This window comes from Arachis hypogaea, chromosome 3 (genome assembly GCF_003086295.3).
Source record: "Arachis hypogaea cultivar Tifrunner chromosome 3, arahy.Tifrunner.gnm2.J5K5, whole genome shotgun sequence".
NCBI lineage: Eukaryota > Viridiplantae > Streptophyta > Magnoliopsida > Fabales > Fabaceae > Arachis > Arachis hypogaea.
Window position 1 is genome coordinate 66,641,857 of NC_092038.1, and position 72,089 is coordinate 66,713,945.

At 38.4% G+C, this 72,089-nt stretch overlaps 5 protein-coding genes and 1 non-coding gene across 6 annotated transcripts in view; 4 read left to right on the plus strand and 2 right to left on the minus strand.

Moving 5' to 3' along the window:
- The window catches only part of LOC112790766 (F-box protein SKIP8), a 3,051-nt gene extending 281 nt beyond the window's left edge, over positions 1–2,770 (plus strand). The window contains exons 1-3 of the mRNA XM_025833310.3: positions 1–818; positions 1,720–1,916; positions 2,423–2,770. The exon at positions 1–818 is cut by the window's left edge and continues 281 nt beyond it. Coding sequence (XP_025689095.1) covers positions 363–818; positions 1,720–1,916; positions 2,423–2,675 — 906 coding nt within the window. The 5' untranslated portion in view covers positions 1–362 and the 3' untranslated portion in view covers positions 2,676–2,770. The remainder of the gene's footprint in view (positions 819–1,719; positions 1,917–2,422) is intronic.
- Positions 2,771–4,109: 1,339 nt separating this feature from the next.
- On the plus strand, positions 4,110–5,279 carry LOC112790765 (uncharacterized). Its single transcript, XM_025833309.3, has 3 exons — positions 4,110–4,632; positions 4,717–4,959; positions 5,059–5,279. The coding sequence occupies exons 1-3, from the start codon at positions 4,415–4,417 to the stop codon at positions 5,183–5,185; spliced, it is 588 nt and encodes a 195-aa protein (XP_025689094.1). The 5' UTR covers positions 4,110–4,414; the 3' UTR covers positions 5,186–5,279.
- Positions 5,280–31,036: 25,757 nt separating this feature from the next.
- On the plus strand, positions 31,037–33,001 carry LOC112790764 (RNA polymerase II transcriptional coactivator KELP). Its single transcript, XM_025833308.3, has 2 exons — positions 31,037–31,632; positions 32,600–33,001. Exons 1-2 carry the CDS (start codon positions 31,263–31,265, stop codon positions 32,692–32,694), a joined length of 465 nt encoding a protein of 154 aa, XP_025689093.1. The 5' UTR covers positions 31,037–31,262; the 3' UTR covers positions 32,695–33,001.
- Positions 33,002–33,415: 414 nt separating this feature from the next.
- Positions 33,416–34,293, minus strand: LOC112790763 (uncharacterized). Its single transcript, XM_025833307.3, has one exon. The coding sequence runs from the start codon at positions 34,291–34,293 to the stop codon at positions 33,619–33,621; it is 675 nt and encodes a 224-aa protein (XP_025689092.1). The 3' UTR covers positions 33,416–33,618.
- A 7,242-nt stretch (positions 34,294–41,535) lies between these two features.
- On the plus strand, positions 41,536–44,088 carry LOC112790761 (uncharacterized). The gene has a single exon (XM_025833306.3). It carries the CDS (start codon positions 42,697–42,699, stop codon positions 43,786–43,788), a length of 1,092 nt encoding a protein of 363 aa, XP_025689091.1. The 5' UTR covers positions 41,536–42,696; the 3' UTR covers positions 43,789–44,088.
- Positions 44,089–49,887: 5,799 nt separating this feature from the next.
- On the minus strand, positions 49,888–49,994 carry LOC112793904 (small nucleolar RNA R71). Its single transcript, XR_003198591.1, has one exon. It is a non-coding gene; the product is annotated as a small nucleolar RNA R71 (small nucleolar RNA).
- Positions 49,995–72,089: the final 22,095 nt, after the last annotated feature.

The window sequence follows — 72,089 nt, forward strand, 5'->3', positions numbered from 1 at the left end:
GAAATATACAGAGGGGCCTGTATTTGACCGAAGGCAACCGCAATGCAGTAGTGGCTGCAGCGGTTTCAGTCAGTTTGTGAGTCAGCACCACCTCTCTCTCAGCCCTCTGCTGCCTCTGCTTCTGCCGCTGTTACTTAATTGAATTCTTTTTCTAAATTTCTCTTTTCTAACGCTCAAATTCCAATAACCCCCGAAAAATTAAAACAGAGTTAGGGTTTGGGTTTGGCACCAATTAATACTCACAACAGCCCTACTACTACTAGTTGCGATGTGATGCGAGGGGCACTCACTCACTCACTGAGAAGAACGAAGTTAGGGTTTTTGATGTTGTTGTGGGAATTCCAAGTTTTAATGTCCTATGAATGGAGATTTCCTCTGTCACTGTCTTGTCGGAGCCATTCCTCATCGCCGTTACTGTAACCGCTCTCTGCTTCTTCCTCGCCATCTTCTCACTCCTCAGATCATCCTCTCTCTCTTCTCCCCTCTCCAAATTCGCACCTTTTCATTCCAAGAACCACCGCGATTCTGGCTGCTCCTGCAACGGTACCGTTTCGCCCTCCGATTCCGCCCCCTACTTGAACGGCGGCGCTGCCCAAATGCTCGACCCCACTCCTCCCGTCCCAGCTCCCGTTGCCCCGGCGGTGCTGGCGGAGCGGCGCACAGGGTCGTCGTCGATGATGGAGGAATTGGTTCCGGAGATTACGACTCATGCCCTCAGTTATTTGGATTATCCAAGCTTGTGTCGTCTTTCTATGACCAATTCTTTGATGCGAAAGGCTGCCAACGATGACAATGCCTGGAAGGCCCTCTATCACAAGGTGAATTCAATTCTCAACCTATTTATTTCTTGACCTAATTATCTATAGGTGGGTGTCTGAATTGAAGTGTTTATAATGTTTGAATAATGTGCAACTAGATGCCTCAGTAGTCACTACTAGGATTTTCTGATTCCTGTGATGTTTTATTATTTCCTCTTTGTAGGGTATCAATAATGCCGCTGACATTCCAATGGGATTTTCTGAAATTTTATGTGTTCTGTCTTAGAGTGTTATTAAATATTAGCTGATCATATCAAAAAAGAAAATATTAGCTGCTTTGATTTTAAGAATTCATATGCATAGTTGAGATTTGGCTGCTTTCAAAATACCGCCGTAGGTCTTAGGGAGAGAAAAGATCATCAATTTGTCACTTTGGTTGTTCATGACTTAATGGTAATACATTTGCTGTTTGTTGTTTTCTTTCCCCTAAAATGTTCAATATGGACTGTATGAAAGGAGGAGACATACTTGTCTTGGTAGGAAGAACTAAATATGGGAATTGTAGGAGGCATACTGAATTGGGTTTTCAACCTTCTCTTTAGGGGGAGGAACAAGGGGTTTATCTGTTGCATGACATTTCCCTCCTTTCTCTAAGTAAATCTATGAAATCCAAATAAGCCTACTTTCTACTTTCCTCTCCTCCGTCAATTATAATTTTGAAAATATATATATATATTAAGGCAGTAGATGTAGAACTATGGAATAGTTCAGGGGAACTGATTATATATGGCCACAAAGCAAATTGGTAGAAACTATTAATACCGTCTAATTTGTCCCATCAAACTGATTACTGAGGACGTGCATGATCTTTCATTGTATTTTTCAGTTGAGTTTCATCATTCTCATTTTTATCCACCATGTTTCTTCAGACATAACCTTTTTGAAATTATTTTTTCTTCAGGACTTCACATTGGAACAAGATACTATTACACCAAGTAATGGGTGGAAGGCATACTATGCTGCAACAAGAGCAATTGTGAATATTAATACAGAATTCTTCAACATTGTAAGAGATAAGTCTCTTCAATCAATGAGTCGTTTTTGGCTAAACGCAGATTACGTGAAGTGCATTCATGCCTCAGGAGAACTCTTTTCAGGGTATGCCTTTTTGTTTCTTAAATGGTTGAATCCGCTTTTTCTTTAAATTTACCAACTGCACTGGCAGTGTCTTTCTCATATTTTTTGGACATTCTCGGGTTGACTTCTTGTGTGCTTGCTATGGTCTGAAAATTGAAAAGATTGTTTTTGAGGTCTCAGTCTCATGTATGTAAATTTCACGTACGTTCTTGGGGGGCTTATAGTTGAATTAGATCACATTTCATCAAGCATGCCACCAAAGTTCCTGTTAGTATTGACTGCACACTCTAGGAACTAGTTTTTGGCTAACAAAGCTAGTTTTAGAGCTAATTTGGAGCTTGACACTCCTGATATATGAGGATTTTGATGAATTTGTGAATTTATTTTATTCTATTTTTTAAAACTGATCCTATTTATTCCATAAACAGCTTGTTTTAAAGTTGTGGAGTTGCATCTTTTCTTTTGTCCAACTTCTGCCACACTAGCGGACAAATATATGTTCAATAATGCAATTACCTATGCCACAGGTATAACGCGGTAATGCAGAGTTGGCAAATTATGTTCAACTGGGAGCAAGGATTAAACTTTCAGGTTCGGGATGTACGTGCTCGGGTCTTGACGGACATGGCTTGGGTCACCATGAAAACATATGTTGACATGGATACCGGACCATTTAACGTTACCAATGTCTTTGAGTCCCACAATGGACGGTGGTATATGGTTCATCATCACAGTTCTGTGATGAACGGTGAGGTGGAGCAACATATTGTGCATGGATAAATATAGTGATACATTGTTATGTCTGATACTGGTTACCAAAGGCGATTTTATTTGGAGAAGCAAGTTACTTAAATTTTAGTGATTTCTCTGGAAAATCTTTTTTTTTCTATTAATTTTTCATTGAGTTCCATTTTCATACTGTATATAAGACAAGAAGTTGCAATGGCGCCAGAAAGTTTATAAGTACAGTGGTAAGTGGTGGGTTAAAGTAAAAACAAAAGAAGAGTTGGAACTTGGAAGGCATTGCCTGTCAATGTCATTGAGGAGTTATCTGGCACCGAAACTTTAGGTTAAGGCAAGACATGTGAAAACTGAAAACCAAGGTTGTGCTGTGCAGTGTAGTCACGAGAGCAAATGCACAAAGCATTCTCCATTTTTGTTGTTCATACTACTAGAGGCGTGCATCTTTTTTTTTTTCCTTGTTTTTGCTGAAAATTCAACAATCAATCCTATGCTAACCATGCTTTGAATGTAAAGCTTGATTATTACCGTTTTTGAACAGGTGGTATTGGTACAAATGTACAAGTATTGAAAACGTTAACAATGCTATGATTAAAAAGAAAGTTGATGATAGATTTTCTGTATGATAAAAGCCGAAAGCACAAAAAGATAATCTATTTGAACTTAAATTTGTATATTTTAATGCAAAAATCTTGAAAATAGCACGTCTTAAAAATGTAATTTGGTCGAGGATGGATTAGTATTTTTAACCAAGGGGAATGTTATATCTATATTTATACCTCTTATATATTTTCTATTTTTTGTATTTAAAATGGTTAATAAAAAAATAAAAATAAAAAAAAATATTATTTTAGTCTACAACATTTGGACTAAATTATAATTTAGTTTTTAACGTTTTAAACGTCTTATTTATGTCCCAAAAAGTTTTAAACATGTTCAATATGATGACATGATAGATGTTAACAAGTGATAGATGATAACAACGTTACTAGTTAAGTCATGTCTTCTTTTATATGATTTTCTAAATTTTGAATTTGACTTTAAATGATAAAGAGTGATATCTCACCATTTATTTTATAGATGGAACTAAGAGAAAAATCATTCAAGGGTGAGAAATCACATTTTACCCTCTAAAGTAAAAATTTAAAATTTAGATAATCCAAATTCATAACGAAAACCTTCTTATAATACTTTTTTTCTCAATTTCCTTTGTGTACAAAATTCTAAATTCTAACAATCAATCATCAACTTAAATCAAAGAAAAAATTTTTATGTTAATAATTGTTATCGATTTTATTTATTAAAATCAAATACTGGCTTTTTAACATGTGAATTGTTTATTTTAAATTTAATAGTATAATAATATTAAACTTGTTTAAAATTTTGTTGAGATTAAAATAAGATATTTAAAAAAATTTAAAACTAAAAACGTTTAAAATATTAGAGATTAAATTAAGATTCCACCGTAATATTGAGAACCAAAATAATTCCCTATCCTTAAAAAAACAGAGATCTTATCTTTTATACTACAAGAAAAATGGATTCTTTTATGCTAGAAGGAAAAAGCTGGGTGTGATGCGAGGAAACATGAGATGAGTCGATCGTGTTAATTAGAAGATATTAGAGGGAGGCAGGCCCAGGGACAGGATGGGTATATTTTAGTGGTTAGTGGTGACTGTGAGTAAGCTAGCACCTCAAAATTAAAGGGCTTGAGACTTGAGAATGTTGAAGATAAAAGAGTGGTGCGCGTTATCCAGCCAGAGAGTGAGAGAAAGAGAATGAATATAGCTCTTTTCTCGGTTCCATCTTCTCTCCCTCTTCCTATTCAGCCTCATGCCCGATTGAACAAGCATAATACCTCATGTCAAACAATCTCTTACCATCTTTCTTCTAAGTCATTTGTTGCTCTGTGCTCGCCTTCACCGAGTTCTTCTTCTTCTTCTTCTTCTTCAGTGGTTGGGGATCCTGATGAATCTGGATACGGCACCACACAGAGGTAAGGTACCTATAGCTATGATGATTTTGCCATGTCATTGTATCGGTACTATATGATAACTGAGTGGGATTGGGTGGGTGACAGCGGGGGTTGTAAGGCATGTGGAAGAGAAGAGGTAGAGAAAGGGTGCAACGGTGAAGGAAGGATGCAGGGTGGGATTGCCACTGTTCCTGGATTTGGTTGGTGGCCCATTAAAGCTTATAGACCATGCCCGGGTTTCGTGGCCTCCGGTGGTCGCTATCGCCGATACGGACAAAGCATGGACGAGGTTGCCTTCGGCCGTGGCCCTACCCCCTCTTCCTCTCCCACCGACTCCAACCCGATAAGGTATGTATTTGATGAGTTAGGGTTTAGGGTTGAGGACCCTCAATCATGATTTTCTGTGCTGACCTCGTTGTTTCGCTGCTTGCCTGGTAATGTTTTCAGCAACAAGAAGCAAGACCCCAAGAAATCAGAGATAATAGCCTTCACACTCACTGCATTGCTCAATGTGGTTCTGCTTCGGTTGTTCTGCTCTACACTCGTACACTCATTCACTATTCCGCAAATATAAATACTCTTACTCTCATTACATTAAATTATGCCGATGTAATGCAACCATGTAATACTTCTTTCGGTTTCTATTAGAGCAAACATAACTTCAAAAATCTTAGTATTAAGCAACGGTTTATATGTTTAATTCAAGATCTTAACTACATTAAGAGTTTCTCCATTTTAAGTATAAGTTATAAGGAGCTCTACAACGTCCAGCAGGGGAGAAATTGCAGATCTTGCCAGGGAAAAAAGGGTTCATGGGTTGATACCTCTCTATCTCTCTCCAGATTATATTTTTGTTGGTTTCTTATTCTTTTATAATTCAAACTAATTTAATTTCAATACGTTTTAAGTGTGAAAAACAGAAGTATTATATACATATTATTGCTCATCATCTCCACTACTCGACTTCTGCAGGGAAATCCTCTCGATTTCTCAGTTATACATATATCATGATTTAGTTTTTATGTACTACTAATAAACCATTACATCTATGTCACAATAGCATCCTGTTTAGTATTATTCAGCCGGTTGTTATCTTAAAATGTTTACACATGCAATATTTTATTAGACAATACTATACTGTTTCTGCATAGGATTAATCTCTACATATAAGTGATTCTGCTATATAAGTCTTACAAGTTCTCTAATTCATATTACGCTCAAACACATCTCTAATAGATTTTTAATTTTTGAAAGGATTTTATTTCCTTTTTCGAATTTCTTAGACTTCTCTTTTTCCTTCATTTACGTGCTTTTCTTTGTGTTTTTTTCTTCGTTATTCTCGATTTCCATTGTTTTTGACATCAAGCTTTGAAATCGTTTTTGAATTGTTTCATCTTCATCGTCGTATTTCTTCTCGTTCTTCTTTTGATTTTGCAACATTATGTATTTTTTCTTCTTTGTTTGAGTTTTTACTCCAAAAAAGAATTATGAGAATATGAAATAAAAAAATGAAGAAGTAACAGAAGATGAGGATGAGAATGAGAAAGAGTTCTGAATTATGCATAAGGTGTATTTCAACGAATTTTGGGTGTATTTCTTAAATCCTTTGGGTGTATTTTTGTAATCCTTTGGGTGTATTTCTATAATCGTTTGGGTGAATTTTTGTAATCGTTTGGGTGTATTTCTGTAATCGTTTGGGTGTGTTTCTGAAGTTCCATTATCTTCAAAACGACTTCAAAGTTTGATTTCAGAAATTATGAAAATCGAAAAAAAAATGAAGCAAGAATACTAGTGATAAACGCAGGTAAAACAACGAATGAAAAGGCGAAGAGATAACGCACGAAGGAGATCGAACAAATTTGTCAAGAACTTGTTTTCATGGAGGAAGAAGAAGAATTCATAATGCATGGTGAATAGCGCGCTTTGCGTATATTTACTCTTGAACGTGGGAGTAATGCACGTGTGTTTCGTTGGACTTGTGCCAACTTGTAAGACTTGTAAATCAAAAAGACTTGTATGTGTAGCAGACCTTTTCTGCATAATAGGTAAAACCTAAATAATTTAAAAGTATATATGCAAATTGATCTTTAATAAAATTTAGATTAGACATTTTATGCCCTTTAAATTTTTATTATTTTATAAGTCTTTAAATAATCCTTTTGGTTACACAATTTGATTCTTCTATCGCTTACCATCAAACATTTACGATGTGTTTGGCAACTACGTTCAAAGAGAAGAAGTACGTTTAGATATCTTGAAAGCTGTAATTTTTGGTTTGGCAAATTTTTGATTCATGAACGCAGAAGTGATTTTGCATTTGTTACGATGGGTAACCGGAGATTGATGGGCTGGATGGCGTTGGTTGGCCCAAACGTATGAAGGAGGAGGCTTTCAAGTGGGTCTGCAACTCGGGGGCCTCCATCCGACTTGTGCTCGTGAAGGAATGGGGGGTGGTACCTGCAAAGACACTCCGATGCCTAAGTCAGCAAGGGTGTTAGCAGGTTTAGAATGTATTGGGACTTAGAGATACCTGAGGGGTGTCAGCGTATTTATAGTGGTGAACCAATAACCACCGTTGGAGTAGTGCCACCCTTTTAGGGTGTTAACCGTCCCTTTATCTTAGGGAGGTTAAGATATGGCTCTGTGAAGTAGTTAGAGAGATTCTTGGGGCAGTTACTCATTTGAATGAGTGTTTATCTGCCAGCTAACCCTCATACCCGACTTCTTTAGAGCAAGTCGTGGTGAGTACCGACTTCATAAGACGAAGATTGGTACTAGGTGAGGCCCAACCCTTTGGATTAGACCTTTTGCTTGATCATGGGCCTTTATTATTGGGCCAGGGTATTAACAGTATACCTACTCGAGTCCAATTTTCTTTTCAAGATTTGGGTTCGAGTATTCTACTTGGGGTTGTAGTCGACTTGTAGGAGGACCAACGTGATGGTCTGAAACTGACGTGACTTTTCGTAGCCTTTTGGTTCTGACAGTTACGTCTAATCAAGCGTCGTGTCCGTTAGGGATGTGCGTAGGGATTGATGGCCTTGGTAACAGTGCATTCTCATTAATGACTGCCTCGCTTTTATCATTATGCCCCTAACGTGCTTATAAATACTTTCTCTCTCTTTCATTGTTTCGTTTCTGCGATTTTTCAAATCTCATCTTCATTGGTTCGTGCTGCACTCTTGTGTTCCGAAGACTTTCGCTTCTTCCAACCTTCATTTTCAGATAAAGGTTCGCTTTTTCTTCTTCTGTAACATGCCTTATATTTGCATGCTTTTACTTTGTAGATAAGTAGGTTGGTTTGTAGATTTCTGTTTGGTTCCGTATTCCCTCCCTTTAGAGACCGTATTTTTTTTTATTTTTCTTTTCTTTTTTCCTTGTAGGTTTTTGTCACCTTTTTTAAGAAAAGAAATGGCTTCCGTAGATATCCTTTCCCAGTGGGTCGATGTCACAGTCCTAGGGGAGGAACCTTCGGTTGATACTGAGTTTATCACCCATCTTCGTACCCGCCACAGAATTTGTACTTCTGAGGAGGATGAGCCGAAGTATGAGTTGGTAGTCCTAGGTCCAGAAGACCGGGTTTGCTTTGGGAGGGCCAATGAAGCGGCCCCTTATTTTTTCGTTATGTATGAGAGCATGATTACCCGTTTGGGTGTTTTTCTTCCGTTTTCTGAATTTGAAATGGCTGTTTTACGCCACTGTCGAGTTGCCCCTACCCAACTTCACCCCAATTCTTGGGGTTTTCTGAAAATTTACCAATTTATTAGTCACGCTTTGGACTTTCCGACCTCTTTGAGGATTTTCTTCTATCTTTTCCACATGACTAAGCCCTTCAGTGGGCTAAATAACAAGCAGCAATGGGTGTCTTTCCGAGCCATACAAGGTCAGAGAATTTTCACCCTTTTTGACGAATCCTTCCACGACTTCAAAAATTATTTTTTCAAAGTTCAAGCTGTAGAGGGTCACCACCCCTTTTTCTTGGATGAGAATTCTTCCCCTCGTTTCCCCTGTATTGGTTGGAGGCCTCACCCTGTGAGAAATACGGTCTGGACGACCTAGACGAGGTGGAGGCGGCCATTGTGGGGTTTCTCCGAGAAGTGTGGGGGAAGGCCCCATATTTGGATACTAGAAAATTTTTCCAGGGATCGCCGACTTTTGTTCGGTCGCAACTAGGTAGCTTATATATATATATTTCTTATTTCCGACTTGTATCTGCCGACTTTGAGGTTTGACGACTTGTTGTTTTTGCTAATTGTTTCTTTTGCAGATATGGCGAGGAAGAATGCTCAGGAGTCTTACCAAAGAGTCCAGGAGGCTAAGGCGAGGTCTCGGGCTAGGACTGGTGGCACCAGGGCGATCATCTCTCCTCCTCCCCAGAACACGGGGACTCCTTCCCAGCCCATTATGATTTCTTCTTCAGCTTTGTCTCGGCCGCTCCCCTCCGGCCGACTTCTTCCTGAGCCGGAGAAGAAGAAGCGCAAGATTTTAGAGTCTGGCTCTTCTTTTGACGGTGGGGTTAAGGCGGATGCTCTTGCATTCGTTCGAAAGAACATCTATCCTCATTTAAGTATGGATGATGTCTCTGTTCGGAACCACCTTACCACTCTGGCTGAGGAGAGTTTCAGGGCGGCGAGTGTTTGTGGCAAACTCTTGGATATTTTTGAGAAGACTCCTCTCAGCTCTTTGGGGTTAACCTCGAAGGTTGAGGAGCTGGAGGGAAGGCTTCTTACTTATCAAGAGCATGAGAGGGAGTTGAAGGAGGAGGTCGCTAAGCTGAGGGAGGAGAGAGATAGCCTTCGGGAGAAGGAGAGTAAGTTGCAGGCCCAATGCAACATGGAGGCGGGTTTGAGGAAAGCAGCACAGGAGAGTTACCAGAGTTTATTTCAAGATCTTGTGTCTGTGAGGAAGGATTTGCTGAATTCTCGGAATGCATATGCTGAGTTGGAGGACTCTATTGCTAATGGCGCCGAGGAGGCTTGGAGGATTTTCAAGGAGCAAGTCGGAGTCATTGCTCCTGACTTGGATCTTTCTCCTTTGGATCCTGACAAAGTTGTCATTGATGGTGCCATTGTGGATCCTCCTGCCCCTGTGATCGTTTCCGAGTCAGAATTGAAGACTCGGGGGCAAAGGATCATTGAGTCCCCTCCTCGCCCTAAGGACGCTCCGAGCTCTTCTATCGTTCCTCTAACCTCCTCTTCATCTCCTGTGGATGTCTCTCTTCCTGGTCCTGGTGGCGCTCTTCCTGACTCTAGTGGTGGTGATCCGTCTACTCCTCTAAAAAAGTAATTTTTGTTGGCTATTTGGGGGCCCGGCCTGTGGGTTCCTTTTTTTTTAAAACTCTTTATTTGTGTTGACGGTGATGTTTTGAACAATTTTTTTGCCTTTTAAGGCCGTAAACAAAACACTTTATAATACCTTTTTCTGGATAAGGGTTTAAGTTACCTTTATGCGTGCATGCTTTTCTGGTTTCAGAAGTTTCTTTAATCTTTTCTAAAAACTCTTGGCTTGTCTGTCTTTTTAAACCTTTTTGTTTTCAAGGATTTTTAGGACAGCTTTTAAGCTTTTCTTGGGTTTTTCGATCTCTTTTGTTATTCCTAGTACTCAATTTTGATATATTGAGTTTTCATGACTTAGGCTACTTTCGTGATTCATTTTCGTTTTACTCGGTTTTTCATTTCGACTTATGAGTCGGAATGTTTCCGAGTTCCTCATGATCAACTTCTATAACTTCTTTACACCGACTTGTACCTCGTCGTTTTATCCTGACGACCATCTAGGTCGGTTCATGGGATTTTCACGTTTTATCGAGCTTAAGTCGGTGCGTTTCGTCGAAAGAAAGAGAAAACAACAAAAAAAGGAATTTAAGAGATATTTGTAAGATGAAAAAGATCTTTATTAATTGGGGAGATACTTTATTGCTACTAAGGGTTTTTGACAGTCTATTTCCCTTAGCCCCTACTATGATGCCTCGTTAAAAACCCTCCTCCAGAAAAAAGCCTTTGATTTTGGAAAAAAATCATGAAGTTGGGAAAAGAGTACATCAGGGAGTAGAGTTCGCTTTTAACTATAGTACCTTTTCATATTACAAGCATGCCACGACCTTGGTAACTCGGTGCCGTTCAGGTCGGTCACTTTATAATAACCTTTTCCTGAGACCTCATTGACTTTGTATGGTCCCTTCCAATTAGCAGCGAGTTTTCCTTCCCCTGACTTGTTGACTCCAATGTCGTTTCTGATCAAGACCAAGTCATTCGGGGCAAATGTTCTTCGAATGACTTTTTTGTTGTACCTTGTAGTCATCCTTTGCTTTAACGCTGCTTTTCTTATCTGGGCTTCTTCTCGGACTTCGGGGAGCAAGTCGAGCTCCTCTTTGTGCCCCTGTATGTTCCCGATCTCGTCCTGGAGAATTACCCTTGGGCTTTGTTCATTGATTTCTATTGGTATCATTACTTCTACGTCATAGACTAGTCGGAAGGGCGTTTCTCCAGTGGTGGATTGGGGCGTTGTCCTGTAAGCCCATAGCACTTGTGGGAGCTCTTCAGCCCAGGCTCCTTTTACCTCTTGTAATCTTTTCTTTAGCCCTGACAGTATGACATTGTTGGTTGCCTCGGCTTGCCCATTGGCTTGCGGGTGCTCCACCGAGGTGAACTGGTGTTTTATTTTCATACTGGCTACTAGGCTTCTGAAGGTAGAATCGGTGAATTGGGTTCTATTGTCTGTAGTAATGGAATAAGGTATCCCATATCTTGTGATGATATTTTTGTAGAGGAACCTGCGACTTCTTTGAGCAGTGATGGTGGCCAATGGTTCTGCTTCTATCCACTTTGTAAAGTAATCTATTTCCACGATCAGGTATTTGACTTGTCCTGGCGCTTGGGGAAAAGGACCTAACAAATCCATTCCCCATTTTGCAAAGGGCCATGGAGAAGTGATACTGATGAGCTCCTCTGGGGGAGCCACGTGGAAATTTGCATGCATTTGACATGGTTGGCACTTTTTCACAAATTCTGTGGCATCTTTCTGCAAGGTCGGCCAGTAGAATCCAGCTCGGATCACTTTCCTGGCTAGTGACCTTGCTCCGAGATGGTTTCAGCAAATCCCACTATGAACTTCTTCTAATACCTCGGTGGATCTTGAGGTCGGTACGCACTTTAACAATGGTGTTGATATCCCCCTTCTGTAGAGAATATTTCTTACCAAAGTGTAGTGTTGTGCTTCCCTCCGGATTTTCTTGGCCTCTTTTTCCTCTTTTGGAAGGATGTCAAATTTTATGTATTCGACCAAAGGGTTCATCCATCCGAGGTTTAATCCGGCTACCTCAAGGACCTCTTGTTTATTTTCTTCTACTTTTTCCACGGAGGGTTCCTGGAGAGTTTCTTGGATCAGGCTTCTGTTATTCTCTCCTGGCTTGGTACTTGCTAACTTGGATAGGGCATCTGCTCTACTGTTTAGATCCCGAGTTATGTGTTTGACCTCAGTTTCTGCAAAGCGCCCAAGGTGCTCCAGAGTTTTCTCCAAGTACCTCTTCATATTTGGGTCCTTTGCCTGATACCCTCCACTTATCTGGGAGGTCACCACTTGTGAGTCGCTGTATATCATCACCTTTGTAGCACCGACTTCTTCCGCCAGCTTCAATCCAGCAATCAAGGCTTCATACTCTGCCTGATTATTTGAAGCTGGGAATTCAAATTTGAGAGAAACCTCTATCTGGGTTCCTCTTTCATCTGCCAATATTATGCCTGCACCGCTTCCTGTTTTGTTTGAGGATCCATCTACATAGAGTTTCCATGTAGTTGGCTTTTCCTCTTGATCTCCTGCGTATTCTACAATGAAGTCGGTGAGGCACTGGGCTTTAATCGCCGTCCGAGTTTCATACCTCAAGTCGAACTCGGAGAGCTCTATTGCCCATTGAACCATTCTCCCTGCAACATCCGTCTTTTGGAGGATTTGCTTCATGGGTTGGTTCGTGCGGACTCTTATTGTGTGAGCTTGAAAGTAAGGCCGTAGCATTCGTGAGGCTACTACTAAGGAGTAGGCAAACTTCTCTAGTTTGTGGTACCTTAGCTCGGGGCCTTGTAGAACTTTACTAATGAAATATACTGGGTGCTGATCGACCTCGTCTTCTCTTATCAGAGCCGATGAGATGGCCTTGTCTGCTACAGATAAGTATAGGACGAGGTCTTCTCCAGCTATAGGTCGAGTCAAAATAGGAGGTTGGCTCAAGAATCTTTTGAACTCCTGGAACGCCTCTTCGCATTCAGGAGTCCATTCGAACTGACATCCCTTTCTCAATAAAAAGAACAGTGGAAGGGATTTTAGTGCTGATCCTGCCAAAAATCTGGAAAGGGCTGCAAGTCGGCCATTCAATTGCTGGACCTCTCTCAAGCAAGTCGGGCTTTTCATCTCCAGGATAGCTCTGCACTTATCGGGGTTAGCTTCAATCCCTCTTTGTGTTAGCATAAACCCTAGGAATTTTCCTGCCTCTACCGCGAAGGCACACTTTGTGGGATTTAGTCTCATCCCGTGTAACCTTATGGTGTCAAAGACTCGTGAGAGGTCTGACAAGAGGTCGACTTCTTTCTTGGTTTTCACTAGCATGTCATCGACGTATACTTCCGTTAGGCTCCCAAGGTGAGGAGCAAACACTTTGTTCATCAGCCTTTGGTATGTGGCCCCTGCATTTTTTAATCCAAATGGCATGACCACATAGCAAAAATTTGCTCTGGGCGTGATGAAGGATGTCTTTTCCTGATCTGGCTCATACATCGGGATTTGATTATACCCCGAGTAGGCGTCCATGAACGACAAGTATTGATACCCTGAGCTGGAGTCTACTAGAGTATCAATACTTGGCAATGGATAAGGGTCCTTGGGACATGCCTTATTTAGGTCGGTATAGTCAACACACATTCTCCATTTGCCATTTTGTTTTTTGACTAGCACTACATTGGCTAGCCATGTTGGGTACTTTACTTCTCTGATGAAGCCGGCTTCTAGGAGCGCCTGTACTTGCTCTTCTACTACTAAGGCTCGTTCTGGGCCGAGCTTGCGTCTTCTTTGTTGTACAGGTCGGGATCCCGGGTAGATCGAGAGCTTATGGGACATGAGCTCAGGGTCTATCCCGGGCATGTCGGAGGCCTTCCAGGCAAAGAGGTCGGAGTTGTCTCTTAGGAGCTTAGTCAATCCTTGTTTTAGGGTTCCCTCTAGGTTGGCTCCTATGTGAGTATTTTTTCCTTCCTCTTCGCCGACCTGTATCTCTTTGGTTTTTCCTCCCGGCTGTGGTCGCAGTTCTTCTCTAGCCCTTGCACCACCGAGCTCTATTGTGTGAACTTCTCTGCCCTTTCCTCTCAGATTTAGGCTTTCATTGTAGCATTTCCTTGCCAACTTTTGATCTCCCCTTACCGTTGCTATCCCCGCTGAAGTCGGAAATTTCATGCAAAGGTGGGGTGTGGATACCACTGCTCCGAGTCGATTAAGAGTAGTTCTGCCGATTAAAGCGTTATATGCTGACCCCACATCGATGACTATGAAGTCTATACTCAGAGTCTTTGATTTTTCCCCCTTTCCAAAAGTGGTGTGGAGGGGCAAAAACCCTAGTGGTTTTATTGGCGTGTCCCCTAATCCGTATAAGGTGTCGGGGTAGGCTTTTAAGTCTTTCTCATCCAACCCTAGTTTGTCAAAAGTGGGCTTAAAAAGGATGTCCGCTGAACTTCCTTGGTCTACTAGGGTTCTGTGGAGATGGGCATTTACCAGGATCATAGTTATTACTACTGGATCATCGTGTCCATGGATTATTCCTTGCCCATCTTCTTTTGTGAATGAAATGGTAGGGAGGTCGGATGACTCCTCTCCGACCTGGTAGACTCTTTTGAGATGTCTTCTGCGAGAGGATTTGGTGAGTCCCCCTCCCGCGAACCCCCCTGAGATCATATGGATATGTCTCTCCGGAGTCTGCGGTGGTGGGTCTCTTCTATCCATATCATCTCGCTTTCTCTTTCCATGACTGTCCGATCTTTCTATGAGATACCTGTCAAGCCGACCTTCTCTAGCCAGCTTTTCTATCACATTTTTAAGGTCGTAGCAGTCATTTGTGGAGTGACCATATATTTTATGGTACTCACAGTAGTCGCTACGGCTCCCCCCTTTTTTATTTTTAATGGGTCTAGGGGGCGGCAGCCTTTCAGTATTACAAATCTCTCTGTATACATCCACTATAGAAATTTTCAGAGGAGTATAAGAGTGGTATTTTCTTGGTCTATCGAGACCGAGTTCTTCCTTCTTCTTAGTTTCCCTCTCCCTCTCTTTTGTTGAGGGAGGGTGCCCAGGTCGCCAACTTAGGTCTCTTAGCTTAGCGTTTTTCCTCCATGTTGATGTACTTTTCAGCTCTTTCTTGCACATCGCTTAAGGAGATGGGGTGTCTTTTGGATATGGACTGTGAGAAGGGACCTTCTCTAAGCCCATTGACTAACCCCATTATTACTGCCTCGGTGGGCAGGTCTTGAATCTCTAAACATGCTTTGTTGAACCTTTCCATATAGGCTCGTAGGGATTCTCCGACCTCCTGTTTTATGCCCAGGAGGCTCGGTGCATGTTTCACTTTGTCTTTCTGGATAGAGAACCTCATCAAAAACTTCCTCGAGAGGTCTTCAAAACTGGTGACCGACCTTGGAGGGAGGCTGTCGAACCATTTCATCACTGCTTTCGATAGGGTGGTCGGGAAAGCTTTGCATCGCGTAGCGTCAGAAGCATCAGCTAGGTACATCCGACTTTTGAAATTGCTTAAGTGATGCTTCGGGTCCGTGGTTCCATCGTAGAGGTCCATATCGGGGCTTTTGAAGTTCCTCGGAACTTTTGCCCTCATTATGTCCTCGCTGAAAGGATCCTCCCCTCCTAGGGGCGGTTCTTCTCGCTCGTCACGGGAGTTGCGACCTTTGAGGGAGGATTCTAACTTCAAGAGTTTTCTTTCTAACTCTTTTCGTCGTTCCATCTCCTCTTTTAGGTTCTTTTTAGTCTCCTTTTGTCGCTCCCGTTCTTGTTCTAGCTGCTCCAGGCGACTGTGGACTAGTCCCATGAATTTAGTTGCATGGGATGGTCCCTCTTTCTCTGATTCGTGCCCTTCTGAAGAGTTCACCTTCGGATTTTTTACTCCGGAGGTACCTTCCCTGTGTTGATCATTGGTTCCCTGGTGGAGGGTCAAGTCTGCATCACTATTGCCTGTGTCCAGATTCTCTTGTTCAGAATCTGACTCCACATGACCCTCTTCGGGGGATCTGTCTGCCATCACTGGTTGATCTCTCGGGTCCCTGGCAACGGCGCCAATGTTACGATGGGTAACCGGAGATTGATGGGCTGGATGGCGTTGGTTGGCCCAAACGTATGAAGGAGGAGGCTTTCAAGTGGGTCTGCAATTTGGGGGCCTCCGTCCGACTTGTGCTCGTGAAGGAATGGGGGGTGGTACCTGCAAAGACACTCCGATGCCTAAGTCAGCAAGGGTGTTAGCAGGTTTAGAATGTATTGGGACTTAGAGATACCTGAGGGGTGTCAGCGTATTTATAGTGGTGAACCAATAACCACCGTTGGAGTAGTGCCACCCTTTTAGGGTGTTAACCGTCCCTTTATCTTAGGGAGGTTAAGATATGGCTCTGTGAGGTAGTTAGAGAGATTCTTGGGGCAGTTACTCATTTGAATGAGTGTTTATCTGCCAGCTAACTGGTGGACGAAATTGTGATCAACAATAATGGCTCTTTAGCATGTGCATAAAAATATTAACTCAGCACTTTCTTTCCACAATCTCGTTCAACTAACCAGCAAGTGTACTGGGTCGTCCAAGTAATAAACCTTACGTGAGTAAGGGTCGATCCCACAGAGATTGTTGGTATGAAGCAAGCTATGGTCACCTTGTAAATCTCAGTTAAGTAGATTAAACGGTTATGGGTTTCGAAAATTAATAATAAATAGAAAATAAAAAGGGATAGAAATACTTATGTAGATCAATAGTGGGAATTTCAGATAGGCATGTGGAGGTGCTGTGCTCCTCTTGAATCTCTATTTTTTTATTACATTCATCCAATCCTTCTTACTCCTTTCCATGGCAAGTTGTATGTAGGGCATCACCATCATCAATGGCTACTTTTAATCCTCTCGGGAAAATGTTCCTATGCGCTGTCACTGCACGGCTAATCGTCTGGAGGCATCACCCTTGTTGATAGCTACATCCCATCCTCTCAGTGAAAATGGTCCAAATGCTCTGTCACAACACGGCTAATTATCTGTCGGTTCTCAATCAGGTTGGAGTAGAATCCATTGATTCTTTTGCGTTTGTCATCACGCCCAGCCTTTAGGAGTTTGAAGCTCGTCACAGTCATTCAATACCGGAATCCTACTCGGAATACCACAGACAATGTTAGACTTTCCGGATTCCCGGGATCCTACTCGGAATACCACAGACAAGGTTAGACTTTCCGGATCCCCATGAATTCCGCCATCTATCTAGCTTATACCACGAAGATTCTGTTGGGGAATCTAAGAGATATGCGCCCGGCCTAGAGTAGAACGTAAGTGATTGTCAGTCACGCACGTTCATAGGTGAGAATGATGAGTGTCACGGATCATCACATTCATCAAAGTGTTGTGCAACGTATATCTTGGAATAAGAATAAAAGAGAATTGAATAAAAAGTAATAGTAATTGTATTGAAACTTGAGGTACAGCAGAGCTCCACACCCTTAATCTATGGTGTGTAGAAACTCCACCGTTGAAAATACATAAGTGAAAGGTTCAGGCATGGCCGAATGGCCAGCCCCCTAAAACATGATCAATAGCCTCTTAAGATGAAGAATGAAAACAAAACTGAGACCAAAGATGAAACGTGGTCAAAAAGACGACTAATACACTAGTAAAAAGTCTTATTTATACTAAACTAGCTACTAGGGTTTACATGAGTAAGTAATTGATGCATAAATCCACTTCCGGGGCCCACTTGGTGTATGTTTGGGCTGAGCTTGATCTATCCACGAGCTGAGGCTTTTCTTGGAGTTGAACGCCAAGTTATAACGTGTTTTGGGCGTTCAACTCCGGATCATGACGTGTTTCTGGCGTTTAACTCCAGACAGCAGCATGTACTTGGCGTTCAACGCCAAGTTACGTCGTAAATTTCCAAATAAAGTATGAGGTATTATATATTGCGGGAAAGCTCTGAATGTCTACTTTCCAACGCCGTTGAGAGCGCGCCAATTGGAGTTCTGTAGCTCCAGAAAATCTATTTCGAGTGCAGGGAGGTCAGATTCCAACAGCATCAGCAGTCCTTTTGTCAGCCTTTTTCAGAGTTTTGCTCAAGTCCCTCAATTTCAGCCAGAATTTACCTGAAATCACAGAAAAACACACAAACTCATAGTAAAGTCCAGAAATGTGAATTTAACATAAAAACTAATGAAAACATCCCTAAAAGTAGCTTGAACTTACTAAAAACTACCTAAAAACAATGCCAAAAAGCGTATAAATTATCCGCTCATCACAACACCAAACTTAAATTGTTGCTTGTCCCCAAGCAACTGAAAATCAAATAGGATAAAAAGAAGAGAATATACTATAAATTCCAGAATATCAATGAATATTAATTATAATTAGATGAGCGGGACTTGTAGCTTTTTACTTCTGAACAGTTTTGGCATCTCACTTTTTCCCTTGAAGTTTAGAATGATTGGCTTCTCCAGGAACTTAGAATTTCGGATAGTGTTATTGATTCTCCTAGTTAAGTATGTTGATTCTTGAACACAGCTACTTATGAGTCTTGGCCGTGGCCCTAAGCACTTTGTTTTCCAGTATTACCACCGGATACATAAATGCCACAGACACATGACTGGGTGAACCTTTTCAGATTGTGACCCAGCTTTGCTAGAGTCCCCAGTTAGAGGTGTCCAGAGCTCTTAAGCACACTCTTTTTGCTTTGGATCACGACTTTAACCACTCAGTCTCAAGCTTTTCACTTGGACCTTCATGACACAAGCACATGGTTAGGGACAGCTTGATTTAGCCGCTTAGGCCTGGATTTTATTTCCTTGGGCCCTCCTATCCATTGATGCTCAAAGCCTTGGATCCTTTTTACCCATGCCTTTTGGTTTTAAGGGCTATTGGCTTTTTCTGCTTGCTTTTTCTTTTTCTATTAATTTTTTTCGCCAATTATTATTTATTTTTTTTCGCAAGCTTTTGCTTTTTTTTCACTGCTTTTTCTTGCTTCAAGAATCAATTTCATGATTTTTCAGATTATCAATAACATTTCTCTTTGTTCATCATTCTTTCAAGAGCCAACAGTTTTAACATTCATAAACAACAAGATCAAAAAATATGCACTGTTCAAGCATTCATTCAGAAAACAAAAAGTATTGTCACCACATCAATATAATTAAATTAAATTCAAGGATAAATTCGAAATTCATGTACTTCTTGTTCTTTTGAATTAAAACATTTTTCATTTAAGAGAGGTGGAGGATTAATGGAATTTATTCATAGCTTTAAGACATGGTTACTACATACTAATGATCATGAAGTAGAGACACAAAATATAGATAAACATAACATAGAAACCGAAAAACAGAAAGAAATAAGAACAAGGAATGAATCCACCTTAGTGGCGTCTTCTTCTTGAAGGTCCAACAATGTCCTTAAGCTCTTCTATGTCCCTTCCTTGCCTTTGTTGCTCCTCCCTTATTGCTCTTGATCTTCTCTCATTTCATGGAGAATGATGGAGTGCTCATGATGTTCCACCCTTAATTGTTCCACGTTGTGGCTCAAATCTTCTAAGGAAGTATTGAGTTGTTCCCAATAGTTATTGGGAGGAAAGTGTATCCCTTGAGGCATCTCAGAAATTTCTTGATGATGAGCTTCCTCATGCATCTCTTGAGATCCGTGGGGGGTCTCTCTTGCTTGCTCCATCCTCTTCTTGGTGATGGGCTTATCCTCTTCAATGGGGATGTCTCCTTCTATGATAACTCCAGCTGAGTAACATAGATGGCAAATAAGGTGAGGAAAAGCTAGCCTTACCATGGTGGAGGGCTTGTCGGCTATTTTGTAGAATTCATTGGAGACGACTTCATAAACTTCTACTTCCTCTCCAATCATGATGATATGAATCATGATGGCCCGATCCACAGTAACTTCAGATCGGTTGCTAGTGGGAATGATGGAGCGTTGAATGAACTCCAACCATCCTCTAGCCACAGGCTTGAGGTCCAGTCTTCTTAGTTGAACTGGCTTGCCTTTGGAGTCTCTTTTCCATTGAGCTCCTTCCACACATATGTCCATTAGGACTTGGTCCAACCATTGATTAAAGTTGACCCTTCTAGTGTAGGGGCGTACATCTCCTTGCATCATGGGCAAGTGGAATGCCAACCTCACATTCTCCGGACTAAAATCTAAGTATTTCCCCCGAACCATTGTGAGATAATTCTTTGGACTCGGGTTCATACTTTGATCATGGTTCCTAGTAATCCATGCATTGGCATAGAACTCTTGAACCATTAAGATTCTGACTTGTTGCATGGGGTTGGTTAGGACTTCCCAACCTCTTCTTCGGATCTCATGTCAGATCTCCAGATACTCATTTTTCTTGAGCTTGAAAGGGACCTCAGGGATCACCTTCTTCTTTGCCACAACATCATAGAAGTGGTCTTGATGGCTTTTGGAGATGAATCTTTCCATCTCCCATGACTCGGAGGTGGAAGCTTTTGTCTTCCCTTTTCCTTTTCTAGAGGATTCTCCGGCCTTAGGTGCCATTGATGGTAATGGAAAACAAAAAAGATTATGCTTTGACCATACCAAACTTAAGAAATTGCTCGCCCTCGAGCAATAGAAGAAAAAAGAGAAGAAGAAGAAGAATAAAATATGGAGGAGAAGGGTGAATGTGTATTCGGCCAAGGGGGAGAAGATTTGGTTGTGTTGTGTGAAAATGAAGTAGAATGGAAGGGTATATATAGGGAAAGGGGAGAGGGTAGGTTCAGCCATTTAGGGTGGGATTGGGTGGAAAATGTTTTTGAATTTTGAAGGTAGGTGGGGTTTATGGGGAAGAGTGGATGGATGTGAGTGGTGAATAGGTGATTGGGAAGAGAGATTGAGGTGATTGGTGAAGGGTTTTTGGGAAGTGTGACATGGGGAAGAGTAAAATAGGATTAGGAGGTAAGGTGGGAATATAGTAGATGGGGATCCTGTGGGGTCCACAGATCCTGAGGTGATCGTGTGGGGTCCACAGATCCTGAGGTGTCAAGGAATTCCATCTCTGCACCAAATAGGCATGTAAAATGCCTTTGCACACCATTCTGGCGTTTAAACGCCGAGTGGTGCACATTATGGGCGTTCAACGCCCACATGTAACATGTTTCTGGCGTTGAACGCCAGTTTCATGCTTGTTACTGGCGTTCAGCGCCAGCTTTTCCTCTAGGCACATTCCTGGCGTTTAGCGCCAGAATGTTGCTTGTTTCTGGTGTTCAGCGCCAGTTTCATGCTTTGTTCTGGCGTTGAACGCCAGCCAGATGCTCCTTACTGGCGTTGAACGCCAGTCTGTGCTTCCTCCAAGGTGTGATTTTTTTCTTCTGCTATTTTTGATCCTGTTTTTGATTTTTATATTTTTTTCGTGACTCCTCATGATCATGTACCTAATAAAACACAAAATAACAATAAAATAAAATGATAAATAAAATTGGGTTGCCTCCCAACAAGCGCTTCTTTAATGTCAATAGCTTGACAGTGGCTCTTATGGAGCCACAAAGGTGATCAGGTCAATGTTGTATAGTCCCAACACCAAACTTAGAGTTTGGATATGGGGTCTTAACACCAAACTTAGAGTTTGGTTGTGGCCTCACAACACCAAACTTAGAGTTTGACTGTGGGGGCTCTTCTTGACTCTGAACTGAGAGAAGCTCTTCATGCTTACTCTCTTTTGTCACAGAGGGATGGCCATGTGCCTTAAACACAAGGTAGTCCCCATTCAATTGAAGGACTAATTCACCTCTGTTGACATCTATCACAGCTCCTGCTGTAGCTAGGAAAGGTCTTCCAAGGATGATGCATTCATCCTCTTCCTTCCTAGTGTCTAAGATTATGAAATCAACAGGGATGTAAAGGCCTTCAACCTTTACTAACACATCCTCCACTATTCCATAAGCTTGTCTCAATGACTTGTCTACCAATTGTAATGAGAACAAGGCAGGTTGTACCTCAATGATCCCCAGCTTCTCCATTACAGAGAGTGGCATAAGATTTATCCCTGACCCCAGATCACATAGAGCTTTTTCAAAGGTCATGGTGCCTATCGTACAAGGTATTAAGAACTTGCCAGGATCTTGTCTCTTTTGAGGTAAAATTTTCTGAATCCAGGTATCTAGTTCACTAATGAGCAAGGGAGGTTCACTTTCCCAAGTCTCATTACCAAACAACTTGGCATTCAGCTTCATGATAGCTCCTAAATATTGAGCAACTTGCTCTCCAGTCACATCTTTATCCTCTTCAGAGGAAGAATAGTCTTCAGAGCTCATGAATGGCAAAAGGAGATTTAATGGAATCTCTATGGTCTCTGTATGAGCCTCAGATTCCTTTGGATCCTTAATAGGAAACTCCTTCTTACTTGAAGGACGTCCCAGGAGGTCATTCTCACTAAGATTTTCGTCGTCCTCCTCCCTTGTGCATTCGGCCACATTGATCACGTCAATGGCCTTGCACTCTCCTTTTGGATTCTCTTCTGTATTGCTTGGGAGAATACTGGGAGGAGTTTCAATGACTTTCTTACTCAGCTGGCCCACTTGTGCCTCTATATTTCTGATGGAGAATCTTATTTCACTCATGAAACTGAAAGTGGCCATTGACAGATCAGAGACTAGATTGGCTAAATTAGAAGTGTTTTGTTCAGAATTCTCTGTCTGTTGCTGAAAAGATGATGGAAAAGGCTTGCTATTGCTCAGCCTATTGCGTCCACCATTGTTAAAGCCTTGTTGAGGCTTTTGTTGATCCTTCCATGAGAAATTTGGATGATTTCTCCATGATGAATTATAGGTGTTTCCATAAGGTTCACCCATGTAATTAACCTCTGCCATTGCAGGATTCTCAGGATCATAAGCTTCTTCAGAAGCTGCCTCTTTAGTACTGTTGGATGCATGTTGCCATCCATTCAGATTTTGAGAGATCATGTTGACCTGTTGAGTCAACACTTTGTTCTGAGCCAATATGGCATTCAGAACATCAATTTCAAGAACTCTTTTCTTCTGAGGTATCCCATTATTCACGGAATTCCTCTCAGAAGTGTACATGAATTGGTTGTTTGCAACCATGTCAATGAGTTCTTGAGCCTCTTCAGGCATTTTCTTTAGGTGAATAGATCCACCTGCAGAATGGTCCAATGACATTTTCGAAAATTCAGACAGGCCATAATAGAATATATCTAATATGGTCCATTCTGAAAACATGTCAGATGGACATCTTTTGGTCAGCTGCTTGTATCTTTCCCAAGCTTCATAGAGGGATTCACCATCTTTTTGTTTGAAGGTTTGAACATCCACTCTCAGCTTGCTCAGCTTTTGAGGAGGAAAGAATTTATCCAAGAAGGCAGTGACCAGCTTATCCTAGGAGTCCAGGCTATCCTTGGGTTGTGAATCCAACCATATTCTAGCTCTATTTCTTACAGCAAAGGGGAAAAGCATGAGTCTGTAGACTTCAGGATCAACTCCATTCGTCTTTACAGTCTCACAGATCTGCAAGAACTCAGTTAAAAACTTGTAAGGATCTTCAGATGGAAGTCCATAAAACTTGCAGTTTTGTTGCATTAAGGCAACTAGCTGAGGTTTCAGCTCAAAGTTATTGGCTCCAATGGTAGGAATGGAGATGCTTCTTCCATCAAATTTGGATGTTGGCTTTGTGAAGTCACCAAGCATTCTCCTTGCATTATTATTATTTTTGGCTGCCATCTCCTTCTCTTGTTCTAATGTTTCTGAAAGGTTACCTTTAGATTGTTGTAACTTAGCTTCTCTTAATTTTCTCTTCAGAGTCCTTTCAGGTTCTGGATCAATTTCAACAAGAGTGCCTTTATCCTTGTTCCTGCTCATATGAAAGAGAAGAAAACAAGAAAGGAATGAGGAATCCTCTATGTCACAGTATAGAGATTCCTTTATGTTAGTAGAAAAAGAAAGGGGAGAATAATGAAGAAGAGTGAATAGTCTGTATAAAGAGTAAGGATAGGGGAGGTGATAAGAGATGAAGAGAAGTGTTAGTAAATAAATAATTAAATAGAATAAGAAAAGAGAGGGAGAATTTCAAAAATAATTTTGAAAAAGGGGTTAGTAATTTTCGAAAATTAGGAATAAGATAAGATCAAAATTAAAATTTAAAATAAAAAGAATTTTTGAAAAAGAGATGAGATATTTTCGAAAATTAGAGAAGGAAGAGTAGTTAGGTGGTTTTGAAAAAGATAAGAAACAAACAAAAAGTCAAAGAGTTAGTTGAAAAAGATATTAAAATCAAATTTGAAAAGATAAGAGGTTAGATAAGATATTTTGAAATCAAATTTTGAAAAAGATAAGATAAAAGATAAAAAGATTTAATTTTTTAAATTTAAAATTACTTACTTCACTAACAAGAAACTTCAAGATAAGATTCTAGAACTTAAAGATTGAACCTTTCTTAACAAGAAAATAACAAACTTTAAATTTTTGAATCAATCACATTAATTGTTAGTGTAATTTTGAAAATATGATATAAAGATAAGAAAAAGATTTTGAAAATAATTTTAAAAAATATTTTTGAAAATTTTCGAAAGACAAAGATAAAATTGAAAAGATATGATTTTTGAAAAAGATTTTAAAAAGATAAGATTTTTTTTTAAAATTGAAAATTTGACTTGACTTGTGAGAAACAACTAATTTTAAAAATTTTTGACCAAGTCAACCCAAAATTTCGAAAATTTGGAGGGAAATAAGGAAAATATATTTTTTTGATTTTTAAAATTTTAAAGATGAGAGAGAAAAACACAAACATGACCCAAAACATGAAAATTTTGGATTAAACACATAATGCATGCAAGAACACTATGAATATCAAGATGAACACCAAGAACACTTTGAAGATCATGATGAACATCAAGAACATATTTTTGAAAAATTTTTGATGCAAAGAAAACATGCAAGACACCAAACTTAGAAATCTTTAATGCATGGACTCTAACAAACAAAAAATGCATATGAAAAACATCAAACAACACAAAACAAGAAAACATCAAGATCAAACGAGAAGACTTGTCAAGAACAACTTGAAGATCATGAAGAACACTATGAATGGATGGAATTTTTTCGAAAAATGCAAGAAAAATTTTTAAAGCATGCAACTGACACCAAACTTAAAAATTGACTCAAGACTCAAACAAGAAACACAAAATATTTTTAGTTTTTATGATTTTATTAATTTTTTTAGATTTTTATTAATTTTTTTCGAAAATAAAGTTTGGAAAAAAGAAAAAGAAAAGAAAAATTTTGAAAAAGATTTTTGAAAAGAAAATTACCTAATCTGAGCAACAAGATGAACCGTCAGTTGTCCATACTCGAACAATCCCCGGCAACGGCGCCAAAAACTTGGTGGATGAAATTGTGATCAACAATAATGGCTCTTTAGCATGTGCATAAAAACATTAACTCAGCACTTTCTTTCCACAATCTCGTTCAACTAACCAGCAAGTGTACTGGGTCGTCCAAGTAATAAACCTTACGTGAGTAAGGGTCGATCCCACAGAGATTGTTGGTATGAAGCAAGCTATGGTCACCTTGTAAATCTCAGTTAAGCAGATTAAATGGTTATGGGTTTCGAAAATTAATAATAAATAGAAAATAAAAAGGGATAGAAATACTTATGTAGATTAATAGTGGGAATTTTAGATAAGCATGTGGAGGTGCTGTGCTCCTCTTGAATCTCTATTTTTTTATTACATTCATCCAATTCTTCTTACTCCTTTCCATGGCAAGCTGTATGTAGGGCATCACCATCATCAATGGCTACTTTTAATTCTCTCGGGAAAATGGTCCTATGCGCTGTCACTGCACGGCTAATCGTTTGGAGGCATCACCCTTGTTGATAGCTACATCCCATCCTCTCAGTGAAAATGGTCCAAATGCTTTGTCACAGCACGGCTAATCATCTGTCGGTTCTCAATCAGGTTGGAGTAGAATCCATTGATTCTTTTGCGTTTGTCATCACGCCCAGCCTTCAGGAGTTTGAAGCTCGTCACAGTCATTCAATACCGGAATCCTACTCGGAATACCACAGACAAGGTTAGACTTTCCGGATTCCCGGGATCCTACTCGGAATACCATAGACAAGGTTAGACTTTCCGAATTCTCATGAATGCCGCCATTTATCTAGCTTATACCACGAAGATTCTGTTGGGGAATCTAAGAGATATGCGCCCGGCCTAGAGTAGAACGGAAGTGGTTGTCAGTCACGCACGTTCATAGGTGAGAATGATGATGAGTGTCACGGATCATCACATTCATCAAAGTGTTGTACAACGTATATCTTGGAATACGAATAAAAGAGAATTTAATATAAAGTAATAGTAATTGTATTGAAACTTGAGGTACAGCAGAGCTCCACACCCTTAATCTATGGTGTGTAGAAACTCCACCGTTGAAAATACATAAGTGAAAGGTTCAGGCATGGCCGAATGGCCAGCCCCCTAAAACGTGATCAATAGCCTCTTAAGATGAAGAATGAAAACAAAACTGAGACCAAAGATGAAACGTGGTCAAAAAGACGACTAATACACTAGTAAAAAGTCTTATTTATACTAAACTAGCTACTAGGGTTTACATGAGTAAGTAATTGATGCATAAATTCACTTCCGGGGCCCACTTGGTGTATATTTGGGCTGAGCTTGATCTATCCACGAGCTGAGGCTTTTCTTGGAGTTGAACGCCAAGTTATAACGTGTTTTGGGCGTTCAACTCCGGATCATGACGTGTTTCGGCGTTTAACTCCAGACAGCAGCATGTACTTGGCGTTCAACGCCAAGTTACGTCGTAAATTTCCGAATAAAGTATGGACTATTATATATTTTTGGAAAGCTCTGGATGTCTACTTTCCAACGCCGTTGAGAGCGCGCCAATTGGAGTTCTGTAGCTCCAGAAAATCTATTTCGAGTACAGGGAGGTCAGATTCCAACAGCATCAGCAATCCTTTTATCAGCCTTTTTCAGAGTTTTTCTCAAGTCCCTTAATTTCAGCCAAAATTTACCTGAAATCACAGAAAAACACACAAACTCATAGTAAAGTTCAGAAATGTGAATTTAACATAAAAACTAATGAAAACATCCCTAAAAGTAGCTTGAACTTACTAAAAACTACCTAAAAATAATGCCAAAAAGCGTATAAATTATCCGCTCATCACTAACCCTCGTACCCGACTTCTTTAGAGCAAGTCGTGGTGAGTACCGACTTCATAAGACAAAGATTGGTACTGGGTGAGGTTCAACCCTTTGGATTAGACCTTTTGCTTGATCATGGGCCTTTATTATTGGGCAGGGTATTAACAGCATTCAAAACCACGTTTTTAAGAAGCAACAATTTTAAGCTTCTACGTTTCACCAACAGGCTTTTAGCCATCAATACTCAATCTTTATTTATCTTTTACCAATTTTATCCTTTATGCATACTATTGTATTATTTATATTATTTTTGTTTATATGAACTATCTTTTTCTATTATTTACTATTTTTTTTATTAATTATTTATTTGATATTATACACTTTTATAATCATAATTTTTTTGTATTATTTTTATTTTTTTAATATAATATATTGATCCTATTAAGAAAATAAATTAAACAAAAAATTAATTGTAAATAATAATAATAAAAAATTATAACATACTAAAAAATAGTACTAAGAGTACTAAAAATATACTATATAAAAAATATCATAAAATTTTTTTGATTTATTTTAATTACTACCAAAATAAATATTTAATTTTTTTATTATTTTTAGTACTCTCTAAAATTTATATTTTGTTAGTTTTAATTAAAAGTATATTTTGCCAATTTTTATATATTATTTTTATTTTAGTGTATAAATATTAATTTTATTATAGAATTAATTAATAAGATCTATTTAAATATCTAAATTAAAATAATATACAAAAATTATTTAAGTTATGTCTATTTTAGTAATTTTGTATCTAAAAGTGATTTTGAATAGTGTAATCCAAACAACATTTATTTTACTATAATCTATTTTGATATAAATATTGCCAAACATAAATCACTTAACACAAACTTACTTTTCATCAAAATCAAGTTTGCAAAATCAATTTTATTCAAACTCCCGTTTGCAAATTGTAATCCAAACACACACTTAGTCATTGGCTTTCGGTCTTTATCTCTACCAAATGCTACCTTAATGTCTATTGAAGGATTGAGTATAATTTTGGTTTTTAAGGTTTAAACTGAAAATTTTATTCCTTCTTAATTTTTTTTTCATTTTAATTTGTCTTTAAAGTTTAACTTAATTTTAAAATCATTATTTTTCTCAATTTGTATAAAAATACTCTTGCATAGAATCACATTTTTTCTCACTTTTGTTATAGATTCACTATTTTTTCACTTTCAAATTTCAGACGATCTCAAATCAAAACACAAATCAAAACAATTTCAGACAAAAACTGAACATCTATGCAATTAACAAGAAGAAGAATAAGAAAAATAAAAAACAACAACTTACAAAGATTGAAGAAGAAGAATTAGCAACAAATAACAACAAAAAGAAGACAACTTAGACCACCGTGCGCGAGCAATGCTAAAGGCCATGCGATGAGAAGAGGATGACTCATACCATCGCCGCCCACGTATCTATCCGCCCACGTTATTGCTGTCAGTGTTTGACTGCTCGTGTAGCTGCCACCAACATATCTACCCGCCTGTTTCGTTGTTCAGCGTCTTTGCCTGCTCACGTCGTTGTCCCCGCTTGTCTACTCGCCTATCTGCTCTCCTTTTCGGCCATATCTCTGCTGCTTCTTTGCCCACTTTCTTCTGCCGTGGGTGGCGTATTAAGGGGATTTCGTTTGTAAGATTTTTGCGGGCAACAATAGATTAAACAGGCATTGAGAGGGGGATTCACACACAAGGCGATGCAATAGAATGGAGCGATGGCCAAAGCAATATGACGAGGGTGGCACAGTTTTGAGTACAGCAAGGAGGCAAAGATTCCTCGGAGGTTTTATATTTTTCTTGAATCATGGAGGGAGAGAGTTTTTTTTTTTTTAATTCCCATGAAGAAGAAGGGTATTTTGTCTAAGATAATGATTTTAAAATTAAGTTAGATTTTAGGGACGAATTCAAATGCAAAAAAAAGGTTGAAAACAAATAAAATTTTCGACCTAAATTTTAGAGATTAAAATCGTACTTAATTCGTCTATCGAACAAATAAGTTCTTAACAAATTTTATTATAAAATAATTAGATTTCTAATAAATACCATTATAAGAAAAAGTTATCCTTCTTATAAAGGATAGTTCTATTTCAAAGACTTCTAAAATAACAAAATTTGTTGAAGATCAAAATATTAATTTAAAATTTTCTTTAGGATTAATTTAAATATTTATTCTTAATAAGTACATTTAATCTTGTTACCATGTTTAGATAAAAGTACACAGAACCAATCATTATATTACTTAACCAAAAAAATATCGCATATCTATAGTTTTTGTATTTTTCAATTATTTTTGTTTGTTTAGAATTTTGTTAGGTATTTTATTAAATTATTAATTAAATTTTTTTAACGAAGTGTATGATTAGGGTTTATTATATTAATTTAGTGTAATTAGAAATTAAATAATGTTAGATTAGGTAGAATATAATTTAGATTTTATTTTGAGTTGATGGTATTTTAGATGATTGTTATTTTTCTAAATTTATTATTGTCTGAGTTAATTATTTTTTGAGTTAACTAATATTGATTGTTGTTAATTGTTTGAGTTAATTTTAGCTTGTTAATTTTTTAAGTTAATTATTGACTTATTATTGATTGTTGTTAATTTTTTGAATTAATTTTGCTAAATTGATTGTTGTTATTTTATTAAGTTTATTGCAATTTACTCATTTGAATATATAGACCTTGATTTGTTTATTTAATTATAATTTGTGTGTTGATTATATTTGTAGTTTTTTTTTTGGTGACTATTATATTTGTAGTTTGTAATTGAATGTGTACAGGCTGCTATTTCAAAAAATGCGCCTATACATATGAGAGATATACATATGCGTGTTAGTAGATTACTTGAAATCTTAAATAGATATACTATTTTTATAATTATTTTTTTTTAATATTTTATTGTCTAAAGAGCTTCAATTATGCAATTTACTTAGCTACCATGAGGTATCTTTTTTTTTTTCATATCGAACCTTATATAAGTTCATCTTTTCTAGATTTAGAGTATATGTTTATAGTGCTACTTTTTGTTTCATACATGAGTAATTATTATTTTTCTTCTTTATTCTTAAATTTTGATGTGTGAACTTATTTGTAAACTTTTAACGAAAAATCATAGGTAAAGTATTATGAAAATTATAAAATTTGAATTTTATTATTTTAAAAATGATTGAATTTTTTTTTGGTGTCTTTTTTTTTTTTGGTGTCTAAAATGATTGAATTTAAACATTTAAAATTATATATTAAATTTTTAATTTTTTTTTTTCAAAAAATAAAATTTAAGATTACCGTACCGGGGGATAAATCTGATGGTAACAAACTCTAAAATTTTGCCAACTAAAAGTTAATATTTACTGCTAAATCTGTCGGTAATTAGCGGACTGAGAGACGAAAAAATCTGTCGATAAATAATTACTGGCGAGATATATACCGTCGAATTTATTCCAACAGTAAATATATTATCGGTGAATTTTTTAATAAATTCGTTGATATTCAACATTTTCTTACAATAAAAGGTTTGACAGATATTGAAAATCATTTAGGAATTAGGGTTTTAAAAAGAAAAAAAAGAAACCAATTTGTCAAAAAGATGTTTTCATAGCCACATTAGCATGGCACTGTAGCAAAAATAAATCCGACTTAAGCTTTTGACGGAAAGTATTTTAGGAACTATTATGAATTTCAAAATATAATTTCAAAAACATATTCAGATAACTATTAATTTTAAAGATTTGGTTTAAATTTTAAATTTTATTTTAGAAAAAAAAGTATAATCTTTTATCATTTATTTTATAAGTAGAAGACAAAAAAAATATAAAAAAATTTAAAGATAAAAAATTACATTTTATTTTAAGATAAAAATTTAAAATTTAAAAGATCTAAATTTTAATTTTAAAATTCAAATAAAATTTTAAAGACCACTTTAAAATTTAATTCATTTAAGATTTTGCAAGCTATAAATCATAGTATTCATTATTCGATATTATTATTTTATAAACAAATAAAAAAATGATAACAAAGAGGAAAATCTTAAAAAAAAAAACAAAAACCATAACAATAATCTAGAGGGAGAAATACATGCGGAATGCTGAACCTACCCTTATTTAAAGCAGTGGGTAGAGTATGGTGATTTAAGTTGCAGTGTCAGTCACCGTAAACTGCACTTCTGCGGTCATCACAGAGAGAGAGAGAGAGAGAGAGAGAAGGGAATGGAGGACGCGGAATCGAAAGAGAGGATTGAGGAAACGGTGCGGACGATTCTAGAAGGATCCAACATGGATGAGATGACAGAGTCGAAGATTCGGAAGCAGGCTTCCACCCATCTCGGCCTCGACCTCTCCCAGCCGCCCCTCAAAGCCTTCGTCAAGCAGGTCGTTCAAGCATTCCTCGACGAGAAGCAGCGCCAACCTGAACCTGAAGCAGATCACAACAAGCCGGAGTACGATGACGACGGCGATCTCATCATCTGCAAGCTCTCTGAGAGGAGAAGGGTCACCGTTCAGGACTTCCGAGGCAAAACTTTGGTCTCCATTCGCGAGTATTATCGAAAGGACGGCAAGGAACTCCCTACCTCTAAAGGTACTTCTCCTATTTCTCTCAAAGGTTTCATTTTTATTTTCCAAATACCCATATATTTTTTTTCTAGCTACTTACCTCGAAGGGGAACCAACCCACTTATGATGATTTAATTTCTGAAAACATTCTTTCCTAATAAGCAATAGATGATATGGTCTTGCTAGTTGTTCATGGAGTTTAGCATTCTTTTTATACACATGGTTCCTAAGAAACCCTTGGTTGGAGTTCTAAGTAGTGTTTATTAACTTGAGGCTTGCTGTTGTAATGCTCTGATGCTCATTTGAGAATAGATGACAAGTTCTTTTACCGTATGAACTGGTTTTATCTGAAAGTGTTTCTGTCATATCGAATCTAGAAAGTATGCTTTGTTGTTTCTGCTACTGATAAGTGATAAGCGATACTGATAGTTGCATTTTGGCCTTGTTACCCTTATTATGTTAATATTAATCACTACTGTTGGCATTTTGGTTCTTATTTATAGTGATAATTATATGTCTCACGATCAAGGATATTTGAGATTTTTTGCTTATATGAGTTTTTTTAATGCTTCAATGTTGGGATTAGTTACTAGTTCGAATTTGATCCAAATTTATATCTTTTGGGAATTAGTTGGAATGTGTTCTTATCTATTAATAGGTTTTTGGTTTACACGTCCTATTGCAGCAAATGCTTGTCAAAAGGCATTTGTAACTAATCGTGTAGGGGATTTTGGTTTATTATTCGGGATACTCCCTTGTTCCAGAGTACGGGGCTATTTAAACTAACCAATTCAGAATTCTCCGATGTACTAGTATTAGCAATAGCAAGTGCATCTTTGATGCACTCATCATAGTTGCATTTTGGCCTTGTATACTGCTAAGCTGAATATCTTCATCAATTTTCATTTCTTTATTCAGCAGATACATAGTACTAATTATTAATAATTATCTCGAGGCGATTTTCTCAAATTCTAATTTTGGTTGTGTTTCAGGAATAAGTTTGACAGAGGAGCAATGGTCAGCCTTCAAGAAAAATGTGCCTGCTATAGAAAAGGCCATTAAGAAAATGCAGTCCGGCAACATATAAATGTCTCTTCAAGTCCGCTTGCATGTCAAACAAAGTATTCACCTCACTCCCCATGGGCCATGAAGACAGCTGACATTTCAACTCAAGCGATGTAGCGCTTTTTTGCTCTTTTATTTTGGCAAATATTCTGCATCATGGGGTCATTTTGTTTTGGGGCTTGTAATCACTGTGAATTATGTACTGTTTAAATTACTGCTATTGGAATCCTTGTAGCTATTTTCAGGAAGACTCTGAAGTTAGGCAAAAGGCCAAAAATGAATGCTAGTACTTTACATTATATTCAATTATCTTGTGTTGTTTCCTGCAATATCCATTTGATTTCTGTGGTTTGGCTAGATAGTGGCTTGTTTATGTTAGTTCTTTGCTATGTTTTGGGTTCAATTTTGGCAGCATTCTGATTAGAGTTTCTGCCAAAAAGATAGCATTAAGTAGAAAGAGTCAATTTTGCTTTACAAGCAACACTTATGGAACTCTCATTCGCTACCTTACACCTTGCTTTCTTGGCACAGTACCTTTCATCACTTTGCTTACTGAATATAGCAGTCTTGAAGATAAGATTTTGAAACCTATAAACTCTGCTAAACAGTTGTTGCCCTTCCAGTGTTATGAGTCTTTGGTTGCCGATCATTGTTTATTTCATGGTATTTTTATTACATGCAGAAGATTTAATATTTAACAACTTTCATGCCGTGGTGCGGAAAGTAGTTATAGATACACAATGTAGAAATGTCAAGTGTCTAACATTCTTTGGCATTCATAATCATAACATTTCATTGATATTTTGGACAGGTCGTGAAAAACACAAGACCCCAAGCTTAGATTAACCTAGAACTTCTAGATCTTGTTGGGAAAGATCTAAAATACTCACAAAGTGCTCCTCTTGATGGATTGTTATAAACAGCTGGAAGCTGATGAAACCATTCCTTAACCCGAACCAAAGCTATACTCTGAAGCAGTGATTCTTGCACGGGAAATAGGTGCCAACAATGTATGGAAGAGTGTTGGCTTCCACCCAACTTTCCAAGTGGCCATGGTTCTGCTCCTTGTAGGGCTACTACTTGCAGCCATCCTCATCTTCTCGATCAGCGCCTCCGTGTTCACCTGCTCCGACAAAATCTCCTCTAGCTGCCTTGTGCCAATCACCAGCTTCACTCTCCACACCCCATTCTTAGCCGAAGGCAGCACTTCAAGAGCTGACCCGGGAGACAAGTTCTGGACATAATTGCATGCCCCTTCAGCACACAGCAACTTATTAGGTTGCTCAGTATCATCGCTCTTCTTTGACTCAACCTCTGACCATTGAAGAAGCTCTTGGCCTTCCCCTTGTGCTGAAACCCCATTACTAGGTATCTGGTCCTCCGCCGGGGCTTTCTCCTTCAGGGGAAGAAGGTAATAGAAAATACCATAGGCTAAGGTCTCATGGACCTGCAATGGTGTTGAGGGATGACCCCAGAGGAAAACACCATAGCCTGGGTAATGCTGGAGCACTTGGCCAACAGTTTTAGGACCTTTGAACTGTAAAATGGCACCACTATCACTCAGGATACGGATAGTATGGTGGCATTCTCCAGTGGTACCCTTAATGGAGCAATTCCCCATTATCTAAGTTTTCAGTGATTCTTTCAAGATCAACGTTTTCCCCTAATATATATAAAAAGTTTGAAACTTGCACTAGTAGTTGTTATGTGATGGCACGTTACTGTGCTTTGGTGGAATTGTTTATTTGTATGCATGTATGTATCTTATGTTAGGATGTTAGCGGCGTCCATGTGAAATTGTACCGTTGGGGGAATTTGTTTTGACGAAGTTATTGGATCCTTGCTAACTCATCCAAAGGGAAAACAACACAAGAAGATGCTACATTCTCAAATTTAATATTAGCAACGAAACAAACATTTCAAATATCGGCACAGGCTTTTCAATACAGTATACACCTCTCCCTCCAATTGCCATTCTTCACATTTCAAATAATAGTCGGAGTTCAAACCTAATTACACTGATATCACAAGAATGGTTACTGAATTATTTGTTAATTTTGTCATTTTGAATTCTAAACTAAGTATATTCCCTTGTTTTTGTCTTGACTTGCCCACCTGGTGGATAAGGGGGGAAGGAATTAAGGAAATGGTAATTAAACTTGAATCAATCACCGCAGCAAATGGGTTCGTTGAATGTATGGGCAATTTGGCATCAAGAACATTCGCTATAAATATTAAAAACTGGTTGCTAGTTATTCACGGACCACCGTTTCTGTATATGGCCCGTGACACAAGAAGTCTAAATTAGGATAATCAAGCGTGTCATTGACATTGGGATCAACACATTAAGAACTAAAAGATGGTAGTTTTGACACTTCACCTAAACCCTAAAATGATTGCGGGAACAAGATAAACAATATAATTAAACACCGTGATTAACAGGAACCTGATAGCACATCTATTAGTCATAGGGGATAAAAAAGAAGGCATAAAAAACATAGCTGGGAAGCTCTTTTTGAGAGAGATCATACTGTTTAACGAATGGACAGGATTTCATTGTTCTGATAGTTGTTCTTTTTTTTTTTAAAGTATTTCATTGTGCTGATTATGAGAACTGATTTCAGTATTTGGGCTGGGCTGAAGCAAATGATTAAGAGGCCCAAAAGAATGAGACAAAATATAAATTAAAAACCAAAAATCCTCCTTACTCTCATCATTAACTTCTGCATCATCTTCATCATTCTTAAGCATCTCTGTCCCTCTCCCTCTTTCTTTCCTTATGGCCATCACCACTACCACCATAACCATCACACCTTCTTTATCTCTAAATCACTATCATCCACCTAAAAACTAAATTCAGCAATAGCAACAACAAATTTAGCAACAAATTCAGCAACATCAACACACTTTTAGCAACAACAACAAAATGAACACTAGCAACAACATCCACAAAATAAATCAACAGAAATTTTAAATTTAACAACAATTCAACAATCATCAATCGCAACTTCAGATCTAAAATCAGCAGCAACAGAAATTAAAAAAAATCAAAAAACAAAGAAATGGTGTTTATCAATTTATGTTCTTCAAAAATACCAAAAAAATAAAAATAAAAAAGGAAGAACAAAAAGAAGAAGAAGGAAGTGATGGTACAAGAACCTACTGCCATCAACCTCTAGTCGTTGCCGCCCTCAGTGCGCCGGTTCTACCCTCTTTCTTCCTCCCCTTATTTTCTTCTTCCTCTTCCTTTCAACTGCCACCCACCGTCGCCGTTCGTCGAAAGCCAGCAGCCACTATAAGCGGCGCCTCTCCCTTCCCAGAACACGTCATAGCACTGTCATGTTGAGGGATTCAAAGTTGAAGACAAGAAATTCGAAGACACTTCTATCGATCCCACCACTCTCTACTCTCCACCTTTCCAACCTTTCACAACTGACCTCACTCCTCCTAACCCCATCGATCCCCAACCCGATCCCAAACCCACACTCTCCGATCTCCCGAAATTGCCGCTCACCACCTTTGATTTCTGGACGAGGATGAATTCGAAGGCCTCCCAATTGAATACCCTCCTCCAATCACAATGCTTTCCACTCTAATTCCACTTCTCCTCTCACCCATCTCAACGCCAAACATCTCTGGGATTCTCTTTCTCTCTCCACTTTAATTAGTGGTAATTTGGTGAGTGAGAGTAGGAGTATGGAGAAAGAAAGAGAGAAAAAGTATGTGATTATGTTGAAGGGGATTAGGAGTTAGTGGGGAGAGAGAAGAATTTTTTTAAGGGTAAAATAGTCTTTCTCTCTCTCTTTCTTTCATACGCTACTACTATACATATATTAATATATATATGAATTATCTCCTTTATAATAGTAATTATAGTGAATATTACTACTAGAGCTATCTAATTATATTTTATATTTGATATTTGTTACCTCTTTCTTATTTATTTATTTAGTTATTTTATAACACGTTATTAGCACGAGACTCTGATCAAATTTTAGGAAGACTCCAGGTAACAAATTTTTATTATGTCGAATCTCTTTCATCTTGAATATAATGCTCTTGATATATCTAGAAATAATTATTTACCATGAATATTAGATGCTGAAATCCATTTTGAGATCTTGAAGATACCATTGAAGCTGAAAATAATATATCCCAGAAGGATAAAGATAAAGCCATATTTTTTCTTTGTCGTCATCTTGAAGTATGATTGAAAAATGAATATCCCACATTAAAAGATCCTGCAGATCTGTGGAAAGACCTTGAAAAAGGTATAATCATGAAAAAATGGTGATACTTCCTCAAGCTCGATATGTTAGAGAAAATTTTCTCGGCCTTCCATGCCTCTCGAATGTGCTCCTGTAGCAGCAGTATCGAGAAAAATAATTTAAAAATATTCTGAGTTAATTTCTTGCTTTCTTGTTGCTGAACGCAACAATGAGTTACTTTTGAGAAATCATGAAGCGCGCCTAGCTGGTGCCTCCCCATTTCTTGAAGTAAATGCGGCAAATTATAATCCCAGAAGAGGTAAATGGCAAGATTTTGATAACAAGAAAAATTATGGAAGGAAAAGAAATTATGTTTATAAGAAAGGATCTCACCAGAAGTGGGATAAAGAAAGAAATAATGGGCAAAGTAAATCAATTGAGGATAAATGCTTCCGTTGTGGTGGAAAGGGCCATTAGTCACGTACCTGTCGTACCCCAAGGCACCTAATTGATCTTTATCAAGCATTCTTGAAAAGGGATGACAAAGGAAAGGAAACAAATTTTGTTTCAAATGATGAAAATTTCACCACTCATTATGATGTATCTAATTTCTTTAAGGATTCTGAAAGAAATATTGGCTATTTGATCAATGATGGAATAGTTTGATATGTGTATGAGTTTGTTAAGTATTCATGTGAATAATTTTACTATGCATGTACTTCTACTCATTTTATTATTATTATCATTTGTTTTTGAAGAAAAATGGCAAGGACATATTCTGAAGATATTTGGCTTGCGGATAGTGCAAGTTCGCACACTATTCTTAAAAGTGATATATATTTTACCCATATTGTGCCAAAAGAAGAGTATGTTAATACTATTATTGGCTTGGGCAATGTGATAGAAGGCTCCAGAAGAGCTATAATTTTGTTTTCTGGAGGAACAAAATTTATAATAAATAACGCACTATTGTCTACCAAGTCTCTAAGAAACTTGTTGAGTTTCAAAGATATTCGCCGAAATGGATATCATATTGAGACTATGAATGAGGGAAGTCATGAGTAATTATGTATCACAACTCATGATTCAAATAAAAAGGTTATATTAGAAAAGTTGCCCTCACTTTCATCTGGGTTATATTATACCAAGATTAATGCAATTGAATCACATGCCATTGTAAACCAGAAGTTTACTAGCCCAAATGAGTTCATAACTTGGCATGATAGATTGGGTCATCCGGGAACAACCATGATGAGGAGAATTATTGAAAACTCCCATGGACATTCACTAAAGAACCAGAAGATTCTTAAAACTAGTGAATTTTGTTGTGCTGCATGTTCTCAAGGAAAATTAATTTTAAGGCCATCACCAATAAAGATTGGATTTGAGTCCCCTGAATTCCTAGAAAGGATTCAAGGTGATATATGTGGACCTATTCATCCACCATGTGGATCTTTTAGATATTTTATGGTCATAATAGACGCATCTTCGAGATGGTCACATGTGTGCTTATTGCTTCTCGCAACTTGGCGTTTGCGAGATTACTGTCTCAAATTATTCGATTAAAAGCACAATTTCCAGAAAATCCAATCAAAGCAATTCGCCTTGATAATGTTGGTGAATTTACTTCCCAAGCTTTTGATGCTTATTGTATGGCTAATGGAATAAGTGTTGAACATCCAGTAGCTTATGTTCACACACAAAATGGGTTAGCAGAATCACTTATTAAGCGCCTCCAATTGATTGCTAGACCCTTACTTATGAGAACAAATCTCCCAACTTCGGTTTGGGGGCATGCTATTTTACATGCCACATCACTTATTCGTTTGAGGCCAACGAGTTATCATAAGTTCTCTCCTATGCAATTAACTTTTGGCCAGCAGCCAAATGTTTCCCATTTAAGAATATTTGGGTGTGCAATATATGTTCCCATTGCACCAGCTAATCGCACCAAAATGGGACCCCAAAGAAAATTGGGGATATATGTTGAATATGATTCTCCTTCTATAGTGAGGTATCTTGAGATACAAAAGGGAGATGTATTTAAAGCCCGATTTGCGGATTGTCATTTTGATGAATCAAAATTTCCAATATTAGGGGGAGAGAATAAGCTTCCTGAAAAGGAACTTAATTGGAATGCATCATCGTTGATGCATTTAGATCCTCGATCAGGGCAATGTGAACTAGAAGTTCAAAAGATTATACATTTGCAAAGAATAGCAAATGAATTGCCTGATGCATTTTTTGATACAAAGAGGATAACCAAATCTTATATACTAGCGAAAAATTTCCCAATTCGAATTGATGTCCCAGTAGGACAAGTAGCCACTGAAGTAAATTCACGCCAGAAGCGTGGCAGGACAGAAAATGCCTCAATTCAAATTGATGTCCCAGTAGGACAAATAGCCATTGAAGCAAATATACTCCAGAAGCGTGGCAGGCCTGTCAGTTCTAAAGATAAAAATCCTCGAAAGAGAAAAGAGGTAAATACAATTCCTGTTGAAAAAGATATAGTAGAGACACCTGCAGTTGTCCAAAATTCTGATATAATGTTAACGCCAGAAGACGTTCAGGTACCTGAAAATTGTGAAAATGACGAGATCTCGATAAATTATGTCTTTATAGGAGAGAAATGGGACCAAAATAAGACAATTGTCAATGAAATATTTGCATATAATGTGGCATTAAATATCATGCATGAAAGTAAGGATCTTGAGCCAAGATCAGTCGAAGAATGTCGACAAAGGAATGATTGGCCAAAATGAAAAGAAGCCATGAAAGCTAAATTAGACTCACTTGCAAAACGTGAAGTCTTTGGACCTGTAGTCCGTACACCTGAAGATGTAAAACCTGTTGGATACCGATGGGTATTTGTAAGAAAACGAAATGAGAAAAATGAAGTTGTGCGCTATAAAGCCCGACTTATGGCACAAGCTTTTTCACAAAGGCCCGTATAGATTATGAAGAAACGTATTCCCCTGTAGTGGATGCGATAACATTGCGTTATTTGGTCAGTTTATCTGCATATCATAAACTGCATATGCATTTAATGGATGTGGTAACAGCCTATTTATATGGCTCATTAGATCGGGATATCTATACGAAAGTCCCTGAAGGACTAAAGATATCTAAACCATCCAATGAATATTCGCAAGGGTTATACTCAGTCAAATTGCAAAGATCTTTATATGGTCTAAAGCAATCTGGACGAATGTGGTATAATCGTCTTACTAAGTATCTGGCCAAAAATGGATTCAAGAATGATGATATCTGTCCATGTGTTTTCATAAAGAAAACCGCATCTGAATTCATTATAATTGCGGTGTATGTTGATAATTTAAATATCATTGGGACTCTTGAAGAGATAACAACAATTATAAAAACTCTGAAAGAAGAGTTTGAGATGAAAGATCTTGGAAGGACTAAATTTTGTCTCGGCCTGCAGATCGAGCATACAAGAAATGGGATCTTTATTCATCAAGCGACATACACAGAGAAGATCTTAAAAAGATTCTATATGGATAAATCACATCCTTTGAGTACCCCAATGATCGTAAGATCTTTAGATGTGGAAAATGATCAATTCCGTCCTAAAGAAGAGAATGAAGATATCCTTGGTCCTGAAGTACCATATCTTAGTGCCATTGGAGCGCTAATGTATCTTGCTAATAATATGCGACCTGACATATCATTCGCGGTGAATTTACTAGCAAGATATAGTTCCTTTCCAACCAGAAGCCATTGGAGTGGAATCAAACAAATTTTTCGATATCTTCATGGAACGGTTGATATGGGATTGTTTTATCCCTATGGATCCAAGTCACAACTAGTTGGCTATGCAGATGCCGGATACTTGTCTGATCCACATAAAGGGAGATCTCAAACAGGATACCTATTTACATATGGTGGTACAGCTATATCATGGAGGTCCACGAAACAGACAATAGCAGCAACTTCCTCTAATCATGCTGAAATACTAGCAATTCATGAAGCTAGTCGCGAGTGCTTTTGGCTGAGGAGCCTGATTCAATATATTCTGTCATCATGTGGATTGATTGATCATAAGATAGCTCCAACTGTCCTGTTTGAAGATAATACAGCATGCATTGCTCAACTTAAAGGTGGATACATCAAAGGCGATAGAACAAAGCATATTTCTCCCAAATTCTTCTTCACTCATGATCTTCAAAATCAAGGGACAATTGATGTCCAACAGATCCGTTCAAGTGACAATCTGGCAGATTTATTAACAAAGTCACTCCCAAAATCCTCCTTTGAAAGATTGGTACATGAGATTGGGATGCGCCGATTTCGAGACATTAAATGATGTCGGCAAGAGGGGGAGACTGTACTCTTTTTTCCTTGGTCAGGTTTTTTTCCATTGGGTTTTTTTTGACAAGATTTTTAATGAGGCAGTCCCCATCACTAAAGAATATTGTACTCTTTTTTCTTCACTAAGGTTTTTTTCCCACTGGATTTTTTTAGTAAGGTTTTAACAAGGCAATAATCCTAAATGGACATCCAATGGGGAGTGTTGTGATAAGATTGAATAGATGGATGTCCATTCTCAAGAGAGATTGAATTTAATGAATGTTAAAAATATTACCTTTTGTATACCTATAAATAGGAGGCTAATCCTCAGGCAATATGCATACAACATTAATAACAATAATTTTCTCTCTCTATTATCTATATACAAAACTTTTCTCTCTCTCTTTCTTTAATACACTACTACTATACATATATTAATATATAAATAAATTATCTCCTTTATAATAGTAATTATAGAGAATATTACTATTAAAGCTATCTAATTATATTTTATATTTTATATTTGTTACCTCTCTCTTATTTATTTATTTAGTTATTTTATAACAAGAAACTTTTTGTTTTGTTTTGGTGTGGATATGCTATGCATGATATTTGTATGTATTAATGATATGGCACAAAAAACGAAAGCGGCATGTATTGGAACTTGGAAGTGGGCAGTGGCCACACAAGTTGCAGTAGTCCACAACCACAGGTGTGATTGAAGCAGACTCCCACTGAACGCGACATTATGACCTAACAAACATCTATTCGTTATTCCGAGCGGCGATGCTTGCTATCTCCACGTTAATAACACCAACACCAGACATTATCGTAAGGTTCTCTAAGCTTTGTCGAATCAATAATATAACTAAACCAAACAATGACAATCCCATCCCTCTTCCCAAGCCACATACTAAATTACTAATATATTACATTACATAAAACACGCACCACGCATCTATCAATCTCCATGTATCCCACCATATAATTATATCATTAGATTAGACGAGATTACATTACCTTGTTCAATCATATGTGTGGCTGCTTTAATATCTATATATACGGGATAATAATTTCTGTAAATTGACATTAAGTGAATTTTGCGGTGTTTATTACTTAATATTTAAATTTTGTCTAATTTATTTTTATAATAAATTTTAAATATTTAAAAATTATTTTTTTATATTTTTAAATTAAATATTAATTTTTATATATTTATATTTTTGGACACATTAAACACTCTCTTTTACAAGTACCATAACAATCTCCTAAATTATATACACAAGAGTAAAATATGATAAGTATTGATGTGGGATAGATAGATAGGACAAGATTAGTCAGTGGACAAATATGCTTACTTGCTTAGCTTGCTCACTCACTTATTCATTCATTAAATTACCGTGTGACTGCAACTCCTATTACATACTCTACTTTTGTTCCTATATCTATGCTGTGGAGTAGTATACCTTATCTCCTGAGACATTCATTCGCTGAGAAAAACAAAGATGGGGTGCGCCTCCTCAAAGGGTATCGACCCCGCCAACGCAGGCGTATACCGTCCGGCACCGACGAGCTTCGCTGTGTTCGACATTAACGCCATAGAGGAGCCATGGCTCAAGCACCTCAACAACACTCCCCAAACCCATCAGGACGAGAAGCCCATCCCCACCCACGTGCCCACCCCTATTCTCCACAAGCTCAACATGCTTGATTCAACCGAAGCTCCCCAATCATGGGACGAAGTTAGCAAAGCCCTCCAAGACCTCAACAAGCCCTTACAACCGCCCGAGGAACCGCCACAAAAGCTAAATCCACATCCACAGCCCCGCAAGACCATGTCGTTCCACACATTGGAAGAATTAGACGCCAAGTTAAACCCCAAACCCAGGCCAGAGTTGACCAAAGCTGTCACCACCAACTGGAAGTTGAACAAAAAGGAGTTCAATAAACAACCACCGCCTGCACCAATAAGAACATCTGGAAAGGAAGAGGAAGCGGAAGAAGGAGGCGTGAGAATCAAGCCGGTGAAAGACAACATCTTCATAGTGAGGGACAGGATGGAGAGGCAAAAGGAAGAAAAGGAATCAGCATACGAGAAGATAAGTCGGGACCCGCTGAGTTCGTTCCCGGAGAAGTGCCCGCCGGGGGGAGAGGAGGCGGTGGTGCTTTACACAACGTCTCTGGGGGGAGTTCGGAAGACGTACGAGGAGTGCAACAGAGCGAGGGAGGTTCTGGAAGGGCAGAGGGTGGTAATCGATGAGAGGGACGTGTCACTGCACGGTGAATTCCTTCGGGAGCTGAAGGAGGTGCTGCGGGAAGAGGAGCAGGTTCGGCTGCCTCGAGTTTTCGTGAAGGGAAGGTACGTTGGTGGGTTGAGCGAGTTGGTGGAGCTGCAAGAGACGGGTCGACTCAGAAGGATTCTGAATGCGAGTGGTGTCGAGAGAGGCCTTGGTAGGCAGGCGTGTGGAGGGTGCGGTGGAGTCAGGTTTGTTCCTTGTTTGGATTGTGGTGGCAGCTGCAAGCTTCCTTCCAAGGAAAGGTGCCCTAATTGCAATGAAAATGGCTTAGTCCATTGCCCTGCTTGTCTTTCTCTTTGATTCTGTCTTCGTAAACAATACATCTTTCGTTATGCTTTTTGCCTTTTTGGAATGTGGAATTGTCGCTACAATGAACCTAGGCACCTCAACAACACTACCCCGTCCCCTTGTTGCTTGCTTGCTTGTTAACTTAAGAAAAAAAAAAAAAAATCATGTTCAGTGGGTTGGGGCCAATGACCTCTTCATCTCCCCTCATCCTTTTTATTATTTAGTTTATATTGCATCCTGCGATCAACCTCCGCTGTCATCCCTGACCAGTACTCATGAACTTTTATATACAGTTTAACTACTTTATGGCCACCTCTATGTTTTGTATGCGAATGTTATAAGGAAAAGTCTAGGAGTTAGCAGTTTTATTGAATTTTGGCCAGCATATAATCAGCAGAGGAAGGTGAGCCATTGGATGAAATCTCATACCAATCTCACACCATCAAATCATCATTGATGGTTAGTTGATGGCTAACAATCACAAAAATTATTGACCCCTAGCATTGCTCATGTTATAATGTCTTCAAGAGAATGTAATATTCATTTATTTAAGGTAAATTTTTTTTTGACGCATTTATAGCCGGCATTTATAGCGGGTAATAATAGGAAGATAAAAAAAATTAAAATTTATTTTATTTAGTATTTATTAATTATTATTAGAATTAATAAATATTCACCAACATAAATTTTGATTATTTTTGACTAATTTTATTTTATTATTAAATATTTTTGTTTATATGTGATATTATTTAAATATTTATTATATATATATATATATATATATATATATATATATATATATATATATATATATATATATAAAACTACATATATTATTATTCATGTTTTAATATATTTATTTTTTTATAATCATTCGTTTAGAATATTTATAATTTAAATTGTTGTCTCATAAATCTTAAAGTTTGACATCCAACTCCACGTATCACTTAACCACTAAAGCATCATCATTAACACCATTAATCATCATCATTCAGCCGCGCAAGCTTTGTTTTGGATGAAAAAAGAGAAATAAAGTCGAGTGAGAAGAAAGAAATCGTGACCCTTCAAAAACTTTCGAGTTCGATTTCTTAAACTTTGTAATTCCGATAAAAAATCTAATTCAATTAATGTATTCGTATCTTTTTCGTCACGTTGACGCTATTTTTGTTCGGGAGAAATCGATAGTAAAACTCTCTTCCAAGCTTGTATGGTTCAACCAAGTAAGATAAAGATGGAGTAGTCGATTTTTTTTGACGTTTTCTTTTTCAATTATTTGGTCAGAAACCTTCTCTGGAGTTTCGGTTGTTGTGATTTTCGCATGAAGGTAAGAGTTGATAATTTTGTTCTGATTAAATGTGAATGTGATAAGTGAATATTAGTTTGATTGATTATTATTTGAGTTTGATTGAGTTTATGTTGAAGTTTGTTGAATTATTGTTGTTTTCTTGAGATCTATGGTTCGACCATGTGAGAACAGCACAACTGAGGTATTATTGATGACTTTTGGCGCTATTGCAATATGGGATATTGATAAATGTTGATGAGGTTTGATGGTAAAACTGTGAAAAATCGATAACCATAAAGCTCAAAAATGGATTAAAAATCAAGTATAAAATTTGGAGAAAGTCACAAGAAAGGTTTCGGTTTTGGAGAGCTGTTTTATCACCAACACAATTATTTTTGAGAATAAAATTGTAATTTGATAAAAGATTGAGGTTGATTTTGTAATATATAAGTTTTGGAGTATTTTGAGTAAAAAGTAAGAGTTCAGAGGTAAATGGGCATTCTATAAAAATTCTGGGTTATTTTTGTAAATATTAATATATCTGAGATTTAGTTAATATTTTCTAAAAATATTGGGCTAAAAATAAAATACTTAAAAGCTTAGGTTTAAAATATAATTTCTAAAAGATAAAGAATAAAGCTTTAATGAAACTATTTTTTGTATATCAAATTAGTATATTCGTATTAAAGCCATTATTTTTATTAAGTAAGAAAAGAAAAGTAAAATAATAAGATCCTCTAAAAGCATTAGAAATACAGAGTTATGTTGAGAATCATACAATCCTCTTTTCATAAGACATTTAGGGAAATGCCAGAGAATAGTGCGAACAAGATTTGATATATTGAGAATAATAAAGTAAAAGACTGAAAAAAGAAAAAATAGAAGAAAAAAAAGAAAGAAAATGAGCAGAGATATTGTTTGACACTGAGAACGAGTTGAGATGGTTGTTTATTGGTGAAAACGAGCAAATGTATGGTGGTAATTTCACTGAGAAGTTGCTTTCTAAGGATACATCATCCATAGAGGGTCGCACCTGTAAGGTGGTGTCCTTACAGAGATTATCAGTACATACATTAGCTAGGAATGAGCCGCAACTATAAGACAGAGGTTGCTTACAGAGGTTATGTTTGCGCACATTAGCTCAAGAAAGTCGCACCTGTAAGGTAGAGGTTGTTTACAGAGGTTATACTAAATAGAAAGTCAAGCTCAGACAAAAGTTGCTCGGTTATGTCGGGAGTGGGTAGAAACCAATAGATGAGCTTATTACCTGCACTAGGAATAGGCATGCATTATGATTGTTTGTGCATATTTTTTGTGAATTGTGTTTTCTGTAATTATGTGTGTGTTATATCTGATTTCTATGCTCTTTAATTATTATGCCTGGTTGTGCTTGTTGACTGTTGCTATGGCTGAGTATTTAATAAAATGAACCTAACTAGCTATCCCGACCCAACTAGGGACTTCCTAGTTCTTAACCCTTATTTTCCTTCTTTAGATGGAGACGGGAGTGATCTTCTATGAGTTGGACGATTCCTACATATACGAGGACCCGATGCATTACATTTTCTACATAGTAGCCGCTGAGCTTCGAGTACGACTGTATGTGTTACATGACCATCCTTTCCAGAATCTGATCAACACTCCTTTCTTTGACCCTGACGCCCCCTACGAGTTTCCTTTATCTTGGCTTCATTTGGATGCTCCACATAATCTGTTTCCTATGAACCTAGACACTCTCATCCTGTACAGCCCGAGGACCAGGTTATTCCCCTGCCGGACCCAGTTGAGCAGCATGTGTCTAAGTGGAATGTTCCATTAGAGCCGGTTTCATCACCTTCGTCTGGTGCATAGACCAGAGAGCAGTCTAGACTTTCTGTAGATACTTTGGATACATCACCTGTGAACAGACTTGTGTCTGCTGATGGGCCTGTGCATATGAATTTGATCAGTGATAGCTGATGTCAGGGCATCTTAGGCTAGTTTTACTAGCCTTTTTCTTTGTTTTTAATAGGTTTTATGGACTTTCTTGAGTTATAAGTAAGCAATTTGGGTAGAAATTCATGCATACCTAGATTCATCAAATTATGATTAATTTGATGCAATTTCATGAAAATTATGCTATAATTACTTGTGTGCTAAGAATGATTAGAATTCTCATGACTTTAGCAAAGTTTTGATGCATATGTTGGTTGATGATAGGTGAAAGAAAGTATGGAGGAAGGTTGGAGAAGGAGCTTGGAGAAGATGAAGAAGAAGCAACGTTGGTGGCCTAGTTGGACCACCAACGTCGCCTCCAACGTTGGAAGAGGGGCAAAGCAAGTCTCTACATGATTAACTGATGTTCACATTTGAGGGAGCATTGGACATGCAACGATAACCCTAACATGGTAAAGAAATGAGCTCTCTGGAGACTCTGAAAAATTGTAGCGACGCGCACGCATGCTACACGCATAGATGCGGATGGGAATTTCTTGCAATCCACGTGCACGCGTGCTGTGCGTGTACGCGTGGATATGCAACGTTGGACCCCAAACGTTACCTTAAACGTGAAAGCCAACGTGCGCAATCTTGAATCTGAAATTCTTATTTTGAAAAAGTACAATGGCGCGCTCGCGTAGATGTGAATTTTGAGCATCCACGCACATGCGTACATGACGCGCACGCGTAGATGTGAATTTTGACCCAAGCGCGTAGACGCGACAGCACGCGTACGCGTGGGTTAGCAGAACGTTGGCCCTCCAACGTTGAGTCAAACGCCAATGACAGCAAGCTTTCTGGTTTTTCTAATTTCGCTCTAAGTGGTGTTTGAGTCAACTTTGCGCATCAAACGTTGACTCCAACGTGAAGCATCAGAATTCACAATTCAAACAGATCTCTTCTCAACAGCAACGGAAACCAATTGGAGCCATTTTCAATCCAATTCCATCAAGGCCAAAAGCCCAATTCAGAGATTGAAGATGAATGGAAGAAAGTGTATAAATAGCTTAGAATTTAAGTTAGAGAGGAGCTTTTCCCATTTTTTCTATTTTTCTACACTTACTGCACTTTTCATTTTGAATTTAGAATGTATATTTTAATTCAAATTTCCATTTTGAGAGCTATGAACAACTAAACCCCTTTCATTGAGTTAGGGAGCTCTGTGTAATTCAATGGAAAAACATTAGTTTTCATTCATCTTCTTATTTTTTTCTCTTGATTTTGCTAGAAAGCTTTCGTTCTTCATCCGATTGGATAGTTATCTTGGGAAAGAAGCTTTTCATAATTGGATCTCCTCAGAACCTTGGAAGAGGATTGAGGAGATCATGCTAGAACTGCTTTCTCACATTGGATTAGATTGGGGTTTGGATGGATATAGTGACATGTAATCCTACCAACACTTTGATCTATGAATTTATGTGGTATAATCAGTGACCAAACTTCATCTCTTCCCATGAGCACTTAAATCAAGGAATTGGGCAATTGTTCATGCTTAGAGAGATTGGTGAGCCAAGGAATTGGGATCCAATCACTTAAGATTGCCAAGGAGATCAATGAATGCATTGATTGCAAAAGAGATGAGAATGAATTTGATCCGGAGAATTATACATCTCCTGAACCCAATGATTCCCACACTTTGATCTACGCATTCTTTTATATTCTGCTTCCTTAATTTCATGCTTAATCCCCATTCCCATTTATTTTCCAGCAATTTAAGATTCTGTCATTTAATTTTTTGCAATTTAAGATTTTGTCATTCAATTTCATGCAATTTAAGTTTCCCGCCAATTTACTTTCTGAAATTCTCAACCAAATCTGATTTTGCTCAACTAGCACAATTCACCAATTATAATTGATCGATCTACCAATTCCTGTGGGATTCGACCTCACTCTATTGTGAGTTTTTTACTTGACGACAAACCGGTGCACTTGCCGGTAGGAAACTTGTTGAGAGATGGTTTCCGAGCGTATCACGTTTATGGCGCCGTTGTCGGGGATTGATTTTGTATTGACAATTACTAAATTGGAGGATAACTAGATTGAGCACTTTTCTTTTCTTTTGGTTAATGGAGTTTTTAATTTCAGTTGTTCCTTTTAATTTTTCTGCAATTTTAGTTGCTTTTCCTTAATTTCTTCATTCTCTTTTACTTTCCAGCAAACTAACTCACTAACCCACGAACTATTTGATAAATTGCTCTAACCAAGCTAACTATACTCTGTATTAGTGGACTCTGCATTTGCTGTTTGTTGTACTTGTTCATTATATGACAGGTAGAAGAGAGGCCTCAACCTCATTTGATAGTGAACCCGAAAGAACTTTTCTGAGATTAAGGAGGAAAGCAAGAGGAAAGAGGGCTGTTGGTGCAGAAGAAGAGGAGGAAGATTTGGATATAACCATGGAGGATGATATGGAAAACAATCAGGAAGGAGAGGTGAATAATCATGCCAGAAGAGGTGGAGCCAACCCTGCAGGACAAGAGAGGAGAGCTCTGGGATCATACATCAATCCAAACCCAGGAAACTGTGGTAGCAGCATTCAAAAGCCAACTATCAATGCTAATAACTTCGAATTGAAACCCTAGCTCATAACTCTTGTCCAGAACAACTGCTCTTTTGGAGGGAGTTTCCTAGAGGATCCTAATGAGCATCTCACTAAATTCCAAAGGATATGTGACATAGTTAAATCTAATGGTGTTCATCCTGACACTTATAGCTTACTACTGTTTCCATTTTCTTTGAGGGACAAAGCATCAAAATGGCTAGAATCATTTCCAAAGGAAAGCTTGACCACCTGGAAAGATGTAATGAGCAGATTCTTGACAAGGTTCTACCCTCCACAAAAAGTAAATAGGCTAAGAACGGAAGTACAGACATTCAGACAGCAGGATGGTGATACAATTTATGAAGCTTGGAAGAGATTCAAGGATTTGACAAGGAAATGCCCCCCTGATATGTTTAATAAGTGGGTGCAGATCCATATCTTTTATGAAGGGTTGAATCATGAATTGTAGAAGGCTGTAGACCACTCATCTGGAGGTTTCCTAAACAAAAAGAAGACCATTGAAGAAGCCATTGATGTGATAGAAATAGTGGCTGACAACGAGTACTTTTATGCCTCAGACAGAAGCAACAACAGGGGAGTCCTAGAATTAAACCATATGGATGCAATCCTGGCTCAGAACAAGATGATTACCAAGTAACTGGCTAAATTGACTAAGCAAATGGAGAAGAATCAGGCCGCAGCAATCCATACTCAACCATCACCTCAAGAAGAGTTGGAGACAGAAGAAGGAGTTAACTGGGAGGATGCTAATGATCCGTATTCTAAAACCTATAACTCTGGTTGGAGAAACCACCTAAACTTTGGGTGGGGGAACCAACAAAACCAAGGCCAAGACCACAGACTACACAATCCAACTTAATATAACAACTCCACTCACCAAAACTCCAAACAAAGACCATACCAGACCACACAAAATACTTATTCACAACAACCATACCAAAGCCACAACGACCACTCTCAACACCCAAATTCCAACCAACCATCACCACATGATGAAGATAGAATGGCCAAAATGGAAGCTATGATTGCCAATCTTTGCAAAGAGTCTGAAGCCATGAAAAAATTCTGGGAAGAAGTGAGGGGTAGTATAAATAGCCGAGGAGAGGTTATTAAGAACCTTGAATCTCAAATAGGACATTTTTCACAGCAGATTCCGAAGTTCACTGATAGTTTCCCAAGTGACATAGAGAAAAATCCAAGAGAGGAAATGAAGAAGGTGAGATGAGAAGAGTGTAAGGTAATTGCTCTTGCAAACGAAGAAATCCTGAAAGAAGTTACCAGTAAGCCAACAGAGCATAGCCAAGAAAGTTTCGAGAGAAACATGGAGAAAAAGGAACAAGGAGCTGTATCTATACAAGGGAAAGAAGCAACAAGGATGGAAATGCCGAAATCTTATTTGCCAAAGGCACCATTTCCTCAGAGGCTCAGAGGAGGTGATAAAGAAATGTCATATTCAAGATTCCTAGATGTGTTCGCATCTCTCAGTGTCAACATTCCCTTTATCAAAACTCTCCAATAGATGCCTACATACATCAAGTGTATGAAAGAGCTACTGACCAGGAAATGAACTTTAAAAGGGGGACAAACAGTGATAATGAACAAGAAATGTAGAGCTCTGATCAAGAAGGACGTGCTCCTGAAGAAGAAAGATCCAGGGAGCTTTCATATTCCATGTGTCATAGGAGAAACAAAAATTGACAGAGGATTTTGTGATCTAGGAGCTAGTATAAATGTAATGCCTCTGTCGTTTGTGAAGAAGTTGCAAGTCAATGAGCTGAGATCCACAGATGTAATCATACAACTGGCTGATAAAACTCAGAAGCAGGCTGAAGGAATAGTTGAAAATGTGTTGGTGAAAGTGGAAAACTACTTTCTCCCCACAGACTTTGTTGTTTTGGACATGGAGGAAAGCTACCTTTATCCCATTATTCTTGGGAGACCATTTCTAGCCACTGGTCGAGCACTCATTGATGTAGAACAAGGAGAGTTGATACTGAAAATACATGATGAGCAGCTCACTTTGCAGGTCTTCAAGCCCATGCATGAATCTGCACAAGAGAGAAAGAAATTGAAGGAAGAATATAGGGAGAGCTTTCTAAAGGAGAATAGCAATGAACCACCAGACAAGCATCTGGAGTTTCCCTTGATAGATAAACAAGAAACTCAAGAGATGAAGCAACCAATGGAGTTCAAGGAAGAGCTGAAGCCACGAGAATTAGGAAGAGCAGCTAACAAGGATCTCCCTAACACAAGAGTCAATGGAGCACTAATGGACGAAGAGAAAAGAGATGTGAAGAAATTGCCAAGGGGATGGAGAAATAATAAGGTGCCTACAAAAGGTTTCTCCCAAGGAGACAAGGTGATATCAATCCACCAGCCACCAATCCCACCCCATCTTCCAACCATTCCATCTCAGTTACTGGTGCACGAAAATTACACTCACACTATGTAATTCCGCACAACTAACCAGCAAGTGCACTGGGCCGTCCAAGTAATACCTTACGTGAGTAAGGGTCGAATCCCACAGAGATTGTTGGCTTGAAGCAAGCTATGGTTATCTTATTATTCTTAGTCAGGATACCAATAGGGTTCTTTAGTTTTAATTGTAAAAAGTGAAAGGGCATAAAATAAGTAACTGTTACGCAATAATGGAGTATATGTTGGAGTTTTGGAGATGCTTTGTCTTCTGAATCCCTGTAACATAATGCTTTCTTACTTTCAAACATGCAAGGCTCCTTCCATGGCAAGCTGTATGTAGGGCGTCACTGTTGTCAATGGCTACTTCCCATCCTCTCAGTGAAAATGGTCCAAATGCTCTATCACAGCATGGCTAATCATCTGTCGGTTCTCGATCATGTCGGAATAGGATCCATTGATCATTTTGCGTCTGTCACTATGCTCAACACTTTCAAGTTTGAAGCTTGTCACAGTCATCCAATCCTTGAATCCTACTCGGAATACCACAGACAAGGTTTAGACCTTTCGGATTCTCAAGGATGCTGTCAGTGGATTCTAGCTTATACCACGAAGATTCTGATTAAGGAATTTAAGAGATACTCATTCAATCTAATGTAGAACGGAGGTGGTTGTCAAACACACGTTCATGGGTTGAGAATGGTGATGAGTGTCACAGATCATCACATTCATCACGGTTAAGTACGAATCAGTATCTTAGATAGAAGCAAGCGTGTTTGAAGGGGAAACAGAAATAATTGCCTTAATTCATCGAGACGCTGCAGAGCTCCTCACCCCCAACAATGGAGTTTAGAGACTCATGCCGTCAAAGAGTACAAAGTTTAGATCTAAAATGTTATGAGATGCAAAATAAATCTCTAAAAGTTGTTTTAAATACTAAGCTAGTAACCTATGTTTATAGAAAATAAGTAAACTAAGATGGATAGTGCAGAAATCCACTTCTGGGGCCCACTTGGTGTTGTTGGGGCTGAGACTTGAGCTTCTCACGTGCCTGGGCTGTTTTTGGAGTTAAACATCAGGTTGTAACCTGTTTCTGGCGATCAACTCCAACTTGTAACCTATTTCTGGCGTTCAACGCCAGAATGCAACATGGAATTGGCGTTAAACGCCAGTTTATGTCATTTATCTTCGCGCAAAGTATAAACTATTATATATTGCTGGAAAGCCATGGATGTCTACTTTCCAACCCAATTGAGAGTGCACCAATTGGACTCATGTAGTGCCAAAAAATCTATTCCGAGTGCAGGAAGGTCAGAATCCAACAGCATCAGCAGTCCTTTTTCAGCCTAAATCAGATTTTTGCTCAGCTCCCTCAATTTCAGCCAAAAAATACCCAAAATCATAGAAAAATACACAAACTCATAGTAAAGTCTAGAAATATGAATTTTGCCTAAAAACTAATAAAAATATACTAAAAACTAGCTAAAACATACTAAAAACTATATGAAATTACCCCCAAAAAGCGTATAAAATATCCGCTCATCACAACACCAAACTTAAACTGTTGCTTGTCCTCAAGCAACTAGATAAATAAAATAGGATAAAAAGAAATCAAGAAGAAATAGTATCTCAGAGTTTTAAGTGAAGCTCAGATTCTAATTAGATGAGCGGGACTAGTAGCTTTTTGCTTCCGAACTGTCTTGGCATCTCACTTTATCCTTTGAAATTCAGAATGATTGGCATCCATAGGAACTCAGAATTCAGATAGTATTATTGATTCTCCTAGTTTAGTATGTTGATTCTTGAACACAGCTACTTTATGAGTCTTGGCCGTGGCCCTAAGCACTTTGTTTTCCAATATTACCATCGGATACATAAATGCCACAGACACATAACTGGGTGAACCTTTTCAGATTGTGACTTAGCTTTGCTCAAGTCCCCAATTAGAGGTGTCCTGAGTTCTTAAGCACACTCTTTTGCTTTGGATCACGACTTTAACCACTCAGTCTCAAGCTTTTCACTTGGACCTGCATGCCACAAGCACATGGTTAGGGATAGCTTGATCTAGCCGCTTAGGCCTGGATTTACTTCCTTGGGCCCTCCTATCCATTGATGCTCAAAGCCTTGGATCATTTTCACCCTTGCCTTTTGGTTTAAAGGGCTGTTGGATTTTTCTACCTCTTTTGCTTTTTTTTTTCTGATTTTTCTTGCTTCAAGAATCAATTTCATGATTTTTCAGATCAGCAATAATATTTCTCTTGTTCATCATTCTTTTAGGAGCCAACAATTTTAACATTCATAAAATTAAATATAAAAAATATGCACTATTCAAGCATTCATTCAGAAGACAAAAAGTATTGCCACCACATATAAATAACTAGAATTTTCCTTATTAAGAACTCGAAAAAAATATTGCCTCTTTATTCTAAAAATCTACTATTTTATTCATGTTTGATGATGATGGGAAAAATAAATTATAGCTTAATTGGAGATAAAATCAAAATAGAGATACTAATTACTACTACTTCATATTTGACTTCTAAGGTAAATTCCTAATAAGAACAATTATCACAGAGTTAAAGCTAAGATTAGGACTCAACAACCTTTATTTTGGGAGGTGGATGCTCCTTTAATCTATGGGGTGCTTGGTCCTTCAAGAGACAGCTTCTGACGCTTTAGTTCCCTCAGTTCACACCCTTGCTCTTCTTGTTCCTTAAGCAGTTTACAAAGTATGCTATTTTGATTTTGCTGTTCTTCCTTTAGTTGCTCCATACCTTCTTGCAAATTGGTGACAGATGCTTCAAGGTGCTCCCAGTATTCAATTTGAGGGATTTTCGGGAGGAACTTCTGTGCTCTCCTCTTGATGGGGTCATCCTGCACCTGTTGTCCCTCCATTGACTTTTTGGTGATTGGTCTCTCAACTGAGATATACTCAATTACTCCCATCTTCACGCCAGCATCTTTACATAGCATAGAGATTAAGTTTGGATAAGCCAATTTGGCATCTTTGGAGTTCTTGTTTGCAATTGTGTAAAGTTTACAAGAAATCAGCTGATGAACTTCCACTTCTTTTCCTAACATAATGTAATAGATCATTACTGCTCTTTTGATGGTGACTTCAGAGCGGTTGCTAGTGGGCAGTATAGAACGCCCAATGAAGTCCAACCAGCCTCTGGCGACTAGTTTGAGATCTTCTCTCTTGAGTTGATTTAGGATACTCTTTGTGCTGGTTGTCCACTTGGTTCCAGGGAGGCATATGTCCTCTAGAATTTTGTCCAAGCCCTTATTTGTTCTCATCATTCTCCTATTAAAGGAGCCTGGGTCATCTTTCAGCTGAGGTAGCTTGAAGATCTCCCTGATTTTGTCAGGATGAAGGTGAACAATCTTTCCTCTGACCAGAGTTCGATAGTCATAGAAGGCGGCTCCAGCTAATCTCTGCCGGTCTGTTTGCCACAGATTAGAGTAGAATTTCTGAACCATGTTCCTTCCCACCTATGTCTCAGGATTAGCTAGGATTTCCCAGCTCCTGTTTTGAATTTGCTCTTGGATCTCCGGATATTCGTCTTCTTTCAGATCGAATTTAAATTCCGGGATCACTGACCTTAGACCCATTATTTTGTAGTAATGGTCTGAATGTTCTTTGGTTAAGAAATTCCCTTGATTCCAAAGTAGTTTTGGAATATTCTCTTTCTTGCCTCTTGGAGTGGTTTGTTTTCCCTTAGGAGCCATGATCTTAGTGGGCATGGCTTAGTGATCACGGATAAACACACCAAACTTAGAGGTTTGCTTGTTGGTGCACGAAATTGCAATCACACTTTTGCAATCCGCACAACTGACCAGCAAGTGCACTGGGTCGTCCAAGTAATACCTTACGTGAGTAAGGGTCGAATCCCACGGAGATTGTTGGCTTGAAGCAGACTATGGTTATCTTGTAATTCTTAGTCAGGATATCAATTATAATTATCAGTTTGAATTACAAAAAATAAAAGGGCACAAAATAAATAATTGTACGTGATTATGGAGAATATGTTGGAGTTTTGGAGATGCTGTGTCCTCTGAATTCCTGCAACATAATACTTTCTTACATGCAAAAGTGCAAAGTTCCTTCCATGGCAAGCTGTATGTAGGGTGTCACCGTTGTCAATGGCTACTTCCCATCCTCTCAGTGAAAATGGTCCAAATGCTCTGTCACAGCACGGCAAATCATCTGTTGGTTCTCGATCATGTTGGAATAGAGTCCATTGATTCTTTTGCGTTTGTCATCATGCCCAACAATTGCGATTTTGAAGCTCGTCACAGTCATTCAATCTTGAATCCTACTTGGAATACCACAGACAAGGTTTAGACTTTCCGGATTCTCATGAATGCCGCCATCAATTCTAGCTTATACCACGAAGATTCTGATTAAGAAATCTAAGAGATACTCATCCAATATGATATGGAACGGAGGAGGTTGTCAGGCACACGTTCATAGATTGAGGAAGGTGATGAGTGTCACGGATCATCACCTTCTTCATAGTAAAGCACGAATGAACATCTTAGATAGGAACAAGCGTGTTTGAATGGAAAACAAAAATAATTGCATTAATTCATCGAGACGCTGCAGAGCTCCTCACCCCCAACAATGGGGTTTAGAGACTCATGCTGCCAAAGGTACAAATTTTAGATCTAAAAATGTCATGAGATACAAAATAAGTCTCTAAAAGTTGTTTAAATACCAAACTAGTAACCTAGGTTTAGAGAAAATGAGTAAACTAACATGGATAGTGCATAAATCCACTTTTGGGGCCCACTTGGTGTGTGCTGGGGCTGAGACTTAAGCTTCTCACGTGTCTGGGCTGTTTCTAGAGTTAAACGTCAGGTTGTAACCTGTTTCTGGCATTCAACTCCAACTTGTAACCTATTTATGGCCTTCAAAGCCAGAATGCAACATGGAACTAGCGTTAAACACCAGTTTATGTCATTTATCTTCGTGCAAATGATGCCAGGGCATTTTGGCCAGTTTTACTGACCTTTTCTTTACTGTTTTTAAGGTAGTTTCATGCATTTTCTTAGGAAATAAGCTAGTTTTGGGTAGATATTCACTTACATCTTGAATCAAGCAAACATTGTGAATTTTGAATGATTTCATGAGAATTATGCATAAATTGAATGATAAATTGGATGATGCATGATCCCATGATTAAGAGCAAGACTTTGATGCACTTTGTTTGATTGATTTCAGGCCAAAAGAAGAAGAGAAGAGCCACGTTAGTGGCTACGTTAGTTACACTAACGTGGGCACTAACGTGGAAGGAAGGAAAGCCACAACGTTAGTGAGAAAAGTTAGTGGCATTAACTTTGAAGAAAGGAAATGGAGCCAATGTTAGTGACACTTAACATTATCACTAACGTTGGACCAAGCTCATGAGTGGCCACGTTAGAGTCCACGTTAACCTAGTTAACGTGGCTTCTAACGTTAAGAAGGAAGGGGGGAAGCCAACGTTAGTGACACTCAACAGTGTCACTAACGTTGGCCAAAGCACATTAAGCCACGTTAACTCCCATGTTAACCTAGTTAACGTGGAAGCTAACGTGAAGGAACAAAGTGGTCGACAACGTTAGTGACACCCAACATTGTCACTAACGTTGGAAGCAACCACACAACCCCCAAGGAGCCACGTTAACTTCCACGTTAAATTAGTTAACGTGGAGGCTAACGTGTGAAAAAAGAAGGTGCTCGCCAACATTAGTGACACCCAACATTGTCACTAACGTTGGAAGGAGCCACACATGCCACCATGAGCCACGTTAACTCCCACGTTAACTTAGTTAACGTGGTACCTGACAGCCTGACCATGCCTTCTTCAAACATGCATAACTTGAGCCGCAAAACTCTAAATGAGGTGATTTCAGTGGTATTGGAAAGTAGTATTACAGAGCTTTCCAAGCATATATGGCACTACATGGTTGACACTAAATTTGAGGGAGAAAACCTGCCCCGAAAGTGCAATGATGAACATGGTATCAACTTGTATTAAGGTCAACTGACCTCTTCACCTTCCAAGAAGTGTAACTCGAGTTGTAGAGCTCCAAATGATGCGCTTCCAAAGGCATTGGAAAGTAGACATCCAGGGCTTTCTAAAAATGTATAATAGTATGGGGTGGACACTAAGTTTGAGCTTCAGAAACTGGCAATAATGAAGCCCTGATCGCTAGCGTTATTGGCAATCAACATTTCCAGTAACGTTGGCATATATGCCAACGACCATGTCAACTTCAAAGGAGCATAACTTGAGCTACAGAGATCCAATTGAGGTGATTCCAGTTTCGTTAGAAAGATGACATCCAGAGCTTTCCAACGATGTATAATACTCTATAGTGGGCATGAAATTGGGGCACAAACAAGAGGCATCTTTTGAGCCCCAAAAACACCAACTGGGCAGCAAGTGCAACGTTAGCCATAATAACTTTAGCACTAACACCACACTTGTAGCGTTAGTGTGGCTAACTTTAGCACTAACTTTGGCACCTGGACCTCAACTTGACCCACTTCTCTCTCAAGTCCACTTCAAAGCTCAAGCAAGCAAGCCCACAATTGTCAACCAATCAAGACCACAAGAAGCATCTAGAATAGGAATTTTCATTTTATTGTAATTTGTTTTTAATTTCATTTTTGGTAATTTAGGAGAGCCTATATAAAGGCCTTAGTTTTTACATTCAAGTAATTCTAGATAGGGGAGAATTGAAGGAAGGGGGAGAGAGTGAAGACCAATTCGAACTTCTGTGAATTGGCACACTCCAAGGAGAGTGGGTCTTCGGACCCCTCCCCTCAACCACTCTTCTTCCTTTTCTTTTCTTTTCTTTTTCTTAGTAGTAGTTTAATTCTAGTTTGTACTTTTCATTTATGAATTTTGAAGTTTCAATTTCAGTTTTAATCTTCATCTTTACTTTTCTGCACTTTCTTTCTTTTTCTATTTTGGTAGAGCAATGATAAACTAACTCTTTACATTGGGTTAGAGAGCTCTATTGTGATTCAATGGATTAAGTGTAGTTCTTATTCTTCTTCTTCTATCTTTTCTCTTGATTTTGCTTGAAAGCTTTCGATCTTCATCCAATTGGGTAGCTATCTTGGAAAAGAAGCTATTCATACTTGGATCTCTTTTGAACCTTGAAAGAGGAATGAAGGAATCAAGCTAGAAATGCTTTCTCATGCTGGACCAAATTGGGTTTGGATGGATATGTGACTATAATCCTCTCAACACTTGATTTGGGAAATACATGTGGTATAATCAGTGACTACACTTCATCTCTTCTCATGAGCAATTGACCAAGGAATTGGCTATTGATCAAGATTTGAGAGATTGAATTACAAGAAATTGTAATTCAATCACTTAAGATTGCCAAGGAGATCAATGAGTGCATTGATAGAGGAAGAGATGAGAATGAACTTGATACGGAGGATTGCAAAATCTCTTGATCCCAATGTTCATTTTATTTTTAGTTCTCACATTTACTTTTCTTGCCATTTTACTTTTCTGCACTTTATTGCTTTCTTTACTTTTCTGTCAATTTACAATTCCTGCTGCTCCTCATCCAAATCTGAATCGTCTAACTAGGATAATCAATTAACCATTGATTGCTTAATCCGTTAATCTCTGTGGGATTCGACCTCACTCTATTGTGAGTTTTACATGATGACAATTCGGTACACTTGCCGAAGGGAGATTTGTTGCGAGACAAGTTTTCCCCCGATCAAGTTTATGGCGCCGTTGCCGGGGATTAATTGTGATTAACAAACTACCAGTTGGTTGATTACCTAGATTAGACATTTTCTTTTGTTTTGCTTTAGTTCTTTATTTTCAATGCTCTCTAACTGTTTGTGTTAATGCCTCACCAAGAAGCCCCTGTTCGTGACAGCTTTGGCTCTTGGTGATTTTGTTATTAATACAACAGTTCTTTACTCAGCTTCTTTCCAAATAAAATTGGCATATGATCACATTCTAAGTTTGGTGTTGCCCTGCAACAATCTGTTTTCAATCTTTCTGGATACTTGCATCCATTCTAAGAGAAAGTGTCACACTAAGTTTGGTGTGCCATTTATTTTTCTATGCAATGTATCCAGCAACACCACTTGTTTGTATAATCATAATGCCTTTGCTTCTTAGGCTTGCAGTGTTATCCTTAATTTTTGCTTGCTTAACCACATACATCACTTACATTTCAGTATGTAAGACGTTCATGACCCATCATAGACCCCACCACCACTGTTTTATTTGCTGCTTGAAGACAAGCAATTAGTCTAAATTGGTGTGGGAAGGGAAAAAAGTAGGAGAAGAAGGGCAACAACAATAAAGATGAACTATAAGGTGGTAAAGTTCCTTTTTCCTCTTACTTATTTCCAGTACATTCAATTGCATGATTGTCTTCTAAGTTCTTTGTATGTATGTGTGCTTGTTCCTTGTAAATAAGCATGTCAATTCTGTCTTTTAAACTTTTTATTGACTAAGGCTGTGTTTTCTAGTCTGAATGTCATTATTGCATCCTTACTTTGCTTACTTGTATGCTTGTCCCTTTTGAATCAAATGAAAGGAGAATGAGTGTTTTTAAAAGACCAGAGTAGAGTTCATACTATGGAATGAGTACATGAGTTTGTGGTGTGGTCATAAGTTAGCTAAGTTGGTTCAACCACAAGGGTGGGAAGACAACTATCTATCATGAATACTATGCTTGAGACACACCCCATGAGACTAGCTAAATAAGAAGATCCTAATAAGAAAGAGGGAAAGAACAATGAAAGTAAAAAAAAATAAAAGAAAAAGAGTAAGCAATAAGGCTAGGCACCAATGGTTTTAATCTTAAGGCAAGTGTTTGTGGTGCTCCTGTGTGAGGGATCTACTTGGATGAATAAGTTCTTAGGGGTGCCTTATCACTTGGTAACTTGGGTTAACTAACTCGGGATTATCAGCTAAAAGTCCACTATCAAGAGTAACCTTCACTACAGAGCATTTAGTAACCCAAAGAGGTGCTGGACACCAAGGTCTCAAGAAAAGAAAATAAATAAACTATATGCCTGTGGTGTGTATGTATGGGGGAGAGACTTGAGCAAGTATGTCCTTAGGGGTGCTTCAACACCTAGCACCTTGAACCAACTGGTTCGGGAGTGTTGGCTGAAAGCTTATTTTAAAGAGTTGCCCCCTTACAGAGCACTTAGCTTAAGAACAAAAATAAGCCCTGAAATGACAATAAAAGGATCAATGAATAAAAGTCTTATGGGATGCAATCACAGTAAGTATTCGAGGATATGATAAAGGTCTGAAAGCTAGGAATGAACCTAAGTTGCTATGCATGAAACCATGATAAAACCAGGGACATGACTTCCACAAGAATGACTCATTTCTCTTGGCATTCCATTCATCATTCTCTTGTTCCAGTACTTGCTTAGGGAAAAGCAAGCTTTAAGTTTGGTGTTGTGATGCCAGGGCATTTTGGCCAGTTTTACTGACCTTTTCTTTACTGTTTTTAAGGTAGTTTCATGCATTTTCTTAGGAAATAAGCTAGTTTTGGGTATATATTCACTTACATCTTGATTCAAGCAAACATTGTGAATTTTGAATGATTTCATGAGAATTATGCATAAATTGAATGATAAATTGGATGATGCATGATCCCATGATTAAGAGCAAGACTTTGATGCACTTTGTTTGATTGATTTTAGGCCAAAAGAAGAAGAGAAGAGCCACGTTAGTGGCTATGTTAGTTACACTTACGTGGGCACTAACGTGGAAGGAAGGAAAGCCACAACGTTAGTGAGAAAAGTTAGCGGCATTAACTTTGAAGAAAGGAAATGGAGCCAACGTTAGTGACACTTAACATTATCACTAACGTTGGACCAAGCTCATGAGTGGCCACGTTAGAGTCCACGTTAACCTAGTTAACGTGGCTTCTAACGTTAAGAAGGAAGGGGGAAGCCAACGTTAGTGACACTCAACATTGTCACTAACGTTGGCCAAAGCACATTAAGCCACGTTAACTCCCATGTTAACCTAGTTAACGTGGAAGCTAACGTGAAGGAACAAAGTGGTCGACAACGTTAGTGACACCCAACATTGTCACTAACGTTGGAAGCAACCACACAACCCCCCAAGGAGCCACGTTAACTTCCACGTTAAATTAGTTAACGTGGAGGCTAACGTGTGAAAAAAGAAGGTGCTCGCCAACATTAGTGACACCCAACATTGTCACTAACGTTGGAAGGAGCCACACATGCCACCATGAGCCACGTTAACTCCCACGTTAACTTAGTTAACGTGGAAGTTAACGTGGTACCTGACAGCCTGACCATGCCTTCTTCAAACATGCATAACTTGAGCCGCAAAACTCTAAATGAGGTGATTTCAGTGGTATTGGAAAGTAGTATTCCAGAGCTTTCCAAGCATATATGGCACTACATGGTTGACACTAAATTTGAGGGAGAAAACCTGCCCCGAAAGTGCAATGATGAACATGGTATCAACTTGTATTAAGGTCAACTGACCTCTTCACCTTCCAAGAAGTGTAACTCGAGTTGTAGAGCTCCAAATGATGCGCTTCCAAAGGCATTGGAAAGTAGACATCCAGGGCTTTCTAAAAATGTATAATAGTATGGGGTGGACACTAAGTTTGAGCTTCAGAAACTGGCAATAATGAAGCCCTGATCGCTAGCGTTATTGGCAATCAACATTTCCAGTAACGTTGGCATATATGCCAGCGACCATGTCCACTTCAAAGGATCATAACTTGAGCTACAGAGATCCAATTAAGGTGATTCCAGTTGCGTTAGAAAGATGACATTCAGAGCTTTCCAACGATGTATAATAATCTATAGTGGGCATGAAATTGAAGCACAAACAAGAGGCATCTTTTAAGCCCCAAAAACACCAACTGGGCAGCAAGTGCAACGTTAGCCACAATAACTTTAGCACTAACGCCACACTTGTAGCGTTAGTGTGGCTAACTTTCGCACTAACTTTGGCACCTGGACCTCAACTTGACCCACTTCTCTCTCAAGTCCACTTCAAAGCTCAAGCAAGCAAGCCCACAATTGTCAACCAATCAAGACCACAAGAAGCATCTAGAATAGGAATTTTCATTTTATTGTAATTTGTTTTTAATTTCATTTTTGGTAATTTAGGAGAGCCTATATAAATGCCTTAGTTTTTACATTCAAGTAATTCTAGATAGGGGAGAATTGAAGGAAGGGGGAGAGAGTGAAGACCAATTCGAACTTCTGTGAATTGGCACACTCCAAGGGGAGTGGGTCTTCGGACCCCTTCCCTCAACCACTCTTCTTCCTTTTCTTTTCTTTTCTTTTTCTTAGTAGTAGTTTAATTCTAGTTTGTACTTTTCATTTATGAATTTTGAAGTTTCAATTTCAGTTTTAATCTTCATCTTTACTTTTCTGCACTTTCTTTCTTTTTCTATTTTGGTAGAGCAATGATAAACTAACTCTTTACATTGGGTTAGAGAGCTCTATTGTGATTCAATGGATTAAGTGTAGTTCTTATTATTCTTCTTCTATCTTTTCTCTTGATTTTGCTTGAAAGCTTTCGATCTTCATCCAATTGGGTAGTTATCTTGGAAAAGAAGCTATTCATACTTGGATATCTTTTGAACCTTGAAAGAGGAATGAAGGGATCAAGCTAGAAATGCTTTCTCATGCTGGACCAAATTGGGTTTGGATGGATATGTGACTATAATCCTCTCAACACTTGATTTGGGAAATACATGTGGTATAATCAGTGACCACACTTCATCTCTTCTCATGAGCAATTGACCAAGGAATTGGCTATTGATCAAGATTTGAGAGATTGAATTACGAGAAATTGTAATTCAATCACCTAAGATTGCCAAGGAGATCAATGAGTGCATTGATTGAGGAAGAGATGAGAATGAACTTGATCCAGAGGATTGCAATATCTCTCGATCCCAATGTTCATTTTATTTTTAGTTCTCACATTTACTTTTCTTGCCATTTTACTTTTCTGCACTTTATTGCTTTCTTTACTTTTCTGTCAATTTACAATTCCTGCTGCTCCTCATCCAAATCTGAATCGTCTAACTAGGATAATCAATTAACCATTGATTGCTTAATCCGTTAATCTCTGTGGGATTCGACCCCACTCTATTGTGAGTTTTACTTGATGACAATTCGGTACACTTGCCGAAGGGAGATTTGTTGCGAGACAAGTTTTCCCCCGATCAGCAAAGTATTGACTATTATATATTTCTGGAAAGCCCTGGATGTCTACTTTCCAACCCAATTAAGAGCACGCCAATTGAACTTCTGTAGCTCCAAAAAATCCCTTCCGAGTGCAGGGAGGTCAGAATCCAACAACATCAGCAGTCCTTTTTCAGCCTAAATCAGATTTTTGCTCAGCTCCCTCAATTTCAGCCAGAAAATACCTGAAATCACAGAAAAACACACAAACTCATGGTAAAATCCAGAAATATGATTTTTGCTTGAAAACTAATAAAATTCTATTAAAAAATAACTAAAACATGCTAAAATCTATATGTAATTTCCCCCAAAAAGCGTATAAAATATCCGCTCATCACTTGTCCTCAAGCAAAAGAAAGGAAAGGAGAGAGATAGAAGGAGAGCCAATTTCGAATGATGGAAGAGAGGAGGGAGGCCAAATGTGGATTTAAAGGAAGGGAGGGTGGGTTTTCGAAAATTTTGAAAAAGATAAGATAGAAGATATGATTTGTGAAAGATAAGTATGATAGGAAAAAGATGTAATTTAAAATTGAAAAGTTATGAAAGATATTTGAAAAAGATAAATCTGAATTTTTTAAAAAAATTTGAGATGAATTTGAAAAGATAATTGTGTTTTGAAAAAAATTTGAAAAGAAGTTGGTTGGGATTTGAAAAGGATTTGTGTTTATGAATTAAGATACATTTGATATCTTTGAAAAAGGGTTTGAAAAATTAGGATTAAAATTTTTGGAATTGAAGGATGAGAGTTTGTAACATGTTTATGCAAGAAATCATGAATTGAAACATGAAAAAAGGAAAAAATTTGAGTTGAAAATGAATTCACCTCCTCCCCACAATCCTGGCATTAAACGCCCAAACACTGCATGTTTTGGGTGTTTAACGTGCATTTGTATCTTCTCCTGGGCGTTTAACGCCCATTTGTTGCTTTTGGCTGGCGTTAAACGCCAGGAACTCCTTTGTCACTGGGCATTTTTTTGAACGCCCAGGATGCTGTAAATCTGGCGTTAAACGCCCAGAAGATGCTTCTTTCTGGCATTTAACACCCAGAAGATGCTTCTTTCTGGCATTTAACGCCTAGATGGATATCTCTACTGGCGTTGAACGCCCAGTAGATGCTTCTTTTGGGCGTTCAACGCCCAAAACAGCTCTTACTGGCTTTTTTGTACCAGTGAGCTTCTTTTTGCCATTTTATCCTCTGAATTCTTCTGTAACTCTGTATCATTCACTGAAATGTATTATCTAATTTAAGATCAAAATTACAAATAAAATAAACTCATGATTGGGTTGCCTCCCAGCAAGTGCTTCTTTATTGTCTTTAGCTGGACTATTACTGAGCTTTAATCAAGTCTCAGTTTTGAGCATTTTTGCTCAAAATTGCTTTCAAGATAATGTTTGACTCTCTGTCCATTAACAATGAACTTTTTGTTAGAATCATTATCCTGAAGCTCTACATAACCATATGGTGATACACCTGTAATCACATATGGTCATCTCCACCAGGATTTCAATTTCCCGGGGAATAATCTGAGCCAAGAATTAAACAGTAGAACTTTCTGCCCCGGCTCATAGACTCTGGATGACAGCTTCTTATCATGCCATCTTTTTGCTTTCTCTTTGTAAATTTTTGCATTTTCAAAAGCATTGAGTCTGAATTCCTCTAGCTCATTTAACTGGAGCAATCGTTTTTCTCCAGCTAACTTGGCATCAAGGTTTAGGAATCTGGTTGCCCAGTAGGCCTTATGTTCCAGTTCCACTGGAAAGTGACGGGCTTTTCCATACACAAGCTGGTATGGAGAGGTCCCTATAGGAGTCTTGAATGCTGTTCTGTATGCCCACAGAGCATCATCCAAGCTTCTTGCCCAATCCCTTCTACGGTTAATCACAGTCCATTCCAGGATTCTTTTAAGTTCTCTATTAAAGACTTCAGCTTGCCCATTTGTCTGTGGATGATATGGAGCGGCCACCCTGTGACTAACTCCATATCGAACCAAAGTAGAGTAAAGCTATTTATTGCAGAAATGAGTGCCCCCATCACTGATTAGTACTCTAAGGATACCAAATCTGCTGAAGATGTGTTTCTGGAGGAATTTTAGCACTGTCTTAGTATCATTAGTGGGTGTTGCAATAGCTTCCACCCATTTGGATACATAATCCACTGCCACCAGAATATAAGTGTTTGAGTATGATGGTAGGAAAGGCCCCATGAAGTCAATACCCCATACATCAAACAACTCAATCTCCAAGATTCCTTGTTGAGGCATGGCATAACTGTGAGGCAGATTGCCAGATCTTTGGCAACTGTCACAATTAAGTACAAACACTTGGGAGTCTTTATAGAGAGTAGGCCAGTAGAAGCCACATTGGAGGACTCTTGTGGCTGTTCGCTCACTTCCAAAATGTCCTCCATACTGTAAAAGAACATGAAATAAGTACTTGTTTTGCAGTAATGGAGAATAGGTTGAGGTTTTGGAGATGCTCTATCTTTTGAATCTCTGCTTTCCTACTGTCTTCTTCTTCAAGCACGCAAGGTTCCTTCCATGGCAAGCTGTATGCAAGGGTTTCACCATTGTCAGTGGCTACCTCCCATCCTCTCAGTGGAAATGTTCAACGCACCCTGTCACGGCACGGCTATCCATCTGTCAGTTCTCGATCAGGCCGGAATAGAATCCAGTGATTCTTTTGCGTCTGTCACTAACGCCCCGCCTTCAGGAGTTTGAAGCTCGTCACAGTCATTCAGTCATTGAATCCTACTCAGAATACCACAGACAAGGTTTAGACCTTCCGGACTCTCTTGAATGCCGCCATCAGTTCTAGCTTATACCACGAAGATTCCAGTTAAAGAATCCAAGAGATATCTACTTAATCTAAGGTAGAACGGAGGTGGTTGTCAAGCACACGTTCATAGTTGAGAATGATGATGATTGTCACGGATCATCACATTCATCCGATTTAAGAACAAGTGATATCTTAGAACGGAAGCAAGCATGATTGAATGAAAAACAGTAGTAATTGCATTAATCCATCAAGACACAGCAGAGCTCCTCACCCCCAACCATGGGGTTTAGAGACTCATGCTGTGGAAGGTACACAAAGAAACGTGTAAAGTGTCATGAGGTACAGATACAATGTCAAAAGATCCTATTAATAGTAAACTAGTAACCTAGGGTATACAGAAATGAGTAAATGATGTAAAAATCCACTTCTGGGTCCACTTAGTGTGCGCTTGGGCTGAGCAATGAAGCATTTTCGTGTAGAGACCTTTTCTGGAGTTAAACGCCAGCTTTTATGCCAGTTTGGGCGTTTAACTCCAAGTTTTATGCCAGTTCCAGCGTTAAACGCTGGAATTTCTGAAGCTGATTTGCCACGCCGGTTTGGGCCATCAAATCTCGGGCAAAGTATGGACTATTATACATTGCTGGAAATCCCAGGATGTCTACTTTCCAATGCCGTTGAGAGCGCGCCAATTGGGTTTCTGTAGCTCCAGAAAATCCACTTCGAGTGCAGGGAGGTCAGAATCTAACAGCATCTGCAGTCCTTTTCAGTCTCTGAATCAGATTTTTGCTCAGGACCCTCAATTTCAGCCAGAAAATACCTGAAATCACAGAAAAACACACAAACTCATAGTAAAGTCCAGAAAAGTGAATTTTAACTAAAAACTAATAACAATATACTAAAAACTAACTAGATTATACTAAAAACATACTAAAAACAATGCCAAAAAGCGTATAAATTATCCGCTCATCACAACACCAAACTTAAATTGTTGCTTGTCCCCAAGCAACTGAAAATCAAAATAGGATAAAAAGAAGAGAATATACTATAGACTCCAAAATATCAAGGAAACTTAGCTCCAATTAGATGAGCGGGACTAGTAGCTTTTTGCCTCCGAACAGTTTTGGCATCTCACTCTATCCTTTGAAGTTCAGAATGATTGGCATCTATAAGAACTCAGAACTCAGATAGTGTTATTGATTCTCCTAGTTAAGTATAATGATTCTTGAACATAGCTAATGTATGAGTCTTGGCTGTGGCCCAAAGCACTCTGTCTTCCAGTATTACCACCGGATACATACATGCCACAGACACATAATTGGGTGAACCTTTTCAGATTGTGACCCAGCTTTGCTAGAGTCCCCAATTAGAGGTGTCCAGGGTTCTTAAGCACACTCTTTTTGCCTTGGATCACAACTTTATTTCTTTCTTTTTTTCTTTTTCTTTCTTTCTTCTCTTTTTTTTCGAAATTTTTTTCTTCTTTTCATTTTTTTTTCTTGCTTCAAGAATCAATTAGATGATTTTTTTAGATCCTCAACAACAGTTCTCTTTTTCCTCATTCTTTCATGAGCCAACAATTTTTTTAACATTCTCAAAACAACAAATTCAAGAGACATATGCACTGTTCAAGCATTCATTCGGAAAATAAAAATTATTGTCACCACATCAAACTAATTCAACTAGTTTCAAGGATAAATTTCGAAATCCTGTACTTCTTGTTCTTTTGTGATTAAAGCATTTTTCATTTAAGAGAGGTGATGGACTCATAGGACATTCATAGCTTTAAGACATGAATTTTAAATTTTTTTTTAATTATGAATTAAGAACAAGACTCAAAAATAGATATAAGATGAGACAAAAAAAATTAGAAAACAAAAATTTAAACTAGGCTCCTAATGATAGAGGTTTTCACAGAGTTAGGACTCAACAACCTTGATTTTGAGAAGTGGATGCTCCCTCAACTTGAGAGGAGAGCTTTTGGCGTTTCAACTCTTGGAGTTCACGCCCCTGCTTCTCTTGTTCTTTCAGCAATTTGCAGAGCATGCAGTTCTGATTCTGCTGTTCTTCCTTAAGTTGCTCCATAGTTTCTTGCAGCTTGGTGATAGATGCTTCTAGGCTGGCCCAGTAGCCAATTTCAGGGAATTCAGGGAGGAACTCATGCGCCCTCCTTTTGATAGAGTTGTCTTGCATTTGTCCTTCCATTGACTTCTTGGTGATTGGATGTTCAATGGGTATGAACTCATCTACTCCCATCTTTACCCCAGCCTCTTTACAGAGCAAGGAGATCAAGCTTGGGTAAGCCAGTTTGGCTTCAGTGGAATTCTTGTTTGCAATTGTGTAGATCTCACAAGCAATCACATGATGAACCTCCACTTCTTTCCAAGCATAATGCAATGAATCATCACTGCTCTCTTGATGGTGACCTCAGAACGGTTGCTAGTGGGCAATATGGAACGCCCAATAAAGTCTAGCCAACCTCTTGCAATTGGTTTGAGGTCTCCCCTCTTGAGTTGGTTTGGGACACCCTTAGAATTGGTTATCCACTTAGTTCCAGGGAGGCATATGTCCTCTAGAACTTGATCCAACCCTTTATCTGCTTTCACCATTCTCCTATTAAAGGATTCAGGATCATCTTGCAGTTGAGGTAATTTGAAGATTTCTCTTATTTTGTCCAGATGGAAGTACATAACTTTCCCTCTGACCATGGTTCTGTAGGTATGGTAAGCAGTTCCAGTCATTCTCTGTTTATCTGTTAGCCACAGATTTGAGTAGAATTCCTGAACCATATTCCTTCCAACCTTTATTTCAGGATTGGTTAGAACTTTCCATCCTCTGTTTCGAATTTGCTCTTGGATCCCCGGATATTCATCTTCTTTCAGATCAAATTTAACTTCCGGGATCACTGACCTCAGACCCATTATTTTGTGATAATGGTCTTCATGTTCTTTGGTTAAGAACTTCTCTTGATTCCAAAGATTCTTTGGATTATTCTCTTTCTTTCCTCTTAAATTGGTTTGTTTTCCCTTAGGAGCCATGATCTTGATGAATCTTGGCTCAGTGATCACGGAAAAGCACACCAAACTTAGAGGTTTGCTTGTCCTCAAGCAAAAGAAAAGAAAGAAGAGAGAGAGGAGAAGAGCAAATTCGAATGGTGTGGTGGAATGAGGGGCCAAACGTGTTTTATAAATGGGGGAGGAGAGATTTCGAAAAAAAAGAAAAATTTGAAAGGTGATTTGAGAAGATATGGAAAGAATTTGAGAGAAGGGTGAGTTTTTGAGTAAGATATGGGATTGATTTGAGAGAGATTTGAAGAATGATTTTGATTTTTGAAGTTTTGAAGGTGAATGATGAAAGGTTGATATGTAATTATGTAGAAAAGTATGGGTAAGAAAAGGAAAATTTGAAAAAAATTTGATTGAAAATCAAAATCTTGGTCCCCCCACCTTTCTGGCGTTAAACGCCCAGAATGGCATCCATTCTGGCGTTTAACGCCCATTTGTTGCCCATTATGGGCGTTTAACGCCCAGCCAGGTGCCCTGGCTGGCGTTAAACGCCAGAATTCCTTTATCACTGGGCGTTTTGCTAAACGCCCAGGATGCTGCACACCTGGCGTTAAACGCCCAGAATGGTGCCCATTCTGGCATTTAACGCCCAAAATGGCACCATTCCTGGGGTTAAAGCCCAGAATGGTACCCATTCTGGCGTTTAACGCCCAAAATGCCCCTTACTGGCATTTTTTCGCCAGTAAGCTCTTTTTTTCTGCTTTTTGAGCTGAATCCTTCTGTAACTCTGTGAATACCTCCATTTTTGATACTTGCCTTTGTAAAAACAAATCATATAACCTCCTAATGACTGGGTTGCCTCCCAGCAAGTGCTTCTTTACTGTCTTTAGCTGGACCTTTACTGAGAATCACTCAAGTCTCAGTTTTGAGCATTCCTGCTCAAAATTGCTTTCAAGATAATGCTTGATTCTCTGTCCATTAACAATGAACTTTTTGTCAGAATCAATATCCTGAAGCTCAACATATCCATATGGTGACACTCCTGTAATCACATACGGACCCCTCCACCGGGATTTAAGTTTTCCTGGAAACAATCTGAGCCTAGAGTTGAAGAGCAGAACTTTTTGTCCTGGCTCAAAGACTCTGGATGACAACTTCTTGTCATGCCATTTCTTTGCCTTTTCCTTATAAATTTTTGCATTTTCAAAGGCATTGAGTCTGAACTCCTCTAGCTCATTTAGCTGGAGTAATCTTTTTTCACCAGCTAACTGAGCATCCATGTTTAGGAATCTGGTTGCCCAGTAGGCTTTATGTTCCAGTTCCACGAGCAGATGACAGGCCTTCCCATACACCAGTTGGTATGGAGAGGTTCCTATAGGAGTCTTGAATGCTGTTCTGTATGCCCATAGAGCATCATCCAAGCTCTTTGCCCAATCCTTTTTTCGGGCTATCACAGTCCGTTCTAGGATTCTTTTTAGCTCTCTGTTAGAGACTTCAGCTTGTCCATTTGTTTGTAGATGATACGGAGTTGCCACTTTGTGGCTAATTCCATATCTAACCATAGCAGAGTATAGCTGTCTATTGCAGAAATGAGTGCCCCCGTCACTGATTAGTACTCTGGGAACACCAAACCTGCTGAAGATGTGTTTCTGGAGGAATTTCAGCACGGTCTTGGTATCATTAGTGGGTGTAGCAATTGCTTCTACCCACTTAGATACATAGTCCACTGCCACCAGAATGTAAGTGTTTGAGTATGATGGTGGGAATGGACCCATGAAGTCAATTCCCCATACATCAAACAATTCTATCTCTAATATCCCTTGTTGAGGCATGGCATATCCGTGAGGCAAGTTACCAGCTCTTTGGCAACTGTCACAGTTACGCACAAACTCTCGGGCATCTTTATAGAGAGTAGGCCCGTTGAAGCCACATTGGAGGACTTTAGTGGCTGTTCGCTCACTTCCAAAATGTCCTCCATACTGTGATCCATGGCAGTGCCATAGGATCCTTTGTGCTTCTTCTCTGGGTACAGATCTGCGGATCATTCCGTCTGCACATCTC

Coding starts and splice junctions, on each gene's coding strand:
- LOC112790765 (XM_025833309.3), top strand. CDS start 4,415: ATGAATATAGCTCTTTTCTCGGTTCCATCTTCTCTCCCTCTTCCTATT. Junction 4,633..4,716: donor GGATACGGCACCACACAGAG/GTAAGGTACCTA, acceptor GGTGGGTGACAG/CGGGGGTTGTAAGGCATGTG. Junction 4,960..5,058: donor ACCGACTCCAACCCGATAAG/GTATGTATTTGA, acceptor TAATGTTTTCAG/CAACAAGAAGCAAGACCCCA.
- LOC112790764 (XM_025833308.3), top strand. CDS start 31,263: ATGGAGGACGCGGAATCGAAAGAGAGGATTGAGGAAACGGTGCGGACG. Junction 31,633..32,599: donor GGAACTCCCTACCTCTAAAG/GTACTTCTCCTA, acceptor GTTGTGTTTCAG/GAATAAGTTTGACAGAGGAG.
- LOC112790763 (XM_025833307.3), bottom strand. CDS start 34,293: ATGGGGAATTGCTCCATTAAGGGTACCACTGGAGAATGCCACCATACT.
- LOC112790761 (XM_025833306.3), top strand. CDS start 42,697: ATGGGGTGCGCCTCCTCAAAGGGTATCGACCCCGCCAACGCAGGCGTA.